Genomic DNA, 72,089 nt, shown 5'->3' on the forward strand with positions numbered 1-72,089 from the left:
GAATATACTGATTTGGTAATCGTTTTGTCAGCGGCTAAGCAACGAAAACTAATGCTGTGGTCAAGCCAGAAAATATTATTTTCTCAAGATTTGGCACGTGCGACCGCTGCCCGACATAAAGAATTTCTTTCTCTTCGTCCTGCTTTACGATCTATGAACGCCAGATACGGACTTGTGCACCCTTGTTTTTTCAAGGTCACATATAAAGAAAGTACTTTTTCCTTCAATTACCTGGATGATTTAAGGCAAGTTATTGCCTGTCAAAAGGGAGAGCAGATAGACTTTGGGAAAACCTGAACTTTAAAATTTTCTCCCTCTATTTACACTTGTTACTATTTTTGTTCTCATAACCATGCTTTTAACTTTTTAGGTAATGCCGTTATAGTTGTTAATCTCATGTTTAACCTAATATTTATGACATATTTGTCTTTTTCAGGTTAATTTGTCATTATAGTTAGACAGATTTTCCTCCCTGATGTATCCACTCCCTTGCGCCTTCTTCCTAAACCTAGTGTGTATAATTCTTCCCTTTCTGTTGGCAAGTGTTACTTCAGTTATTGGTTTTTGCTTGATGCTCTTCCTCTTCTCTTCTCTTACCCGGTCTGCCTCCGGTGGTTCTTGTCCTCACTTTTATTATCTTTTGTCTCATTCAACTGCTGTGTCTCACCTTATTTCTAGCTTCGCTCTACTTTCGGTCTCTGTCGCAATTTCTGACTTTGTCAATTTGCTGGACTTTTTCTTGTTTGCACTTCCGCGCCTCTACACACTATTTTTCTTACACCTGTTGTGTACGGTCTTACTTTTGACTGAAGCATCCATGCTTTCTGTCAACTTCTCTTCCTACGTCAAATCCCTTTTTTTTCTATTGGGTAGTATTTTTACTCATTTATCCCGTTTACAGTGTAAGATTGCAATGTTACAGGAAACAGGAAACCCATTTTACGGAAAATGACATTAACTCTCTCAAAAGGCACTGAGTGGGTCATGTTTTTTGTTCGCCCGCTAAGTAGAGGAAGAATGGAGTGGTGACTATATTTCATAAATTGCTGTCTGTAATGATTGAAAAGGAGGAGAGAGATGAGGACGGTAGATGGCTTCTCTTTCACCTGGTTATTAATGGATCCCCCTTTTCTCTCCTTAATATTTATGGTCCTACGGGATTGGATGCTCAGTTTTGGTAATCCATGTCACATGTCCTACACTCTTGCTCTGATTTGAATTTTCTAGTAAGGAAACCTCTTCTCTATTGTCCTCTATTAAATATCTTGAACATGCTTACTACACGTCCAATACTAATGATACGCTCAAACAACTTATTAACGCTTAACTGGATATTAATAGGAAATTGACTGAGGAGGCTTCCGGGACTTTATTAAAGATTAATTACAAATTCTAGGGGGGTCGTAACAGAGCAGGTATATTGTTAGCGAAGTATTTAAAAGTTAAGTCCCAAAAATCCAGGGCAAATAATATTGATAACAAAGGAAATAATCATCTTAAAGATGAAGAAATTATACAATAATCTTTTTGAGATTAAGACTGCCCTAGCTCTATTACCCAACGACAAAGCTGCGGGTCCTGACGGCTTCACTGCCGAATTCTACTCTTGCTTTTCACAAATCCTTTTTCCTCATCACCTCTCCCTTTTCCAACACTTTATTTCTCTTAAGGAAGCCCATGGCATCTTTTTTGGAGACAATGATTTGTCTGATCCCTAAGAAGGATAAAGACCCCTCATCTTGTGCCAACTATTGACCTATTTCTTTAATAAATTTAGATTGCAAGATTGTTGCTAAAGTGTTGGCTCTCTGAATAAACCAAGCAATTCCTGATCTGATTGGTATCGAGCAGTCTGGGTTTGTAAAGGGCAGGAATTTAGCTGACAATTCTAGAGCGTTTTTAAACATAATACATCTTGCATCTAAGGGCTCAACTCCTTTAGCGGCTATTACCTTAGACACTGAGAAAGCCTTTGATCGTCTTCACTGTCTTTTTATGATGCACACTCTTAAGTGGCATGCGTTTGGCCTTGCTATTTTGTCTTTCATTAGTTTGCTTTATTTCTCCCCAACTACCACAATTTTTGTCAACGGTTTGTAGTCATCTTACTTCACTCTTCAAAGGGTCACTTATCATGGCTGCCCTCTTTCTCCTTTATTGTTTGTACTATCCCTTGAACCATTTCTTCATTCTTTACAACATTCCTCTCTATTCTGAGGTTTTCGGCACAAAACCTCCGAAATTAAGTTCCCCGCATATGCAGATGACATTCTGTTATACGTTTCAGATCCCCAGGTTTCCTTACCTAATTTTAATGATCTTTTGTCTTCCTACGCCTCATAAGGGGTGATAAGTTAAACTTCACCAAATCTGAAGTTCTTCCCTTAAACAAATTCTGCTTAAAGGAGTAATTACGGATAAGGGTTTTAAATAGAGCCCCAATCATATCACCTGCCTGGGAATTGAATATTCTTCCTCAATTGCCAAATCGGTCCAACTTAATTTAGATGATGTCCTACTTAAAGTGCAACACATGTCAGAGAAATGGTCATCTTTATATTTGTCATGGTGGGACAGGTTGGACTCAAGATGATGATGTCACCCATCATTCATTTTTATCTATCCATGCTTCCAGTTAAGATTCCATTGAAATTCTTCAAATCACTTAATAGTTCTTCAAGTAAGTTTTTATGGAACAAACGTAAGGCCCACATTTCTCTGTCTTTGTTATCTGCACCCAAAGATAAGGGTGGTGTCAATTTCCCCAACTTCAGACAATACCACTCTTCTTTTTTGATACAACAACTTTTACCTTATGTCTCCTCCATTGAGGACACTCTCTTAATGGTCTGGTGTAATTTGGAAGACTCATTAATTCAACCTTTTCCCTTCTTATGATTAGTCACTTTTTCGCACCCTCCTTGTTCCTTTAGATCGCCCATCATTTCACAGCCTATATCAGTTATTTACCCGGTCTGAACAAAAACTCTCTCTCTCCTTTGCAGAGGTTTCTTGATGCTTCTCTGGGGTACAACAGATCTATTAAACTTGCTAATTGTCTTGTTTTTTAGAAAGACTGGGCCAACAAGGGGATATTCAAGTCAAACAATTATTCCGCGAAGCACATCTTTTCTCTTTCAGGGAGCTTCAATCTAAATATGGACTACCTGCCTACTCCTTACAGAAATATGACTCGTTGAAAAGGATCCTGACTCCGCAGTACTCCCTTCTCTCCCTACCCACTTCCCCTTCACCGAATTCATCATTAGAGCCTCTACCCACTTCCTCTTCCCTTCGGGCATCTCATATCTACAAATATCTGCATTATTCTCTCCCCAATCGATCGAAGTGTAAGGTTGAACAGTTATGGGAGTCTGATTTACAACAAACAATCTCTATACACACTTGGAACTCCATCTGGGCACGTTTACATCACACGTCCTGTAATACTAGCACTGCTCAGATGCTTTATTACTTTTATAACAGGCTATATCTAACCCCAGTATCTATCTCTAAATACACCTAGGGTACCTCACCTGCTTGTTGGACCTGCTCAACTACTCCTGGCACACAATTACATTCCTTTTTTTATGTCCACACGTTGCCTCTTTTTGGTTAAAAAATTGCAAAACTATTTCCTCCATATGCTCTATTAATTTTCCGTTTAAAATTAATTCTATATCTTTAGGAAGTACATCTCCAGTTTAGTTTGGTGTCCTTAAACTTGGACAATTCGTGGCTCAGTTATTGGCTATTGCCTTTCAGGTTATTACTTCCAATTGGAAAGATGCCTCCAAGGTAACCTTTTCTGCCTGGTGGAACCTTCTTTGTCAGCCACACCGATTGGACAGTGTTTTTGTTACCTTCTCTCACCAACTTCTCCAAAAAGAGACCTTTTGGTCACCAATCAAAGATTCAGTTCCAGGATAGTACTTCTGTTTTTCAAACACCATGAGCCTTACAGTTTCTAGTTTCTGATACTGTACATATCAGGATTTTATTGTCACCATTTGCATTATTTGAACATTCACTGCTAGGTTAATATGGTACATTCTTTGATATTGACTCTTTTACTTTGTTGTTAATTATTTTCATTGTCTCATAACTTATTCTCATTCTGATGTTCATATATTTGCACTATGTTTCTTTGGTTACTTTATAGTCATGTTGTAAGCTGTTCCCCTGCTTTTCATATATTTTAATGACGCTACATTAAACTTTAAAAAAAGACTACTAGAAAAAGTACAACGGTGGGTCTATAGGCTACAGACGCACATCAAGGGACTTAATGGCGCGAATACTTGGACTCAGTTGAACCAACACCGTTAGATAGATAGTGAAAGCGCCCCGGGTCCATCAGGAGGTATAAACAATAGGAGAATTCCATTTGAAAACTCTAATAGAGGTAGTCGTTTTTTGGGGAATCGCAGAGGGACACCAAAATCAAGATACAGAGGCCAAGGAAGGGGCCAATATCAATATCCAGAACATCACTACCAATACTCGGAGAATCAACCGCAATATCTCCAAACGAGAATGAACCAATATTGGAGACAATAGCTAACTCCAATAATATGGAAACCATACCCATCTTCAATCTATCAAAGTCCATACTTGACAATCATGCCCTCAATTTGTTAACCCGTGGTCTATCTTTTGTCCCGACCACTACTCTCAATAAATTTGAACTTAACCAAGATCTACAGGCCTTTTTCAGAAAAATTTGGCTTAAAAAATTCTTTTCTCAAATAACTCCCACTCAGAACAACAACAGAACGGGATTACGACCGGATTCCTTTTTTACTCCATCCTTAGACCAAGTTGGCCCAGAAGTCAGCATCTTTGAAAAGAGTGTCTATACGAAAATACAAAATGCCATCAAGTTTGTACCTAAACCTACATACAATTTGAACTATAAGGAATATAGGACTCTGAAAGATTTATCATCTAATCAACAAGTCACAATTAAACCTTGTGATAAGGGTGGTGGGATTGTGCTAATTGATAGTACAGACTATAGAACACAAATACTTAAAATGCTACAAGTTCCCGAACACTATCAAATGGTAAACTCATACCCGAGCAAGAGAATAAAGGAGGAAATACTGGTAATCACTCAGAGAGCTCTGGATAGAAGCTCTATTTGTCAACAAGAATTTGATTACCTCAATAAACAATATTTTAACATTCCAGTTCTATATGGAGTACCAAAGATGCATAAAAACACAGCTAATCCCCCGTATAGAACTATTGTATCCACTATCGGATCCATCACAGAGCCATTATCCAAATACGTAGACAAATTTTTAAATCCTCTAGTCAGCGTGCTACCTGCATATATCAAGGATACGGGGCACCTAATTGGTAAAATTGAGGGTCTTTTGTTCAATCCTAATACAGATTTTTTGGTTTCTATGGATATAGAAGCCCTATATACGAATATCCCTCAGAAAGGAGCCTTAGAGGCAGTCAAAAGCTTACTGGAAAAGAATAGCGGCGCTGAAGACATACTTTCCATTCTGGAATGTCTAGCTATCGTACTTAATGAAAACTACTTTGAATTTGATAAAAACTATCTATAAACAGATCCAAGGTGTAAGCATGGGAGCAGCCAGTGCACCCAATGTGGCTAATACCTATATGGGGTCGTTTGAAGAGCGTTATATCTTCAATGAAATTGCACCTTTTTTTTAAAACATTCAACACTGGAGCAGATTCATTGACAATATTTTTTTTATCTGGAATGGCCCAGAAGAACAACTTCATGAATGTATTCTTTGGCTAAACCTCTGTGACAGTGATCTCAAATTCTGTGCTAACATCAGTAGGGAACGGATTGAATTTCTAGATATATGGATTCAAAACATAGAAGGCAAAATTGAGGTGTCACTGAATACCAAACCTACGGCTAGAAACACCATCCTTCAGTACCAAAGTTATCACCCACGTAACCAGAAAGACAACATACCATTTAGTCAATTTCTCAGATTACGTAGGAATTGTACGACTATGGCCAACTTTGAAATTCATGATAATGACCTTAGAGACAAATTACTCAAACGAGGATATCCACATAGAGTAATAAGAGACACGTATAAAAGAGCCAAATATTATAACAGGGAGGCTCTCTTACAACAAAGAACCCACACGGAAGAACAAAAACTGGTATGTGTTACTCGTCACTCCAACTTTGACAACAAATTGCGTCAAATCATTGGCTCTCAATGGCATATCCTTAACACAGGTGACCCCAACAACAATATGCCCAGACCTATTTTTGCGTTTCGCCGCAATAAGAACCTACGCAACTCTTTAGTGAAATCCCACTTCAATAACACCAATAAGTGGTTGCAAAAATCTATCAGTGGCAGCAATCCGGTGTTAGGTAACCATAGGTGTGGTAATTGCCACGCATGTGAGTCTGCCATCACTTCTAGTGTTCTCGAATAGGGAAAGCCTAAATTCAACCTCACAGAAATGACTAATTGCAGATCATCTAACGTCATTTACCTTATCCTCTGCCCCTGCCAAAAAGGATATGTAGGAGAGACAGGCAGGGAATTCAGAACGAGACTGAGCGAACATAAATCTTCAATCAGGAATAGACGTAGAGGGGCCCCTCTAGTTGAACACTGGCTTGCCAAAAATCACAAGATTGAGGATATAAAATGGATTATTGTAGAAAAAGTACTGACTCCCAGAGATAACAACACTGAGGCATTAAGGAAAAAAAGAGAAGTATTCTGGATGTTTACTCTCAAGACAGCCGACTGTGGCCTCAATGAACACATCCCTTGGGAAAATACGCTTCTGTAAATCTGCCTTTTGTCAATCCCCTTTGTGCCCTAATCTGGCCGTCTTCCCATGACTCCCAGCCTCCATCTCCTTCTGTGTATGGATCCTTGTTACGTTGCTTTGCTTTTTTTTGCTACCTTTTTTGCATTGTTTTTCCTGATACCCTTGAGCTTTATGCTTCTCATTTTTGTTTCAGTACCTTTATTCTCGGTAAGTGTTTTCCACTCGTTATCAGTATTTTTGTATGCTAGTTTCTTTAATTTTTCATTCTTCTTTTCTACCTCCAACATGGCGGCCATTATTTTAAGGTTAGGTTTATCTTTTATCCCTACGCTTCTATGCGATTTTTGTTATATTGTTTTTCTCATGTACCGTCTAGCTGCACGCTAGTTATTCTATTTAGAACATTATATCCATGTGTGTGTGTTTTCATACTGCCACGGGCATTTCTGTACATCTGTTTTATTTCTCTGTGCCCATTCCAACATGGCGGCTTTTATTTGACGCCTGTATCCTCATCTTTACATCGCGTTTCCGTGTGTCATTCATCTGTACGATATTTACGCCCCTCAGTCTTAGAGAAATTTTTCCCGGGCCTTTTTCACCTTATATACCCGCAGTGCCTGCCATTCATGTCGGAGAGTCTTTGGATACGGACACCGCCCCGTTTGGATCTCGATACCGGTTTCTTCTTATCCCCTGTAGGTAAGCAGTATTCTAGTGATGTTCACACGGCCTTACTTAGTATATTTTATTTGGTTTTCAGCTAATTAGAACTTTGCCTCTATTTCAGGGTACTTCTATTTATCACGCTGTTTCCACTTCCTTGGCCTGGATTTGACCGCATTAGATCTCTCCTTGCCGGTCCTGTATTCTCAATACCCAGTGTTATTAAGTAAGTGGAGCCCTCCCACTTAGAGCTCACGTATTAGTCTTTATGGTTTCCCACTTTTTTAATTAGCCCCGTTCGTTCTTTCTTTTTTAGCTCATACAGGCTCCCAGCCACATTGTTTCATTCTCCGCCAGGATCCTTAAGCCGCCTGTAGCTTTATCGCCTAGCTTATAGGTTGGTTTTTCTCAGTGCTTACTTATCACTTTTGTTTCCACTCCTCTATTATCCTTTCATTAGCCTTCTACCTACTTGGGAGTTGTGCCCATTGAGTCTGTTTATCAGATGTCTTATTTTTGCTTTCCCTTTTTTCTACCCGCAGCCCTTTTGGAACATTCCTATAGTATATGATTGTCCGTCATTCTTCAATTAGCGCTGTCTTCATCATTCTTGTTGCTAAGTAGGTGCAGTTTGTTGATTTATTCTTTTCTTTTTCCTATTCTTCATCTTTTTCACTAGATCCTTTCTTCCTTGGTGGTAGCTTTTGCTTCATCGGCACAAGACTGATACACTACTTTCCATGTGCACTTGGTGTTTTTTATTCTTCCCTATTTTGGGATTTTTTGGCTTTTCACTTGTGATGCTGGCTGCCTTATAGATTGTATCTAGTTTGTTTGAATTATTAGGGTATTTTACATATTTTGTCTTCCTTGTCTCCACAGAATGTTTAAACAAGTACAATTCCAAATTCTCTAAGCCTTTGTTAATTATTTCTCTCGTGAGAAGAGACTATGGAACCAGTTGGTAATTACATTTAATCCCATACCAACTGCTAAAGGATTGTTGCGCCCTGACGAAGGAACTTGGGGTCTGTTGATCCTACTCCGAAACGCGCATCGGCGCTTTTGTCTTCTATTTGTTGTTTTCTTGGCTACATTTCTATTTTATTGTACATATCTATGAAATGTATCACTGTTTTTATATGTATATCTCTGTTATATAGGTTGATTGCATTGTTTGTCTTTTTTGATATAAGACATGAATTATGTTTTTTGTTGCTATAATATATGTCCTGTTTCTGTCTCACGTTCAATTTCGATGCTGATGTGACCATATTAACACATGATTATTTGTATATATGTCTTCAAAGATAAAATGGTAAATACAAAAACAATATATATATTTTTTGATCAATAAAATTGTGAATTATAAATTCAATTCTGTGGTACATGGTTGTTGTTGTGCACTGATTGTGGAGATATTCCCCACTGTATAATTAGCTGTTGAGAAGAGGTCCTTGTTTATCTCGTCCAACCCCGTTAGAGGGACATGGGCAAATTAGGCTACATATAATCCGAAAAAAATGTGCAGCCAGAATGTGAGGCATGACACCTTAGTTTAGAGTACACTCCCAGCTACCTATGATTAAATCTTATCTTATCTTAAATGCAACTTGTAAAGCGCGCTGACACCAAAGGCTTCCTGGCGCTGTTAAGACAGAAAGAGCGAGGGGCGAGTAAGGCGAGAGTCACTTAGGTTAGACTCAAAGAGTGAAGAGGTGAGTTTTTAGTAACTTCCTAAAGTTCAAGAGGGAGGGAGTGGATTTGATGAAGAGAGGAAGAGGGTTCCAGAGACTGGGAGCCAAGTAAGAAAAGCGGCGGCCACCGAATTTCTTTGTTTTAATTTTAGGGGTGACAAGTAGGTGGCGATAAGCAGATCGAAGGTTGCGTATTGGGTGATGAGGGATGATTAAGGATTTGAGGAACGCGGGGCCGGGACAATGGAGAGCTTTGAATGTGAGGCAGGCCACCTTAAAGGCTACTCTCTGGCCTATTGGTAGCCAGTGTAATTTATGGAGTAAAGGTTTGGCCGATTGCCATCTGGGGGTTTTGTAAATGAGACGGGCCGCTTGATTCTGAACTACCTGAAGCCGATGTAACAGAGATTGAGGGAGGCCATAATAGAGGGAATTCGAGAAGTCCAGCCGGGAAAGCACAAGTGAAATGACGACTTGGGTGAGTGCGGCAGGTGGAAGTAGATGACGTACTTTACGAATCTTCCGGAGCTGATACATACATGATGAAATGACCGCACCCACTTGATTTTTGAGGGATAATTCAGAGTCAATAATCACTCCCAGGCTCTTCACTGATTTGACCGGGGCTGGAGGGAGACCAAGCTCCGAGGGCCAAAACTGTGGGCCCCAGTGGATGTGACTGAGTCCAGGGAGGAGAAGCTCAGTTTTTCCGGGATTTAGCTTCAATTGATTCTGGTTCATCCAGGATTGAATATGAATCATCACGGACTGAAATGTTTTGATGTCGTGGGGGGAATTAAGGGAAAAGATAATCTGAAGATCATCGGCATAGTTGTAGACAACTGCGTCCCATTTCTGAAGGGATTGAATCAGGGGCCTGAGGTATAAATTAAACAAGAGCGGTGAGAGGGAGGAGCCCTGAGGGACTCCGCAAACCACGGGCGTTTTGGTTGCAGTGTAAGGGCCTAAGCGGACGGCCTGAGTTCTGCCAGTCAGAAAGGACTCAACCCACTTAAGGGCGGAGCCCTGAATGCCCGCTTGCCTGACACGGTGGAGAAGGATGTCATGGTCCACCGTGTCAAATGCGGCGGACAAATCCAGAAGTACAAGGGCCTGAGAGACTCCTGCATCTGCGTTCCTCCTAAGAGTCTCCAAGACTGCCAAAATGACAGCCTCAGTAGAGTGGGCAGGCCTGAAGCCGGCCTGGTTAGGCGCAAGATAACCAGAAAATTCAATAAAATTGGAGAGGCAGCAAGTGACATGAGCCTCCAGAAGTTTTGAGAAATAAGGGAGAAGGGAAATGGGACGATAGTTCGACGGTTGTGCAGAATCAGCACCGGGTTTCTTAAGGAGGGGCAAGAGGGTAGCCTCCTTAAAAGGACTGGGGACAATGCCTCTGTTGAGCGAGCCATTTAGCAGGGGTAAAACACAGTCAGGTAAGCTGAGACAGATACTCCGCAATACGGAAGGTGGACATCTGTCGTTAGGAGAGCCTGATTTCACACGGATGGCGAGTTCCGCCAGTGAGGGTGCGTCCAAGGTAGGGAAAGTAGAGAACGTGAGGGAATTGTCCGAGGGAAAGTTCAATGTGAGTGACTTGGGTGGAGAAGGTATAGAGTTTTTAATTTTTTCAATCTTTTCCCAAAAATAGAGATTGAGGGTGTCACAGGCTTCTTGTGTGGGGGTTTGGGCTGGGAGAGTTCTGTCGTCGGTAGTGAGTTCGTTCATTACCTTGAACACCTCTTTTGATGTATTTGCTGCGGACGAAATCCTGATAGAGAAGTGTTCTGTTTTTGCTGCAATGATGGCCGATTTATATTCCCTACGTGCAGTCATATAGGACTGCCTGGCTACGTTGGAATAATCACGTCTCCAGATACGTTCCAGCTGACGGGTTTTTGTTTTCTGTTGCTTAAGGTCAACAGAAAACCACCTGTGGGAATTGTGATGTCTAGTGGGGGGGAATTTGGTTAGGGGGGCATAAAGGTCACTGGCTGACTTCAGCCAGGAACCGATGTCTTGTTCTATTCCTTCGATGTTATCAGGGGAGTTGAAAGCTGGCCGAGTGTCGGCCAGGGTTGTGAGAAAGCCCTGAGAGTCGAAGGTACTCCATTTGCGTGAGGAGCCGCCGGCCATCAGGGGAGCAAGAGTCCGGCCAGCAATAGTAATGATGGTATTTACTAAGTGGTGATCTGACCAAACACAAGAAGAGATAACTGGCTGGGACAGGGCCAGATTACAAGTCCAGATCTGATCCAAAATATGGCCCTTAATATGGGTGGATTGGGTGACCTGTTGGGTGAGGTTTAGGCTAGTAAGAGTCTCGAAAAGCTCTAAAGCATGAGGTCCGGCACTGATGTCATTGAACCAGTAATTTAGGTCACCTAGAAGGGCAAAACTGGAATGCTCCGTTAAGAGGTTGGAGAGGTGTTCACTCAGAATAGTGGAGAAAAATGGCATAGGGTGTGGAGGCCGGTATAACAGGAGGAAAGTGAAGGCACCGGTACCGGTTTCCACACTAATAAGTAGATTGTCTACCTCTGGGAGTGGGAGGGAAAGGGATGAGATGGTGTCCAAACGCTTAGATATAATGGCTGCCACCCCGCCGCCGGGCCGGCCATCGGGGCGGTCGGCATGATGGATATAATAATCAGGGGGGAGGGCGGCCAAAATATCAGGGAGAGACTCAGACGTGAGCCACGTTTCTGTAAGCAGAAGTATATCGGGTCTATTATCCGTCAACAAGATAAAAATATCTTCAGCATGTTTCACTAAGGAACGAGTGTTCAAATAGGACATACTGATAGATGTAACATTTTTAGCCGGATTTGCTGTGTTTGTGTCTCGACCTGGAGAAAGTAGACCAGGGCGCATGAGGCCGGCAGTATGTGCACGACGGCTAGTGGTAGGGGACAGTGGGGGAGCAAAAGGCTGTAATTTTTTAAGCTCGTCGAGCGAGTACGTGATAAGGTGACTAGCGAGGTGTGCCCTAGGGCCCGGCCTGGCACGGACGGGCGCAGACGGGCTTACCCTAGGCGCACCTTCGGCGCGCAGACGGCGCGCCCGCTGCGCTCGTCCGCTGCGCGTCCGGGGAATGCACATTATATAGGGGCGTGAAAGGGCGGCGTCAGGGGCGTCGCCTCAGAAAGGGGCGTGGCCTCCGTCCTCGCCGGGATGGCGGTATGAGCGAGTTGCAGGTTCTCGGTCAGCGGCAGCGCTGTGGCAACAGCGTGAAAGCAGGTAGGCACCAAGAGTGCGAGTACAACAAGATTAATAAAATCACAATACAAGTGTTTTTTAAAAAGTCGAACACAAGACGCTCTCGGCTTCCGCCTCAAGAGCTCAGGTCTGTCTAACGCGCGGCGCTAGTTGGCAATATTATTTATAGGGGCGGCGTCAGGGGCGTCGCCTCAGAAAGGGGCGTGGCCTCCGTCTTCGCCGGGATGGCGGTATGAGCGAGTTGCAGGTTCTCGGTCAGCGGCAGCGCTGTGGCAACAGCGTGAAAGCAGGTAGGCACCAAGAGTGCGAGTACAACAAGATTAATAAAATCACAATACAAGTGTTTTTTAAAAAGTCGAACACAAGACGCTCTCGGCTTCCGCCTCAAGAGCTCAGGTCTGTCTAACGCGCGGCGCTAGTTGGCAATATTATTTATAGGGGCGGCGTCAGGGGCGTCGCCTCAGAAAGGGGCGTGGCCTCCGTCTTCGCCGGGATGGCGGTATGAGCGAGTTGCAGGTTCTCGGTCAGCAGCAGCGCTGTGGCAACAGCGTGAAAGCAGGTAGGCACCAAGAGTGCGAGTACAACAAGATTAATAAAATCACAATACAAGTGTTTTTTAAAAAGTCGAACACAAGACGCTCTCGGCTTCCGCCTCAAGAGCTCAGGTCTGTTAAAGGATTGACCATGCCCCATTCATGCTAGGGTAACATGAATGCCAAACCCCATCCGCCTTGCTAAACACTGGGATGATGTGAGAAAAAGATGAACACTCTGCCATCAGGGTACACCTATGGGTTACGTCATAATCTAAGGATAATATCAGACGCCTTTTTCAAATGAGGATTCTGCAGAGTATAATTCCAACTTGAATGGACTGGAACTACCCCGATAATGAGGTTCGGTTATTTGAAGAACACAGTAGTTTGGCAAACACCCGTGATCCACATTGACCTCGGGTGTCTCATCACTCTATATCTGACCAAGCTAGTAGTTCATCCAGCCCAAAAAGCAATCACAATCAATATAAGCAGAAAATGTAAGTAGAATATTGAAATAACTAAACGATAAAGTTTTCCCCAAAAATTGAAAGTCAGTTTCTATCGCGATAACCATGGTTACCAAGTGATAGGGACTTCAGTCTCCCTGATGCCGTCGGTCTCTGTAGTTCCATCTGGGAACACCCGGAAATGATGCAATATTGAAGCGCCTGAGGTGGAGCACCGCATCCGGACCGCACAGAGATGTGTAAATGAGACAGACTTTATAAACCGCGTCCCCGGCAAAGGGAACTGCAAATGTCGGGAGACCCTGGACCCAAGTAGGTGTAACGGAGGGGCAGGACCTTTGAAGAAGTAAGTGGGAATATGGGACTAATTTCTGAGTACGAAGGGGCCTCATGAAAACAATAGATAAAAGGCTGGGGTCACAGGATCCTAATGGTATGAGTCTTCATTGATCCCCTGCTTACTCCGAACTTGCGATTTCACAAAGTTTGCCTACAAGGCTACCCCCAATACCGCAGCCCCCTGAGATACACTAAATCCTCCTGAATAGGGTAAGATTTGGGCATGTAAGAACAATCACAATAAGAAAAGATTAGCAATATCATAACCTTTTGAAAGACTGTGAGATGGATGTGTGCTGCATGTGGTGTGAGGTAATAGTGGAAATATTACCATGGAGTTTTGTAACAGTTTTTTAACATTACAGTGTTCACAGACTTGCATGTATAGATGACATTATGTGTCGCATGCTGCTAAATGTGAATAGATGGGATACCATGATCCCAAGGGAGCTCGTTTGATCGTAGACCACAACAAGGCAATGGAGTGAGAGCAGATGACAGCACCCAGTATGCTGGAATTACATGGGTGAATTGTGTGAAAGTCAAAAAGTAAAAATATGTTTTCTTTTTTGCTTTTTTCTCTTACAGGCGGATCCGATAAATTACAGGACTGGATGGGAGATACCTTCCGCCTTGTCACGAGAGTGCAGCTTTCTGCACTCTCCTTTGAAAAAAGATAGGGAAACACCCTTTTTGAAGACCCAGGGAGAGAACCTCATTTCACCCTGAAGAAAGCCCAGGACCCATTTGGGCCACCCAATAAGGCTGAAACATGTTGACATGACATTAGGGTCATAGGACCATCACCTCCTGATGACCCCATTTTTTTTTTAATATCCTATGCGAATCCACTAATAAAGGGATACCTGGAGAAGGAGGAGGATTTTTAATCTTTATACCCCCTGGCCTATCTCTCTTAGGTGCTCCATGAAATATGGTTGAGCCCACCCTGACCTTTAAGAGTCAGTGTGAACCCGATGATGAAGCATGACTATTAGAGTGTGTGAGGGTTACTTTAACATAAAAGGAATTTGCTTACTTTCCCACGCTTGAGCGGGTCATGCCAGAAGAGTTTAGTGCAGAGCTTTTGTTATATGGGTTGGGATACCTTTGGTGATTAATTTATTAATCGGGAGGACGTATCCACATCCTGGAATCCCTCTCTAGCCTTCCGGCTTTGGTGAAGGGCTCTTCTGCCTTAGCCTAGTGAAAGATAGTTTTACTTGCGTGGACATAAAGCTGTGGCTGTGTAAATTCTGAGGTACGAACAGTCTAGATGGCTCTATCGACTTGGGGGTTTTGTAGTATAATTCCTCTTTTTGTGTGCCTTGCCGACCCCAATATTTACCAAACGAAGGTCTTGAACGCTGTGCACCACCACAGACAGATTTTCTACATCTTGTTTTGCCATGCCTGCAATCTCGTGAGCACCAGTTTGTTCTTCCCAAACACTCTATCCTCGAAGTGGACTGGTATGCTTTTCCCCTTCTACACGTGTGATTTCATCATCCTGTCGCATTTGCAGGATCATAACTCATCTTTTTTCCCTTTCATTTTTGATACAAATTACCATATAACTGCATTAAATTGTGTACAAAGTTGTTATCCTCTTTGATAAAAACATTACAAGCAACACACATTTTCTTTATTCAGCGTTGAGCACACTGTTAAAAGGTTCACTTTCACTGAATCAGTTAAAGTGCACCTTTAGGGGTGCTAACTAGCTAACCTTTGGTCCTCTAGGCATTTTTTACTGTGCATCAGTTCTAAGCTCGTTTATCACCTTTTGTGTCATTTACAATAGTTGAACACGGCACATACACGCACTCTACACATTTCTATGTTTAGTAATGTTCAATGTATTCCTTGCTTTTACAATGCTCAGATTCTTAGGAAGCACCCCATACCACACTTTCAATTTAATATGGATCGTGCACCTTTCTTTAGACTCGGGTCATCTAACGAAGGGATATGGTCGCCACTAAAGTGAAAGCACGGTATGGGGTGCATTTACAAACAATAATTTGGAATGCAATATGTCTCACATTCACGCTAGTTTAAGTTATTGGCATTGTAAATGACAATGCCTTTTATTTATCTGTTTTAAAAACCAAAACATAAATAAAAGGCATTGTCATTTACAATGCCAATAGCTTAAACTCGCGTAAATGCGAGACCTATTGGAATAGGCCACGTTACAAAGCATGCGATACATCGCATTCCATTACAACGCGGTTGTTACAACGACCGCGGTGTTACATCACATACCATTACAACGCAAGTCGTTACAACGACTGCATTGTAAGGGCATGCGACGTATTGTATGCGATGTAAATGATGTTTCCCGATCTATTGCATTGACAATGCTAGTTTTAGAAAGTCCTGCACCACCAGCTTGATGCAATGCACCAAACACAGGACCCTGAAATAGCCACCATTTGCCATGGCCTTGACTACTATTGTCTGTGGCAACAATTCCGACTCTGAGACCACTGGGTCATAGCTGTTCATACACCTTGCTGTTAACCCGTTAACCGCAGCGTAAATTCCGCCGCGGTGCGGGTGATTTATTGCGTGGGCAGGGCCACGTCAGCCAACGGACATGCACTGCACAACGAGGTACTGCTCGCGACGGCCGTTGGCCGACGCGTGCACGCAAGGGGTTAAATTCATCCAAGATGTTGGCAGCTGGATGTGATTTCTCCATGGCAAACATGTCTACTGTTGCATGCCCCTGAACGCTCCTAAAACTTTCTTCAAGGCCAAGACCTGCAGATATCTTTTGCTTTACCTCCGTGAAAGAGATCCAGTGTGCAGTGATGCAAATGTAATCAGTCGCCTGACAACTGGTCCACATGTCTGTTGTCAGGTTGATAGTGTGAACAACACTTTGCTCCAAAGCTTGTCCAACCAACTGCAGCACATCGTGATGTAGTGCTGGAACAACATCTCTGGCAAAATAGGTCTGACTTGGAACCTTCCATTTCAGGCAGATGGCTGGCACAGATTTTAAGAATCCCACTCCTTCCACAAAAGAACAAGCATTTGCAATGCAACAGGTCTCGCATTTGTGAAAGTTAGAGCTATTGACATTGTAAGTGATAATGTTTTTACTTATGTTTTTTTGTTTGCAGTGGAGTGATTTTTATGGCATGTTTCTGTTGTATAACTTTTATACTAGATAATAGGCGACAGAGTGAGTTGAGCATAATTTAATTTGTTGACTGTATTATAAGAGTGCTGGCCTAGGTGCTGTGAAAGATGCAAAAGTGTCTGTGAACGACTCAACCTCAATTTTACAAGCGATATGCATGCAAGGGAGGGTGAATAAAGTCTCAAGCAGTGTTTAGCAAAATAATGTTTTTGGGTTCTAACAAAGTAAGCAGCTAACCAGGTGGTGCTAATGGTTGCTATTCAAGCTAATTAAGGTTAAGTGTATGTGTTATGTCAGCATTTAAATGTGAAAATATAAAAATAAGTGCTGAAGAATAAAAAAAGGGCACAACTTGAAAATTGTAACTGTTTCAAATGTAAAACAGCGTATATGCCGGAATACATCTCCTAAAAAACCCGGGGGCAGATTTACAAGCTCCGTGTGCCACTTTTGCGCCGCCGTTGCGTCACTTCTGTGACGCAAGGGAGGCGTAAAGCTAAAGCCATGCTGCGGCGGATTTACAATGTGACGCATCTAGGGAGATGCGTCACGTTGTAAAGCCCTGCGCCACATGAAACCGGCGTCAGGTTTCATGTGGGTGTACCGGCGCAGCAACGCCTCGGAAAGGTGCCTGAGTGAAATCTACAAGATTTCACTCTGCCACATTTCCGACCCCGCTGCGTCAAAACCTTGCACCTGCTTGAAGCAGGCGTAAGGTGTGACACATCATGTGGAAGATAGGCCGGGTTGACACAGTGCTGGAGTTGCGTCGCGCCCGCGACACAACTCCGGCACTGCGCCAACCTTACGCCGGCAGATGCGACACACATCTGTCTACCCTTGCGCCATGGCACAAAGTATTGTAAACGCGGCGCATCCGTGGTGGCGCAACTATGGCATTGCGTGTTGCACGTTCCTTGGCGCATCCCTACTGATTTGCAGGGGTGCGCCAGGAAATGTAAATATGCCCCCCAGTGTAGTTTTATAGAGCAGCACTCTCAAGGGCTAATAGCGCACAAGCTGCCTCAAACTGATGATGAAATGCCATTGCTATTTTAACCCTCGTCGGCAGGAATATGTCTGGGGGAAGTGGGCAGTGGGAGTGTCCGGGTCCGGGCTGTGCAACTGCAAACTTTTGCCATATTTTTAGAAACGATTTGCATCGGAAATCCTTTAAAAAATATCCTCATAGTGTCAAAAGTGCCATTGGAATAGTGTAACAAGTTTATTTTTAATGCTCCAATGCTCCTAGTGCGAGAAACTGGCAAAACGATGTTCGTAATTTTTCCGGTCTTACATAAATATGCGTTTGAGTACTGCCCTACCTCTCAATTGCAACACTAAAGCAGCACATTTGCAGCGTTTTGTTACCTTCCGATAGCTTTGCAGTGCTTAGTGCAGTGTTGTAAAAATGTAGTGCAGTGTTGTAAAAACTTTAAACGTTTTTTTAGGTATTAGTGAAGAGCGGTGTGTCATGCTGCTGTAAAGACGCAATGTTGTGTGGGGTGGATATTGTAGAAGCGGACGCTATTGCTGATTTGCGGTATGTCGCGCTGATTTAATAAAACATCACTATTGAAACAAGCATTTGCAATGCAACAGGTCTCGCATTTGCGAGAGTTTGAGCTATTGGGATTGTAAATGACAATGCCTTTTATTGATGTGTTGTTTTTCAAAACAGATAAATAAAATCATTGACATTTACATACTTTTAACCGATTTACGTCAAGTGTGTACCATGCCAGTGTCTTAATTTTAATTTATCGTATGCAACTGCATTACCATATGTATACAACACAAATATTATAACCATCATGTACCACATTTCCAGCATTACGGTAGGAATACCAGTGCCACAGAATTACCGCACTGTGAGCCGCTGTGTGCCTCATCCAGAGGATTACCAACAGAATGCCACAGAAATACAACGTCTTGGAAAGTAGTGGCAACATCTGAATAATTTCCATATCACGGGCACAGTAACATCAGGCCACAGTGACACAGTTCAGATCACTACCATCGTAAATACTGTACCAGATTTGGGTCATTATGCACCAGAGCACTAGCATAGGGCGCCACAGAAATACTAGATATATGGCGCAGCATGTAAAATTAAAAGTACGACCGTAGAAATGCTTTGCCATGCTATCAAACAAAGTAAGACAGATGCAGAGCATTACCTTTAAATTCACCTCATATTAGGAGCCCGTGGACTACCGCAGACCAGAGAGGGTACATCACTTCTCCACTCCAGAATTACCGCTATCAGAGGTCCCGATAATTGCATTTATATTTCTGAATTTTCACGTTTTGGGGAAATATTGTGTGGAAATTGGACTTACTGTGTCGATTTCTGCATATTTTCCCCCAGTATTAAACCTGTATACCTTGACTAATTGCAGCAGGTGAAATCTCGGATGAAAGATCATGGAGTTGCGTTGTTTCCGCAAAATGCGCAGTCCTGATGGGCCCATTACCCCTCCCCCATTGGAATCAATGGGCCACTCATGATGGAGGCCCACGTGCTAAATGCAAGGCTAGGTCTGCGAGACCTAAAGAGGTGACAGTCGAAATGTAATACGAAGTATGTACTGATTATAACATGTTATCATAAAAGAGAGAGTTATTTAGGCTAGGCTTTCATGAGTCTAATGTAATGTACTCGGCGCTGTGCAGTCAATTTCAAGTTTCGTACAATAAAACACATTCTGGTAGGCGCGGGGGAGTAGGTGATTTGCCCAGAATCGCAGGGTGTTGAGCCGACACCAAGACTCGTACTTGGCTCCTCAGTTCCAAAGTCTGCAGTTCTGACCGTTGCGTCACGTGTCTGGTTTGAAGGGGTTGTACAAACATTTCCAACCATAAACCTCACATAAACATTGTGCTTCCTGCGTGCTCGGCGCTGTGGCACCATCTCCGAAATTGAGCACCTGTGACAACAGAGAGCCTTCCCATAGGAAACGAGACCGTTGTTTGGACATTGTACTAGTATGTGAAGTTTTACCGCAGTCCATATATGTAACAATGCAACTCTCCGGGTGCTGCACAGTTAGTGCAACGTAGCCTTTATCACGACCACAAAACCACTTTTTGAACTCGGTGCTAACTGCTTACTAATGCCACGAGTTGGCCATGAAGCGCTGGGAAACGGAGCACAAAAGAAGTGCTCAGCGCCACGCAGTGAGCACCACAGTGAATGCCGGCTAAACACAAGCATACAATTCACAAGCAGTGCTAGCTGTTGTTAAGAGGAGCATGTGTTTTTAAATACGCCGTTCATATGGAGCACTGGTTTCTAACACAATTCGTAGTATCAAAGTTCATCAAGTCATGCAGCTACTGTGTATATTTCCTGCTTTGAAGAACACATACCGCATTCCTGCGAAGCGCACCTTTAAGTCATAGTGCTGGGTGATACACTGCTCTGCGCATAGAAGACATGGCTGCTATCGAATCCTGGAAACAGCAACACATTGTTTATTATTGAAACGTTACAGAAAAATAAACATTTTCTCTAATACAAACTTTTTATACAGCACTTTAAAAGTGCGGGCACTATACCAAAAATTCCATGTAGCATATGCTTAGGGCGTAACGCAGGCCCTGGCAGCCCACGGGGGCTCAGGGGCGGGTCCTGCTCATTAGGGGGCCCCTAACCCGTCAAGGAGTCCCCATTCAGACATAGACCATTTTATTCCTCCATGACTTTTGTAATGTTCTTTTTTTAGTATCTCACTGTCAGTCTTGGTTAGTGGTTGCACATCCAATCCTGACCCATTTCCCTTTTGGGCGTATTTATATATTTTTTGTGTAGGCAGCTGGTATTTTCTTTTGATATTGTAGTTTAATCTTCCCCTGCACCTCCTGCCTACCCATCCGTTCCTCAAGGGTTCCCCCTTTATGAAAAGAGACACAGCGATACACACACCCGTTCACTGGAGGTGCGCACAAACACATTCTCACAAAATACATACACACTGGTCCTCCCAAAGGCACACAGACACCACAGACCAAAGCAGACAGCACCGCTTCCTATCTGAGCAAAAAATCTGTGGCAAACATCTCGTGCACACAGCAGGCGCACTGCTGTATGCGGTAGAGGGAGGGAGTGGTGCTGAACGGAGAGGGCGCATTTTACCATTGCCTGTACTGCATATTGCCAGACAACGCCACAGAAAAAAAAGAACAGTGTCTTCCTTCTTCAGCGGACTTAAATAACATAAACAGAAAACCTCCAGCTTCCAGCAGGATAGTTATATACAGTGCAGACGTGCACACAGGGGGTGCCACCCCGCACCCACTGTATGTGGAAACAGGTTCTTCTGTGAATGAGAGCAGTGGTGAATCAAAGCACGAGGTTAATAGAATAATTAACCGATATTGCACTGTTATATCTTGGACCTTAAACATTGAATTTACAGTCTTATTGTTACGCACAAACACATATTTGCGCAGCTATATAGCCATTTATTTGTGCAAAGCAAGCATGCCCTGGGTATTGATACACGTGTGAACCCTCCCCATCCCTGGGGGAACGCGCGCGGACGCCCTCCCCGCTGAAGCCATCTGGGTGGGGTCGCTGCACTGTGCTGCCTTCAGTGCGCACAGGCCTGCAGGTGCCTGACAGATATGGCACTGCAACAGTCCGTGGACCGAAGGATTCTCACACGAAACAGCAGAAAGAACACTATCACCCCTCGAACTGACTGAAGCGCATAAGATGGCAAAAGACCAATCACGGTTACTTATCCAAGAGAGATAAATTAGTGTACCCCAAAGTGGGAGCCCGGGCATGTTCAACTTCTGATACGGTAGAACCAGGGCACATTTTACTGCAGTGTCTCAACCCAGGTACCTTCACGAGGGAAGCAGACTGAGGAGGGAGTCAGGCGTGATCAATCTAAAGCAGACGGTGGTGGAAAAGCCGAACGGCTGCACACTGTTATATGTGTGCACCACGGAGCTATATAGCGCCAGCGTAGCAGAAGCCGCCGTCTGGAGCTCCATTAGGGGCCATGGCTGCGGCTCCGCGGATGTTAATGTTGAGCCTGCACTGGGCCCCCGATGCCCTGGGTTGTGGAGTGTCATCCATAATAAATAGTCAACCTTGTCATCTGCAGGATGACACAGCGGCAGGAAGGTGGCTCTGTTGTGACTGGCTCATGGAATCAGACGCCATTCATTCTAATGAAGAGGTGACAGTGGCTCTATGAGCAGAGCGTGAGACAGCGCGGGATTAGGTACATTCATCGGACTTTCGTATTAACATTACATAGATGGCTACAATGCCTTTATTCGGGAAATGTGTTTGCAGCTATTTGAGATGGGGCAGTCTACTGCATCTCTGTGACAGCTAAGGACAACAAGAAAGTGAACGAGTGGTGTGCTCCCTGGGGAAAACAAGGCAGCAGCGAAGCCGTGAAAGTGAAAGCATTTGTAAACTGACCCAAAACAGATGTCAGGCTGCGGGCGCTGCTGAAGCTGCTAACTTTGGAGCTGGAGAGCAGGGTTCGAGCCTAGGCGTGGGCTGCATTCTTTCATTATTAAAAAATAAATAGCGATCTCAGAGTGCAGTTGGGGACAGACAAATTAAAAAAATAATACACATGGAGGGGGAGACAGATATAATTAAAAAAAAAAACACAGTTGAGAGTTGAGACTGACAAATGTAGCATCTGAAACCAAGCAAAACAAATAGTGCGAGGACGTGGCTCAACAAATAACGCTGCTGACTTTGGAGCAGGAAAACAGGGTTCGAGCCTGGGCTGGGCTGCCTCATTTAAGGATGATTTCATTATGAATAAATAAACGTAAATAAATAAACAGGGTCGGGTAAGTGCAGGAAGCTGCCAGATGTGGAAATGCCAGCAGCAAAGAAAAAAAGTAGTCCCTAAATAAAAAGAAAACAGCCAGCAGCGTAAGTTAACTGTAGTTGGTCCATGCTGCTTCCTCCAAAAATGGAAGAAAAAGGAAGTGATGTATCAGACCACAAGCCAACAAAGAGCAAGATAAGAACAGCAATCCCAGATTCCACCAATGACAAGTGACAAAACAAAGGCAGATGCAATGGGTGGAGTTTCAGTTGTAATACTCATTACTTGATGCCTCGTAGAGGCAGCGCATGCGCTGCTCTATGCGAGACCTAAAAAGAGAGTTCGGCGACTCGCGCAGAAGTAAAAAAGGCGCGTGACTGCCATTATTAAGGAAAATCCACTTAAAACACACAAATACTGCTGGACATGGGGAGGTGAGGTGAACTACTGTAACACTTACTACAAGGCAGTACTTGATTAAAACCATGTTTCAGCTTTCTCCTCACCTCGTTATCCTATTATTCTTTTGCCCACCGTCCCAGCTCAGTTTTGGCCCAGCCATATGCAAAGCAAACCAGTCCTGGTTGATTTTTATGGGAATTCTTCTGGGACTTGAATCCTTCGTATAATAATTAAGAGAAGGATTATAAAAGGGAAGAGAGAGGGAGAATAAATGAAGACACTGCAGGTGTTGGAGAATGTGCTGCCACAAGCCCCAGCAGGTTGCTCCCCCATGGGGGACAGGCAGAGCCTAATTTGATATGCTGTTTTTTGGTGCTGGGCACTGGCACTTTATTGTCAACACCGGCACTGATGACACTTTGCTATATGGTGGCGGTGTATGTCTAATTTAAAGATCAGCAGAACAGCAGCTGTTTTATCAGCAGCTGTTTATCAATTCAATATACTTCAAAATTACTAATACCTGCCACTCAAGCTTATAGCTTTAGGGGCCTGGATTAGTCTGAATTGTCACTGTCAATTCTGATTGGCACCACTTGCAGGGACAAATGGGTGGTGCAAGCTGCCAGGTTGTATGGGCCTACTGAAGTGGGCCCAGGAATGTATGGGGCAGATTTATGTTAGACTTGCGCCACTTTTACGCTGCCGTTGCGTCACTTTTGTGATGCAGCAGCGGCGTAAACCCTGCGCCACGTTGTGCACTATTTACATCGTGACGCATCTATGGAGATGCGTCACGGTGTAAAGCCCTGCGCCACATTAAACCTGCGTCAGGTTTAATGTATGCAGGGTGGGCGTTCCATCGGAAAAAGCATCGGAAAAGTGACACAGTGAAATCTATAAGATTTCACTCAGTCCCTTTTCCAACGCTGCTGCGTCAAAACCTTGCGCCTGCTTGAAGCAGGCGTAAGGCATGACGCAGCATGTTAGGTATGGGCAGCCCCTAAACATTTCTGGAGTTGCGTCGTGCCTTGCGACACGACTCCAGCAATGCGCCACCCTTACGCCATCAGACGCGTCACGCATCTGTTTATCCTTGCGCCACGATGCGCTGCATTGTAAATGCGGCGCATCTGTGGTGGCGCAAGGGTAAACTTGCGTAACGCATCTTTCCTGGCGCATCCCTGCTGATTTGCAGGGATGCGACAGGAAACATAAATCTGCCCCTATGTTTTTACAAATAAAGCACTGGGGACAGGTTTGGTTTGTTCTGTATTTGCTTCTATGTTCCCGGAGTAGTGGTAAGAAAACCCAGATGTTGTGCCCTGCTCAGGGGGATGTACTGATTTAGACTGAGAGGTGAAGGTAAAAGGTGGGGAAATGTAAGAAGGATCAAAAGGGAAAGGGGAAGCGGCTGAAGGGGAACAGGTCACAATACAGGATGATAGGTTCAGAGGGAAGAAGGAAGGCTTCCTAAAGTAAAGGGGGAGCTGGGGAGAGGTTGTTTACGCATAAAGATGTTAGGGAAGTGAAGGGAAAAGGAGCACTGGGGGTGATGGATGAGTCTGCGTTTCATCTCAGGTGGTGTCCAGCAGGGAATATGGCAGCCATTTCTTCAGTGCGGGTGCAGCAACGGAAGGGTGCAGCCTGGTTACACCAAGAGAAGAGGTTTTCAACTTGGGGATTCTGAGGTCAGACTAGTTCAGTGGGTTTGTTAGGATCTAGGGGAAGAGTGGAACTGATTGTGTAACTGCTGTGTTTGTTTATACCCGATGGTGAGGGGGACTTTGAGAAATAGAGATGTGCCACTCTGGTAATCCTATTGTATATTGGCAAAAGGCACATGCAGGATAGAACTGCGGTGGGAAGGACATGGAAGTTTACAGGTCAGGCAAAGGGGCAGGTAATGGTGCCATCTCATTATTCCGAGTAGGAGACCAGTGCCAGGCCTCACCCTATTACATTTTATAGGTTTAGAGCCTCTTAGGCATAATGGTCTGGTTGACGGGCACGGCAGTGGTTTAGACAACAGTCACCACGCTTGGAATGGAGGTCTGTAAGGGCTGAGCAACCACAGTCCACTCTGGACCACTACACTGCCATAACAGAACTTGGAAATGGCACATTACACACTGCAGGCTACTTCGAACTCACTATATAGCATGGCTCAGGGCACACTGGAGAGCATGCAAACACACTCTGGAGCACAGCTGCCACTGGAAGACACTGCACTGCGTGCATCAGAAAACACTATACACACCGAAGTGCACTGCAAACACTGCACTATACACATCTGGGAGATCTGCACGCACAGGAGTGCATTACAAACACTGCACACACTGGACAGCACTGTAATTGCAGGAAGACACAAAACTGTGCACATTGGAGAACACTGCACACAAAGGAGTTCACTACTCTTTGCACATCATACAGCTCTTCCCACACAGGTAGGCAGGGACATGTAGTACGGGGCAAGAGGTAGGCAATGAAATGTTGTAATTGTCCATAACTGTGTTGGCTAAGACTATTGTCACCTTCTACTGCCCTCCACGACAACATCCAAATGCCTACTCGCATAGAGCTGCATTCACAGTCCCTCGGCTTCTTGTCCCTGGTCCGAACATTTATTCTACTCCGAAATGGTCACTGTGCAACCACACAGTTGTTACCACTCCTGTTAATATAGCTGGGCATCTAGCCGTGAGTTTGTTGCATTCCTGACTTTGAGAATATTAGCACTTTAATATTTTTGTAATAATTAAGGAAACCCTTAGAAATCTCGTCATTCACACATTTTGCACGTAATATAAACCAGCATCAGCAAAGCCAGTTGATTTGCTTACACGTGCAAAGAGAGGTCCATTTGTATATGCCTCTGCACGAGTTGGCATATGTAAGTCAGAGCTGTTGGCTTTATCAATGCTTTGCAAATATTTCTGCACTAGGCCAGGCCTTTCGGGAGATGCAGATATCCTGATTAGCACATAATGAATGCCAGTCGATATCTTGAACAAATGCGGACAAACCAGAAGGTTATTTTTAATGTGAACAACCAGGTTCAGCCGCCATTCTGTTAAATGACTCTAACCTGCCATTCAGGGGAGGAGTTCAAGGTTGTGTTGTTTTGAGAACACATCTGTTTAATTTGCTGCACAGCTTCACGAGAGGGCTTCGACTCATAAGACATTTTACAGAGAGAAACTGGCAAGGTGAACATTTAATTTGCTGCACAGGGTAAAGCAGCAAGGGACAGTAATCCATCTCTAGATGATTAGTTTTTTTACCCTTAGCATGAGTCAATGCAAGAGCTGAATCTTAAAAAGGTCAATTATATGTAATTGAACTGCTGTATGTAAGAAAATATAAACATTGTTTTTTCAGCGCCTCCTTGTTCTCAAATTGAGCTTTTATTTTAACGGAGGGAAACCCACCAGAAAAAGAAAGGCACTGGACTAACTTCCGAGCACAGTTTGTCATTTTTTTGAGGTGTGAGAACAATTAGCATGCCTGTGGAGAAAATATGACAGGCACGATGAACATGACCAACATAAGCCAAACTCTAAAGTAAGAGATTTAGGTAAGTTTGTCCATGTAAAAGCAGAGTTACAAGTTGACTTGTATTTTAGAGACTCAACCAAGGGGCATATTCTCAAGGACGTATCGTCGAGTTATCGGCACTTTATTGCACCCAAATTGACGATAAATGTATCCCCCTATTCACAAGCCGGTGCTAACAGCCCATATCACAAGATTACCTGCTATAGCAGCAGCAAAAAACATCGCCACAGATGACCCCGGCAACTAACGCTAATTAGATGCAGAGTGGGCGTTCCTATGCAAAAAGCAGCGAACACACCACTTTGCAACATTCTCAACAACCAGCCAGATCGGTGATAAGATCACAAAACAGGTGATAAGGCACGTTAGCAGCAGGAATTTAACAGCTGCTCTGACCTGGTGTAAAGTCGGACGACAACCTGCACCAGAAAAGGGAGCCCAGCACAGAGCCACACCAGAAGAACAACAAATGCCATGGAGCCAACGATCATGCACCTCGGACCCCCAAGATGGCCACAACACCCACCCCCACCATCCCCAGGCCGCAACCCCCTGAATCCCTCCGACAAAGATATGTGACATCAACTTTACGAAATATGAACAAAACAAGTCGCCTGATGTCGCACAAGTTCAACACTCAACATGCATGTGAGGTCAGAAAAAGGGGAATCACTCAGTCAACTTTGACTTACCAAACATAACATTTTATTGAAACGAAACTCAAAACAACTATTTCGAAGAGCCATGGCGGGTCATCTCTGGACAATCTGTAAGTCACAGCCTGCAAGACAAAATTCAAGATAAGAAGGTGCGACATACGCTCATCCAAAGGACAGAGAGAGAGAGAGAAAGAGAGGGAGAGAGAGTGAGAGAGAAAGAGAGGAAGAGAGAGTGAGAGAGAAAGAGAGAGAGCAAGAGATAAAGAGAGAGAGTGAGAGAGAGTGCCGACACTGCGGACCCAGGCCTCACTGCTCACCTGCTGCCACCTGTGTGTCTCCAACCACGTGCCGGTACACACTGCAGTCCACCAGGTCCCTTATCTGAAACAGAGTCCAGATTTAGGAATGGCAGCGCACAGGCAATTGCACACGCCAACATCGCATGTCCGTCCCTGCACACACAGACTGCTGCACCCCAGCCCCTCCTGACACCCAGCGTTGACTGCCCGCCCCTGCGCACCCAGGCCTCACTGCTCACCTTCTGCCACCGGGGTGTCTCCAAGAGGGCCCACCACGTGCCGGTACAAGCTCCAAGCCCGGGGCCCGCTACCTTGGCAGCCCCCACATCATGCAGCCCCGCACTGCGGGCTACCAGGTCACACACTTGATCTGGGTCTTGATATTGCAATGGTCGAGGACATATCAGTGCACAGGGCATCATCGCAGGCAGCACACCCCCTCAGCCCTTTAAGGTGCCACTAACTCTGTGATCCTCAAGGCGACACCAGGTGGCAATAGGCCCGCGCTGCCTGCTGGTTAAGGCCCACTCTGCGGTCCAGTAGGGCACACAAATCCTAGTAGCCCGGACTGCCAGGACGGGGCATCATCCCAGGCTGCACACCCGCTCAGCACTTAAGGTGCCTCTACCTCAGTACCCTGAAAGTCACCGTCCTGTGGCGGTGTGCCTGTGCTGGCCGCAGTGTGTCCGGTGCCACCAAGTCTGTGACCCGCAAGTTATGGACCCTCTATGATTGGGTATCGTGGTGCGGACACCATCATGTAACCTCCGGCCCTGGGGAATGTGCTGTGGAAGGGCCCTAGGCCCTCATGTATAAATGATAAGTACACGGACACACCCAGATAGGGAGTGGAAATGGCATCCAGCATGTGCGCCCGGGCATTTTTTATTGGCAGGGTCACATGTCCTGTATGTGCTGGATGAGTGTGGCGTGGGTGTAAACCAGCCGTGAGGGAGTGGCTGTGGCATGCTGACAACTAGACCTGTGATCAGCAGATCACTACAAGGAAGACCTGGGACATGTAGCGTTGTTGTCCCCCCCTGTCAGCGTAAGCATAGTGGTCTGGCCTGGTGGATGCCAGTCCAGCGTAAGGGTGTGAACAATGACCCCAGGGCTCTGGGAGTGGTTCCGTCCTGGGCTGGACAAGGAAGTAACTGATGCATGTGTCCCTGTTGTGGTGCCAGCACCACCCGGACCACAATCAGCAATGTGTCACCCTGTGGCTCAAGTCCCACAACATGAACAACATGGACGTAAGGGGGAGTCACTGACCTTACATTCATCCATACTTCCACACATAAAAGATCATAGACATGACACATCTGTGTGACTATGAATGTTTAATGCACATTCAGTGGAGTGTTGTAGCTGGAGCAGTACAGGGCCATGCAAACCCCACTTTATATTGTTGGCCGTGGAGGGCCAGCAAGAGTCCTTCAGGGAATGACAAGTTCAATGGAAGGGCAGGAGCTCAGTCCGCAGCCTGAATGCTGTGTCATTGGTGACCAACCAGAATATGGCAGTCCATATTCAGGTCCAAGGTGAGTGTCGCTGAGTGTCTCGGGGGACAGTGGAAGGTAATGATGCAGAGGGCAGAACCAAGCAGAAACCGGCCATATGGTGGAGATGAATGCTACAGTTTTCTTTTTACCAGGAAGTCAGATACATCCGCATCTTCGTCCTCTGCTGTTTCATGTGCCTCATGTGTGGTTGGTGGAGGCCTTTCTCCAGCACTGTGTGGCAGTGACACCTCAGGGGCCAGAGGTGGAATGTCTGCCGCACTGTGTGGCACTGACACTTCAGGGGGCAGAGATATGGGTAGAGTGGTAGCAGCAGCATGCATCAGTGCCAGTCCTTGTGGCAGCAATGCCATGAGGATGGTCTTGAGGTCATTGAGGAACCCAGCTACCCCTCGCTGGTGTGCAGCCGTGGCAGCTGCTCTTTCTGCCTGCGTCCGCTCCATGGTCTCCATTAACCTCCGCATGTGTCCCAACTCCCGGGTGAGATCACGGGAGCCACTCTGACTAGACAGTCATTCTTGTCTCAGAGTCAGGACTGCAGCGATGTCAGCCATAGTTCAGTGGAGAGCTTGGAGCAGACTGAGTGTCAGTTAGAAACTGTGAGTGGTCCCTGATGGGACTTAGACACCAATGTATGGCATCTGGTTTGGCTGCCATGAGGTTGAACCGCACCTGCACCTGTTCAGCCAGCTTCTCCGTGGGGGTCCTGGGAGGCAGCCGTGGTCGTGGGTGTTGCCGGCTGTGTGGTCTGTGCAGGTGGTGGGGTTTCATCGATGCAGCTGAGCTGCCATGCCCCTGGAGGTGAGGTGTGGAGGCTGTCAATGAACTCTTGGAGGGCGTCGTTGTCGTAGGTGTGGCGGTGCTCTTCATCATCGGAGAAGAGAGAATTGGGCTGCTCTGCAGGAGGTGTTGGTTGTCCCTCTGCAATGTGAAGGGGAGATGCAGTTTAACATCGTGTTGACATGTATGTTGTCGCATTGCACATGTTTATATACAGACTCCATGACGGTGTACATTGTGGCTGTTTGTGAGGAGCTGCCTATTTGATGCAGGACAGTGGACATTTGGCCAACATCATGGATGTGTGTTTGTACTTGTACATTATCAACTCACATTTCCCTGCAATCCCACATGTGATTGGCCAGTTTCTACACACATGCAGCACCAGTTGCATCCTCTGTTCGGTTGTGGACGTATTGCGGTTCGTACCACATCGTTGTCAATGTTGATGTGCTCTGAATGTTATGTGTGTGTGCTGCATTTTGGGTGATTCGCCCCTGTAGCTCTGATTTTGCTGCCCTTTCTCCCTTCCATGCAGTGTGCCTTTGACTTCTGTGCTTATACAGTGCTGATATGTTGCATACTTGGGCACATTGGTTTCTTGGTGGGAGTTGGGGGTCTGGGGCATGGTTTGTCTGCAGATATTCTCTACTTAATTGTGCATGTGTGCCATTGTGCCCATCTCCCCCGTCCCCCCAGTCACTGGTCGTTGCTCACCCTGGTACTGTTGTGTCCAGTCATGTTGAGCAATGTCCGGTTCCCCCAACTCCTGCCACCGTCTCCCCACTGATGACTGTGGACAAGTCAAGTCAAGTCAAGTCAAGTCAAGTCATAAAATTTGTATAGCGCACTACATACCCAGAGGGTTTCAAGGCGCTTAGGAAGGGGAGGAGGATTATTTGTCAAATATCCACGTTTTAAGCTGCTTTCTGAACGCTAGGTGGTTCTGGGTGAGGCGAAGGTAAGCGGGGAGTGAGTTCCATGTTTTAGCAGCCAGGTATGAGAAGGATCTGCCTCCCATGGTGGTCCTGTTGATGCGGGGTACAGTGGCGAGGGCTTGGCTGGAAGAACGAAGTTGGCGGGAGGGGGTGTAGAAGGACATTCGAGAGTTGAGGCAATCTGGTCCGATGTCGTAGAGTGCTTTGTGTGCGTGGGTAAGCAGTCGGAAAGTGATTCTCTTATTGACGGGTAGCCAGTGGAGGTCTTTAAGGTGATCAGAGATGTGTTCGTTGCGTGGGATGTCTAATATGAGCCTGGCTGAGGCGTTTTGGATTCGTTGGAGTTTCTTCTGGAGTTTAGCGGTGGTACCTGCGTAGAGGGTGTTTCCGTAGTCCAGTCGGCTCGTGACCAGAGCGTGGGTGACTGTTTTCCTTGTTTCGGAGGGGATCCAGCGAAATGTTTTTCTGAGCATGCGAAGAATGTTGAAGCAGGAAGAGGATACGGCGCTGACTTGTCTGTTCATTGAGAGTGAAGAATCCAGGATGACTCCAAGGTTCCGTGCGTGGTCTGTCGGGATGGGTGCTTTTCCGAGGGCTTCCGGCCACCAGGAGTCGTCCCAAGCGGAGGGGGATGTGCCTAAGATGAGGACTTCTGTTTTGTCTGAGTTCAGTTTCAGACGGCTTTGTTTCATCCATTCGGCAACTTCTTTCATTCCTTCGTGTAGGTTTGTTTTGGCGGTGCTGGGATCATTGGTGAGGGAAAGGATCAGTTGAGTGTCATCCGCGTAAGAGATGATGTTGAGGTTGTGTTGGCGTGCGATGGCCGCGAGGGGGCTCATGTATGCGTTGAAGAGGGTGGGACTGAGTGAGGATCCTTGAGGTACGCCGCAGATGACTTCAGAGGCCTCGGACTTGAATGGAGGAAGGCGGACTCTCTGGGTTCTTCCGGTGAGGAACGAGGTGATCCATTCAAGTGCTTTTCCTTGAATTCCGATGTTATTGAGGCGTTGTAGAAGGGTGCTGTGGCAGACTGTGTCGAATGCTGCAGAGAGGTCGAGGAGGATGAGGGCGACTGTGTCTCCATTGTCCAGTAGAGTTCGAATGTCGTCTGTTGCTGCGATGAGGGCGGTCTCAGTGCTGTGTTTTGCTCGGAAGCCAGATTGTGAGGGGTCGAGGGATTTGTTGGCTTCGAGGAAGGCGGCGAGCTGGTTGTTGACGGCTTTCTCGATGACTTTGGCTGGGAATGGAAGAAGTGAGATGGGGCGGTAATTTTTGAGTTCGGTGGGGTCCGCTGTTGGTTTTTTCAGAAGGGCGGTGAGTTCAGCGTGTTTCCAGTCTTCTGGGAAGGTAGCGGAGTTGAAGGAGAAGTTGATGACGTCTCGGAGGTGCGGTGCTATGACGGAGTCTGCTTTGTTGAAGATGTGGTGAGGGCATGGGTCTGTGGGGGATCCTGAGTGGATGGAATTCATCAGGCGGGTGGTGTCCTCAGTGGAGATTGGGTTCCAGGCGTTAAGGGTGTTCACGGGGGGAAGATGTTCAGCAGATGGTAGGGTGGGTTGGTTTCCGGGATGGTTGTCAAAGCTGTTGTGGATGTCTGCAATCTTGTTGTGGAAAAAAGAGGCTAGGGAGTCGCAGAGGGTTTGAGAGGGGGTGATGTCGTTGGCGTTGGCCGAGGGATTGGAAAATTCCTTGACGATGTTGAAAAGTTCCTTGCTGTTGTGGGCGTTGTTGTCAAGTCGATCCTTGAATGCTGTTTTCTTGGCTTTTTGGATCAGTTGGTGGTGAGTGCGGGTGGCGCTTTTGAAGGCGTCCTTGGTGCTGGTGGTTGGGTCTTTTTTCCAGGCCTTTTCAAGGGAGCGGCAGAGTTTCTTGGATTTCTTGAGATCATCGTTGAACCATGAGGTTTTCTTGCTGCCAGGTTTGCTTTGACGTTTTTTCAGTGGAGCTAAGGTGTCGGCGGTGTTGGATAACCATAGGGTGAGGTTGGCGGCGGCTTCGTTGGCGTTAGATGAGAGGGCTGGGGAGTTACTAAGAAGCGATGCGGAGATTTGGTCTGTGGTGATTTTGTTCCAGTTTCTTTGCAGGGTAGGTTGGGAGTGGTTGATGGGTTTCGGCTTGTTGTAGGAGAAGTGAACGCAGCTGTGGTCGGTCCATAGGAGCTCCGTAGTGTGGCTGAAGGAGACATGATTGCTGGAGGTGAAGATGGGGTCGAGTGTGTGACCTGCGATGTGGGTGGGGGAAGTGACTAGTTGTTTAAGTCCGAGGTTGGCGAGGTTGTCCACGAGGGTGGCGGTGTTGTGGTTGTTTATCTTTTCAAGGTGAAAGTTGAGGTCTCCCAGAAGGATGTAGTCTTTGGAGGGGAGCGCGTGAGGGGTGATGAAGTCCGTGATGTCTTCACTGAATTTTGCGCGGGGTCCTGGTGGTCTGTAGAGGAGAGTGCCTCTGAGTGTTGTTTTGGGGTCGATGTGGATCTGGAAGTGAAGGTGTTCTGAGTTGGCGAGGTTGGCATCAGAGCTGGTTGAGATGCGGATTGTTTTCTTATGGACGATAGCGATTCCTCCTCCTGTGTGGCTGGTACGGTCTTTGCGAGTGATCTTATAATTTTCAGGGATGGCAATGGTGATGTCTGGTGCGGAGGAAGCGTTCATCCATGTTTCCGTTAGGAAGGCGATGTCTGGAGAAATGGTGTCTAGTAGATTCCATAGGTCAATGGCGTGTCTGTGGACCGAGCGGGTGTTGAGAAGGATGCATTGTAGGTGGTTGGGGTCGGGAGTCTGTGGTGTGGTCGTAGCGGAGATGTTGTCGGTGCTGCTGAATTTGCAGGAGTAGCAGGAGAAAGGTCCATGGGTGTGTCCGGGAGCGGCTTGGACGCAGTTGGGGATGCGACCGGGGTTAAGGGCTAGGAGGGTGGCGGCATCGTAGGTAATGCGGGAGGGCTGGGCAGCGCGAGGGACAGGGGGTATGGCGCTGGGCGCGGTCCAGGCGCGGACGGGCGTAGACGGGCTTACCTTTGGCGCACCTTCGGCGCGGGTTGGGCGCGGTCGCTGCGCGTGAACGCTGCGCGCAAGTGCGACTGTCATATATGGATACTGGGAAGGGGAGGGGCGAGGGGGTAGTCAGCTGGGAGGCGGGAGTGGGGAGGGGCTGAGGTCAGGGAGGTTAAACAACAACAACACCAGTGCGATTAAAATGGCCGCAATCGGAATAGCTTCGAGTGCAAGCGCACCTTGGCAGCTAAGCGCTATGGAGAGTTACTTGGCACTAGAAAGCTACAGTGTAGCAATGCGACGCCGTCGAGCGCGAGCAGATAGAAATAAAAGCAAATCCAAATTAGGTAGGGCAGTCTAGCGCTACGATCTGTGGGCAGGTTAAGTGGCAAAGCAGTCAAGCGCTACAATCAGGTTTAAATGCAATTAATCTGCGCAGGTAAAATGCAATAAGTTGTGCAAGCAAGGCAGGAAGCACTTATCGGTCTGGCGGTAAGGGCAGCAGGGAGCAGCGTTGGGAGCGACCTCTTCTGCGAGGAGCCATCTCGTCCAGCTCCTCCTGTGGCACTGGGCTCCCACCTCCAGTCTGCATTGCTGCCTTCCGGTTGTTTGCGAGTTTCTGCTTGGTTTTGCGCTTTACATCATTCCAGCGCCTCTTGACCTCTTCCATTGTCCTTTTCAGCACTCCGACTGCATTCACCTTGTACACGATGGTCTGCCGTATTCTATTTTTAGTTGCCAGTGACACAGTAGAGGTGACAAACAGTAGTTGATGGTGTTCTATCACCTCCGTTATCAGTATCCTGTTTTCCTGCGGACAGAACCACTTCTTCCTACTCTTCTTGTCCTTGCCCTTCCCTGACCCCAGGGTCCCAAGCTGGTCTTCCAGGGGGCTTGTGGGGTTCTGGTTGTCCTCTGTACTCACTCCGGCTACCTCTACTGTACTTCACTGTGGTGTGGCTTTCGTTTGTATTTATTTTTCTATTTTTATAGTGCATTTTCCCGCTTGACACGTGGGAATTTTAGACCTGTGGATTGTTTTCACTGATTCTTTTAACCCGATTGGCATTATCGCAACTTTTTTCGCATTTGTGTTCCTTATTTTTGCGGCGTCGCTTTGATTTTAACGCGGTCATTTGACGCGTTATCGAGGGACTATCGCATGGTGCCGCCGGCTTGAGAATACTACATTACCACAGCATTGTTTTCCCGCAGTAGACTGTGATATGCAGAGTTGCGTTAAGCTTTTTTGCAATATTTATCACCCGTTCTTGAGAATATCCCCCCAAGTTTTTTTGTTTTGTTAACATGATGGCCCATAATACCTAAAATAAAAAAACGGCAAAACGGAAAAAACAGTAATGAGATTAGGCGAAAGCTCCTCAGGTTTTATGAACCCAAAGTAGGAAATGCAACCAAATAGTTAAAGGCTCACAGAGCTAAGAACCATCTTGTGATTTTAATCTGTTTATATCTTATCTTATCTTAAGTGCAATTTGTAAAGCGCACTGACGCCGAAGCTTCCTGGCGCTAGTAGACAGAATGGGTAGGGAGGGAGCATAGAAGGCGGAGTTTTTAGCTAATGGGGAGGAATAGGTGAGTTTTTAACAATTTTCTGAAGTTCAGAAGGGAAGAGGAGGATTTTATTGGAAGAGGAAGGAGATTCCAAAGCACAGGAGCTAGATAGGAGAAGCGGCGACCGCCGAATTTCTTGGTTTTGCTTTTAGGAGTGATTAACAAACCACGGTGGGCTGATCGGAGGTTACGTGTTGGGCAATGAGGATGGATGAGAGATTTGAGGAACACAGGGCCAGAGCAGTGAAGGGCTTTGAAAGTGAGGCATGCCACCTTGAAGGCAGCCCTATGGGCTATCGGAAGCCAATGGAGGCTGTGGAGCAGAGGCTTGGCTGATTGCCATCTGGGGGTTCCATGAATCAAGCGGGCTGCTTGATTCTGGACGACTTGAAGGCGATGTAACAGGAATTGTGGAAGACCGTGATAGATGGAGTTAGAAAAGTCCAAACGGGAGAGCACAAGTGAGATGACAGTTTGGGTGAGTGCTGCAGGGGGAAGAAGGTGACGAACTTTGCGGATCCTCCGGAGTTGGTACATACAAGATGAGACTACCGCTCCAACTTGGGCTTTGAGGGAGAGTTCGGCGTCAATGATTACACCCAAGCTCTTTACTGTTTTTGCTGGGATAGGGGGGGAGCCAAGCTCCGGAGGCCAGAACTGTGGGCCCCAGTGGGCATGACTGAATCCAGGGAGGAGGAGCTCAGTTTTTGTGGGGTTCAGCTTCAATTGGTTCAGATTCATCCAGAGTTGGATATGAATCATGACTGCGTGGAACGTTTTGATGGCATGTGGTGAATTGAGTGAGAGGATGATTTGTAAGTCGTCGGCGTAATTATAGACAATGATGTCCCATTTCCGCAGAGATTGAATCAGGGGCCGGAGGTAAAGATTGAATAGAAGTGGAGAAAGAGAGGAGCCCTGGGGGACTCCGCAAAACGAGGGTTTTTTTTTGGCAGTGTAGGGACCCAGGCGGACCGCCTGTGTTCTTCCAGTGAGGAAGGACCTGACCCACTCGAGAGCAGTGCCCTGGATGCCTGCCTGATCGACACGGTGGAGAAGGATGTTATGATCCACCGTGTCGAACGCGGCTGATAAGTCCAGGAGGACGAGGGCTTGGGGGAGCCCCGCGTCCGCATTGCTCCTGAGTGTGTCAAGGACTGCCAAGATGACTGTCTCTTTTGAATGGGCGGGTCTGAAGCCGGCTTGGTTAGGCTCGAGATGACAGGAAGATTCGATAAAGTTTGACAGGCACCGGGTGACATGGGACTCCATTAGTTTTGAGAAGTATGGAAGGAGGGAGATGGGGCGATAATTCGACGGCTCCGCGGGGTCGGCGCCGGGTTTTTTGAGGAGGGGCACTAGGATGGCCTCCTTGAAAGAGGTAGGAAAGGTGCCACTGCTAAAGGATCTGTTAAGTAAGTGTAGAATACGATCTGGCAGGTTGAGGCATATACTCCGCAGGACCGACGGTGGACAGCAGTCGTTCGGGGAGCCAGATTTCACGCGGTTGGCAAGTTCCGCTAGAGAGGTAGGATCTAGAGCAGGGAAGGTGGTAAAAGTCAAGGAGTTATTAGAGGAGATAACCGGTGAAGGTGACTGGGGAAGGGGGGGAATAGACTTTTTGATTTTTGTGATCTTTTCCAAGAAAAAAGAGTTCAGGGTGTCGCAGGCCTCCTGAGTGGGGGTCTGGGCTGGGAGGGTTCTATCATCTGTGGTTAGCTCGTTCAGGACTCTGAACACCTCTTTAGATTTGTTGACTGCCGAGGAGATCCTATTGGAGAAGTGTTCCATTTTAGCTGAGCTGATGGCTGTTTTATAATCTTTACGTGCGGCCAGATAGGACTGTCTAGCAGAGTCAGAATAGTCACGTCTCCAAATACGTTCTAGCTGGCGAGTTTTTAATTTCTGAGCCTTAAGGTCGTCAGAAAACCACCTATGGGAGTGCCGATGCCTGGTGCTGGGGAATTTGACTAAGGGAGCAAACAGGTCGCTGGCCGATTCTAACCAGGAACCGATGTCTTGTTCTAGTCCGTCAATGTCATTGGGGGGGGTGAGAGACTGGGCAGGAGTCGGCCAGGGCAGTGAGGAAGCCCTGAGAGTCGTATGTGCTCCATTTCCGTGAAAGGCCACTGGCCATCAGGGGGGCAGGAATCTGAGCGGCGACTGTGATGGTGGTGTCCACCAGGTAATGGTCGGACCAGACACAGGGGAGTATGTCTGGTGAAGATATGGCCAGATTGCAGGTCCAGATCTGGTCGAGGATATGTCCCTTGATGTGGGTGGGTAGGGAGACGTGTTGAGTAAGATTCTGATTTTTTAGAGTCTCGAAGAGCTCCGTGGCATGGGGGCCGGCATTGGTGTCGTTAAACCAGTAGTTTAGATCGCCGAAGATAGCGAAGCAGGAGTGCAGCGTTAGCAGAGAGGACAGTTGTTCACTCAAGATGGAGGAGAAGGATGGCATAGAATGGGGGGGTCGGTATAGGAGGAGCAAGGTAAGGGGGCCGGTATCAGTTTGTACGCTGATGAGTAAGTTCTCCACCTCGGGGAGGGGAAGAGAGTAAGAGGAAATTGAATTCAAGCATTTAGATATAATGGCTGCCACCCCACCACCGGGTCGGTCACCAGGGCGATCGGCATGGAGAATATAATAATCAGGGGGAAGGGCAGCCAGGATGTCTGAGAGGGACTCTGATGTTAGCCACGTTTCCGTGAGCAGGAGCATATCAGGATTAGAGTTGGATAGCAAAATGAAGATGTCTTCGGAGTGTTTCACCAACGAGCGGGTGTTCATATATGATACCCTGATGGACGTGGTGTTCCTGATCGGCATAGCTGAAGGTGAGCGTCAGTGTAAATGGAGTTGGTCAGGGCGCATAAGGCCAGCAGAGAGTATGCGGCGAATAGCCGTTGGAGATGGCGTGATGGCAGTGTATTGTAGATCTCTGAGTGATTGAGGTGAGTAGCTGATAGGATGATCAGCGTGGCGTGCCCTAGGGCCCGTCCTGGCGCGGACGGGTGCAGACGGGCTTGCCTTTGGCGCGCCTTTGGCACGCAAACGGCGCTCCCGCTGCGCTCGTCCGCTGCGCTTCCGGTAGATGCACATGATTTATGTTGGGAGGAGGGGGTTGGATGGGCGTGGCTTAAAAAGGGGCTTGGCCTCTCTCGTGGCCGGTAATGGCGTCAGGGGGAGTGTTGTAGGAGGCTACGTGGCAGCGCTAGAATCCGCTGTGCGTGCCTGACCAATTCGAGCGAGTGCTCTGAAGATGATCTCGCTAGCTGGTGAGTTTTAAAAGTACAAGTTTATTCATGACAATCAATTTTAAAAAGCGTGAGTGCGCGAGTAAATGCTCCCGGCTTCCGCCTCAGGAGAAAGGTCTGTCTGAAGGGACGCTTGTGTTCAGCGTCTTATACTCGGCGACGAAGGGCGTGGCTTAAAAAGGGGCGTAGCCTCTCTCGTGGCCGGTAATGGCGTCAGGGGGAGTGTTGTAGGAGGCTACGTGGCAGCACTAGAATCCGCTGTGCGTGCCTGTCCAATTCGAGCGAGTGCTCTGAAGGTGATCCCGCTAGCTGGTGAGTTTTAAAAGTACAAGTTTATTCGTGACAATCAGTTTTAAAAAGTGTGAGTGCGCGAGTAAATGCTCCCGGCTTCCGCCTCAGGAGAAAGGTCTGTCTGAAGGGACGCTTGTGTTCAGCGTCTTATACTCGGCGACGAAGGGCGTGGCTTAAAAAGGGGCGTGGCCTCTCTCATGGCCGGTAATGGCGTCAGGGGGAGTGTTGTAGGAGGCTACGTGGCAGCGCTAGAATCCGCTGTGCGTGCCTGTCCAATTCGAGCGAGTGCTCTGAAGGTGATCTCGCTAGCTGGTGAGTTTTAAAAGTACAAGTTTATTCGTGACAATCAATTTTAAAAAGCGTGAGTGCGCGAGTAAATGCTCCCGGCTTCCGCCTCAGGAGAAAGGTCTGTCTGAAGGGACGCTTGTGTTCAGCGTCTTATACTCGGCGACGAAGGGCGTGGCTTAAAAAGGGGCGTGGCCTCTCTCGTGGCCGGTAATGGCGTCAGGGGGAGTGTTGTAGGAGGCTACGTGGCAGCGCTAGAATCCGCTGTGCGTGCCTGTCCAATTCGAGCGAGTGCTCTGAAGGTGATCTCGCTAGCTGGTGAGTTTTAAAAGTACAAGTTTATTCGTGACAATCAATTTTAAAAAGCGTGAGTGCGCGAGTAAATGCTCCCGGCTTCCGTCCCAGAACGCAGTGTATTGTTTTTATAAAGTCAGACAGAGGCTTAGGAGTTGCACGAAGCTGGAGGGAACCACTTGGGTGGAATATGTGTCTTTCTGTTGCAGAGCTATGGATGGTTGGGTGAAGGGTAGCAAAGTGGATACTTTTGAAGAGCTCTATGATTTGTTTGCATGGGAGCACTTGTCTCTAAAACTGTTTTCCAGAGCTACGCCAGCACCTTATTGATAGCAAGTTAACTAACCCTAGGAAGCTTACTGAGGAGGCGGACCGCTGGGTCAGTACCAGGGTCCACAAGGGTCATGTGGGAAATTCCGCCAAAGGTGGACAGGGTCCCCAGCAGAAGAGTGGGGGGGACAAGGGTAAACAGAGGGAGTTCCAGAAACACCCCCAAAGTAATTTCCAAGGGAACCAAGGGAAGGGTTCCCAGCCTCCCCCTGAGAAGGAGCAAGAGGCCCGACAGGTAAACCTGAACAGAGGGGCCCCTACAACTGCTTTACGTGTGGTCAAGTGGGCCACCGTTGGTTTGATGCACAGTGTCCCATGAAGGATTCCAGAGTGCCACCACATGCACCACCCCGTCAGATAGCAAGTGTAGCCCTGGGAGGGGAGGAGAAGGGTACCCACGGTGGGTGGGGTCCCGCAGAAATGTCCCTTGTCTCATTAGGAGACTTTGAGATGGTCCCTCAAACTCAGCTGCCTGATAACACTAAGAAATACAGGCAGTGGGTGACCATCAATGGCCATAGAGTGGAGGCTCTTAGAGACACAGGAGCCAGTGTGACAGCTGTCAAGTGTCATCTGGTGTCTCAAGAGGAGGTTGTCCCCAATGCCTTTTACCCAGTTGTTGCTGCTGATAACACAGAGAGCCACTGCAAGGTGGCTCAGGTTCCCTTTGAGTGAGGAGGGAGTCTCTGGTACTCTTCAGGTAGCTTTGAGGCCAGCCATGCCTGTGGAGTGTCTGTTGGTCAATGATTTGGAAAGCTCCCCTTGGGCTAAGGTGGAGAAGAATTCTCATTTGGAGATGTTGGGTCTGCTTAAGTGGGCGTGCGTGACCACTCGGTCTATGGCAGCCAGTAAGGGTGTTGAAGAAGTCCTGGAGCCTGAAAGTATGGCCCAGGAACCTGCCTTAAAGAGAAGAGGTAGGGGGCGCGGGAAACCACCCCCCAGTGTTCTCACGGTCCAGGAGGAGGCAGACCTTGAGGGGTGTACCCTGGAACCTACAGGGGAGCAAGTTGCTGAACTGGGGGACCTGCCTGAGCTGACCCATTGGCAGCAAGAAGAAGGGCCCTCCAGGGCGAAATTTTGTGCAGAACAGAAGAAGTGCCCTTCTCTTGTGGGTTTGCGGCAACAGGCCACAAACCAGGCAGCAGGTGATCAGTCTGGATCACATTGGATCTACTGGGAGAACAACCTCCTATATACAGAGCCTAAAGTTGCTGAGCCTGGGTCAGCCCGTGTGCTGGTGGTACCCCAGCGCTTCAGAGCCTTCCTACTGGGGTTGGCTCATGATGTACCTTTAGCTGGACATCTGGGGTAGGACAAGACCTTTGAGAGGCTTGTCACCCACTTTTATTGGCCCCAGATGCAGAAGAGTTCAGACACTCTTTGCAGGACCTGTCAAACGTGCCAGGCAAGTGGGAAAAGTGGATGGAAGCAAAAGGCTCCTCTCCAACCTTTCCCTGTAGTCGTTACCCCCTTTGAACGGGTGGGCATTGACATTGTGTGGCCACTGGACCCCAAGACAGCCATGGGCAACAGGTTTATCCTGGTCTTGGTGGACCATGCCACCCGGTACCCAGAAGCCATCCCGCTCAGGACAGTGACGGCAACCGTGGTGGTACGTGCACTGATGGGAATTTTCTCCCGTGTGGGATTCCCCAGAGAGGTGGTGTCAGACCGTGATACCAACTTCATAACCAGTTATATAAAGTCCCTGTGGAAGGAGTGTGGTGTTACCTACAAGTTCACCACTCCTTACCACCCCCAAGGTAATGGGCTGGTTGAGAGATTCAACCGGACCCTTAAAGGCATGATCATGGGTCTTGAGGAACCAATGAGGTGTAAGTGGGACGTCCTCTTGCCATGCCTTCTGTTTGCTTACCGTGAGGTGCCACAAAAGTCCCTGGGGTTCAGTCCCTTTGAACTGTTGTATGGACACCCGGTAAGAGGACCTTTGAGTCTGGTCAAGGAAGGCTGGGAGCAATCTCCCAGGAAACCTCCCCAGGATGTATACAGTTACATGCTGGCCTTCAGGAACCAGACCCGGCGATTCAGAGAGCTCGCTCAGGTGAATCTGGAAGCCAGCCAGGAAGAGATGAAGTGGTGGTATGATCAGAATGGCACTCTGATTGAGCTTCAACCTGGACAGAAGGTTTGGGTCATGGCCCCTGTAGAGTCATGTGCGCTCCAGGACAGGTGGACCTGTCCATTTGAGGTGGTGGAGCGCAAGAGTGATGTCACCTACTGGTGAAATTACGGTCTCCAAAGAACCCTTTGCGGGTCCTACATGTTAACCGCCTGAAGCCCCACTTAGAAGGGTCCGAAGTGGGCATGCTCCTAGCAACGGATGATGGAATGGAGGAGGAGACCTCTTCCTGACCTCCTGTCTGCAACAGAGCAAGATCGGTCAGTGGATGGTGTGTCAGCCTCTCAGCCACTCTGACCCCTGATCAGCAGCAAGATTGTCGCCAACTCTTGGGACAATTCTCTGATTTGTTTTCCTTGGTTCCTGGTGTCACTGAGTGGTGCGTCCATGATGTGGACACTGGGGACAGTCCTCCTGTGAAGCACAAGGCTTACAGAGTGACTGACAAGGTCAGGACTTACATCAAGGAGGAAGTCTCCAAGATGTTTGCCTTAGGGGTGATGTAGTCCTCCAACAGTCCTTGGGCTAGCCCAGTGGTATTGGTACTAAAGGCTGCCTTGCCTGGTGCCACACCTGAACTCAGGTTCTGTGTGAACTACAGAGGACTCAATTCAGTCACCAGGACTGACGCGCACCCCATCCCCAGAGCTGATGAGCTCATTGATCGGGTAGGGGCTGCACGGTACCTCAGCATGTTTGATTTAACATCTGGGTACTGGCAGATCGCCTTAACTGATGGGGCCAAAGAGAGGTCAGCATTCTCCACACCAGATGAGCACTACCAATTCCGAGTAATGCCCTTTGGGATGAAGAATGCCCCTGTCACCTTTTAGAGGTTGGTCAACCAGGTGTCGGCTGGACTGGAAGATTTCAGTCCCGCCTACCTGGATGACATTGCAGTGTTCAGCATCAGTTGGGAAGAACATCTGCACCACCTCTGGGAAGTGTTGATGGCACTGCGCAAGGCAGGCCTCACGATCAAGGCGAGTAAGTGCCAGATCGGGCAGGGTTCTGTGGTGCACTTGGGGCATCACGTAGGAAGCGGCCAGATGGCGCCCCTACAACCCAAGATTGATACCATCCTGGCATGGGAACCCCCTAAGACTCAGACACAGGTGAGAGCCTTTTTAGGACGCACGGGATACTACAGGAGGTTTGTCAAGGGGTATGGCAACATGGTTGCACCCTTGACTGAGCTGGCTTCCAGGAAGCAGCCCAAGAAAGTGAACTGGACTGACACCTGTCAGAAGGCTTTTGACACCCTGCAGACTGCCATGTGCACAGCACCCGTGCTTCAGACACCCAACTTCTCAAAAGAATTCATTGTTCAAACAGACGCTTCAATGCATTGTATGGGGGCTATTCTATCACAGATTGATGAGGAGGGCCTAGACCAACCTGTAGCGTTTATCGGTAGGAGGTTACTTCCACGGGAACAGAGGTGGAGTGCAATTGAGCATGAGGCATTGAGCGTGAGGCATTTGCTGTGGTCTGGGCACTGAAGAAGTTGAGACCATACCTGTTTGGGACTCACTTCCGGGTTCAGACAGACCACAGGTGGTTGATGCAGATGAGGGGTGAGAACCTAAAGTTGATCAGGTGGTCTATTTCCCTACAGGGGATGAACTTTACAGTGGAACACCGCCCTGGTACAGAACACACCAATGCTGATGGTCTGTCCAGATTTTTTTGCCTTAGTGATGAGAACTCCCCAGGGGAAGGGTAGTTCTCCCCACATTTCAGCTGGAGGGGACACGTGTTAGACCTGGTACCATTGGCGTGAGTCTCCCTTCCATTTTTTACTGATTGCCTCCTCTGTTTTTGATATGTTTTGCTGATTAGATGCTTTGGGCACTGTGCCACTGCTATTCAGTGCCAGAGCGCAAGTGCTCCCTATGTTAAACTGATGTATTGATTAGTGACTCCATGATTGGGTTATTTGATTTACTTGTCAGACCCTAGTACAGTGCACCATGTATGCCCAGGGCTTGTAGATCAAATGCTGCTGGTGGGCTTGCAGCACTGGTTGTGCCACCCACAGAAGCAGCTTGTAAAGTGTGTCTCAGGCCTGCCATTGCAGAGCCTATGTGCAGTCTGGTACGGCCATGCTGACTGGTCAAGTGCACCCACTTGCCAGTCCCTAAACCTTCCCTTATCTTCATATCAGACACCCCTATGGTAAGCCCAAGGGCAGGGTGCATTGTAAGTGTAAGGTAGGACATGCTCTGGTGTGTGTGGCATGTCCTAATAGTGAATTACAGCCATTTTTGTTTTTCACTATTGCAAGACTCTCTGTTCCCCATAGGCCAGAATGGGCAGTTTGATAATTACACCTTATAATCCTAACAGACCCAGGGAACATGGTGGAAATTCGAGTTTAGTATGCCTGAACTCAGAATGATAAATGAAATCTTTTAGTATAGTTGGTTTTAACATTCTGTGTTTGAAAATACCACTTTTAGAAAATAGGTATTTTTTTGCTTAAGTGTTCAAGCCTGCCTCTGCTAGGTTGTGTATTGTGTTTCTGGTTCTGTGAGTGACAGAGTCAGCACAGGGCTGAATAGAAAGATCTGCATGTAGCTGGGTGGGAGGAGTTGCTCCTGGGACCTGAATAGGGCTGTGCCTTCCCTTCACAATGCTGGCTCCACCTCCTGTGGTGCGCCTGATGTCTCTGCCCTGCACTGTGAAAGGAAAGAAGGAGTCTTGTCAACAAAGGGCTCCAGAACAGACCAGAACTGGTTTGGACTAGGCAAAGGCCTCTCTGCCTTCAGAGAACAAAGAGAAAAGTAGTATAAGTATTGGGACCCAGACCCCAAGACTTTAGATCACTTCTGGAACAACAAGACAAACCTCTGCCATGGAAAAGAACCAAAGGAAGCTGTAGGAGTTGTACTTCCCCCCTGTCAATGTGCTGTGTTGCTGGGTTGGCCTACAGTGGTGTCTTCAGTGCCAAGGAGAGGAGAAGGAACGTTGTGTGTACTTCATCGTCTTGCAGAATATTTCTCCAAGGGCTTGAACTTTTGCTTGCCTCCTGCTGAAGTCTCAGGGACAAAAGACTTCGCCACCAGCTCCCCTCTGAATTTCCTTGCTGTGAATTCTATCTGCAGAAGACAGCGTGTTGTTGGGAGCTGGAATCGTGACGCAACAGGAAGAAGCATGTCACCGCCGCAGCTGTAGTCGTTGCATCGCCGGAGAAGCGTGCCGCCGCCGCATCTCCCAGAAGCGTGTCTTTGTCGCAGCTGTCTGCTGTCACATCACCGGAGAAGCGTGTCGCACCGTGAGGGTCGCCGTCGCATCACCGGAGAAGCGTGTCGCAGGGCCTGTCGCAGCTCCAAAGTACAGAGTTGCCGCAAGGCTGCCAGGGCATGCATGCATCGTCTTGACACCGTCGCATGAAGGGCGCCATCTTATCGCATCAAACCGGGCTGCAGCACGAGAATCTACGCATCACCTCCTCTCCGGTAAGGATCAAGACTCATCCTCTACCCTGCGCAATCATTGAGGTGTGAAGCAAGGAACCGACACATCTCCAACGCTGCGTTACGCATCCAGGTAATTTTCTGAGAACTTTGTCGCATTTACCATCAACTTGAACTAAGTTCATTCTATCATCTTTAAGTCAATTTTGAGTACAGTATTGTGGATTTTTGTCATTTGTGTTAGTCTATATAAAGAATACTTATTTTTATAAAACCTGTGTGGTGTCCATCTATAGTGTTTTCACTGTATTACTGTATGTGTTCACAAATGCTTAACACACTGCCTCTGAGATAAGCCTGTCTACTTGTGCCAAGCTACAAAGGGGGTGAGCAGGTGTTCTCCAGTAGTGTAATACCCTTTCCCTGACTTAGAAACAAGGGTCCCTATTTGGTCACAGGTACCTACCTCTGCCAACAAGAGACCCCCAGTTCTAACAGGTAATTAAAACAAAAATAAAACAAAAAAAACAATCAAGAGGAGGAGGCCACTGAGGGAGGCGTGGCCAGAACGATGCTAGTACCATGCTACAAGCTTGACTGTCACAGTAGTGCTTATACAATGCACTGTGATAAACGCTCACCCGGATGGGAACTCACCCCTACGTACATGCACATATTCGATCTACACTTTTTTTAAACTTACGAAAAGGCCTAAATGTAGGTGAGCTATGTGTGAATATTATCATTGCATATAGTGATATGGGGAAAACAACAAGGGACTGGCAGCATTATGCATGGGCGAAAAAACTTCCCCCGGCAGCTGTGTTTGTGTTTGCAGCCAGAATAGGCATTGAAATAGAAAGAGGACTTTGGGACAATTACGATCCGTAATGCGGGCTGCGGACCGCAGCTCTGGTAGGCCACTGAGGGAGGCGTGGCCAGAACGATGCCAGTACCATGCTACAAGCTTGACAGTAGTACTTATAAAATGCACTGTAATAAACGTTCAGCCGGACAGGAACTCACCCCTACATACATGCACCTTAATTACATATTCGATCTACACTTTTTTGAAAAGTGTCGAAAAGGTTTAAACGTAAGTGAGCTATGTGTGAATATTATCACTGCAGATAGTAATATGGGAAAACAGCAAGGGAAGGTCGGCATTATCCACAGGATAACAAACGTCCCCCCGGCAGCCGTGTTTGCAGCCAGCATAGGCATGGAAATAGAAAGAGGACTACGGGACAACGGGACAATTACGGTCTGTAATGCGGGCTGCGGCTCCGGTACCAGGCTGATCTTTAGAGATGGTACAGACACAGGTGTTTGTTTAAGGTTCATATCAGCTCCTAAACACACTAAGTAGTTGTGGGATACTGAGGGGGTGGGTGGGGCAGCATTGGGAAAGTAATTGAATGATGGGAAACACAGCAAGCAAAGAAAAAAGAAAGTAGTCCCCAGAGCAACAGATAAAGAACCATAGAGGAATGAGACAGTACTAAGTCCCTGCTTTGTGAGAGGTACAGAAGAGAGAAAGGAGGGACAAAAAGGTAGGACTGACCACTAGCGAGCAAGGATTTTTAAAAGACACTGAGAGAGACAAATGAAAAGCAATTGTATGAAAGGGGATGAACTTCAAGCACACAGACTGATTACAGCAGGTCTCAGAGAGACAGCTGTGCTGCCTAGCTCGACCTGATAAGGGAGGAGGTCCAGCGCTAACATTTTTGCCAGCTTCCCATTGTACAAATGTGCCATTGGGTGGCTGGGGTCATAGGGCCCCTCCTGCCTAAACATCCCCATATTAGTAGCCTGCATTAGTTTCTTCTTATCTGGAGCCACTGACACAGGCGTCTTTTGGGAAGTAGGTGGTGGTAGACTCTGTGCGTATCGTGTTGGGGCAGTCACTGTATGCTGTGTTGTGTCCATCTGGCTCTTCTTGTGCCATTGTGAAGTCACTGAGATCTGTGATTCTGCTAGTGCACTGCTGGGGACAGGGCTGCTTTGCATGAGGATGTCACACTCTTCTTCCTCATCATCACCTCCCACCATTTATTTATTTTGAAAGTTTTATGAAGAGCGAACCAGACCCACAGGGGTATCAGGGCACTGTACACAGTTGGCGAAGCAAGGGTATAAACATGATGATGGTAAGTAAAGTTACCACCTGAGGGAAAACATTCAATTTAAAGAGTAGTGGGGTATCAACAGTGCCTTAGAACACGCAGAGTAAAACATCATACAGGAACATGAAGGAAGTGGCCCTTAAGGGCCACCGGGTTACTTACAACCACCTGCTATGCCTTCCAGGAATGAAGAGTTGGTCAGACAGTAGAGAATACAAACATGTTTTATTAGCAATACTCTGCAGAGGAGTCCAATCTGACCTGCACCCCAAGATGTCTGCTGGGGGACTGACCCCCCCAACCATCTGCTATATGTAATGATTCCCCCAAGAGCCTCCAACCACACCCACAGGGGAAAGTTACCGGCCTGGGCTGAACATGAGGCACAGAAGGATGAGCTACCACCTGCCAGATGGGAACATGCTATCTGCAATGCAAGGTTACAGCGCTGAGTCTCCGCATATCTTAACGTGGGAGCAGAATTACAGACTCGGATAGGAATGCGAGGGCACAATGACCTATTCATTAGTAAGTCGGGAAGCATTCTTGAACATAACAGAAAATAATAACGAAGTACAGTGTTCTGCTGAGAGAAGCAATACTGAATAATGAGGCCTAGTTCGGGCACAGCCTAATAGCGATTACGAAATACAAAATGAAGTCGCACTGGCTAACTGAAGCCTGCACATTACGGGGATAACTCAGTGGGTTGCATAACGTGAATATAAATGGCGTCTATTTAGCCACACACTGCTAACCTAATAGAGCATGAAACGAATGCATTGCAGGAATGGGATTTTCAAACCTAACAGACCCTCCTTTTAGCATGGGTGGCTAAAAGCTTTATTGAGGCTATCGGGTATGGTCTTTACAAATCTAAGTGGGGAGAATGAAAATGCATAGTCACTCAAGTTACAAGGGAGAATAAGGCAGCACATGAGTATCAAAATCCACTTAGTATTAAAAAATGCCCTCATCAATGAGCATCATGTCCTGGATATCCTGCCTCATTATAGTAGAGACCTTGTTATCTCATCTTGACAATTTAGGGGTAGGGGTGAGCTTACTCACACAATAGGTGCAACAGGCTGGAAGGCAATTAATACATAAGCAACATGTAAAGATGACACCTGCGATAGCTATTAGGACAAGTAGTATCTTCCAACCCCATGATGTCAGCAGACCCCAAAGCCACCCAGTGAGGGACAATTAACCATTATCCTGATGGATATCTGAAGCAAGTCTGTGTAATTTCTGTATTGTGGAGTACACATTAGGGGCGTTATCAGGAAGGTACACACAGCACCTGCTGCAAATGACATGGCAGGCTCCACCCCTATCAGCAATAATGACGTCTAAAACCATCTGGTTTTGAAGAGCAATGAGCCTTGTCGCCTGAAGCTTGACTGTAAGATTAGTTAGTATACCTGCAGTAGTATTAATAACTTTGGTCAACTACTCTGGCAAGGCGACGAATATTATGACTATTGAACATGGGACCCCAGAATGGCATAATGCCCTTCTTTATGTCAGTAAATTGCTGTAGAGAGGTATCTGTCTGATCAATATCGTCTGGATTGACAATTCTCCTAACTCAATGCATATGGAGATCCCTATGCTTTAGCCTATGATCCTTGAGATAATTAGACTGTGCAATGTAAATGAGAGGTAAGAGGAAAGAGACATAACACTGGACAGACCATCCCCTGGGAAGCCATGGATAAACCTGTTCCCCACAGATTAAGTATACATTCGGAGGTGTGAGCAAAGGTGAGCTACTAGTAGTGTTCAATCGGTATGTGTAGTTACAACTGTACTGTCCTACTGGAACGATCCCTGAGCCTTCAACACAGAAACTAGCTGTTGCATTGATCACAGGGACGGGCATGGCTTTGTCTTCAGTGATATTTCGTTCCCGGAAACATTTAAAGTATTCAGTAACATTAAATCCTTGGAAATCCAGCATTTCATTCTGCAACCAAGTGACATTCTCATTAGCTTCGAAAAGGTTCATACAAGCTTCTGGATGTAGGGTACCCTCCTTGCCAACTGCCCCAGGTGTGTATCCTTGATGTACAACTATATACTCCAACACTGCTTCGCAATCAAACTGCACCATGTGCATAGCATCGGTGTGATAGTGCATGTACACCATAGAAAGCAACTGAAACCATGACTCACAACAACCAAAGTATGACAGGGGCAATGACACCAGCAAATCATTCTTGTGCATAACGGAGGGGAGTAACCCACATACCCAACAATTCGTGGCATTAGTGGTACTGTGTACCTGATGAAGCATCTGCAGGAAAGTATTCTCTGTCTAAGTCTCTCTTTATGCGGGACCAGTGTAACAAATAGGCGCTTAGGTGGAGCCGGCGTAGTCCCTATCAAGGTGTGCACAGGATGCTGTTCTTCTAAATACCAGACCACTCCAAATAGTGTTAGCATTACTACTACAACTACTACCCTACTCCCAGTAGACCAAGTAGACCACACAGGACCATTCTGCTGTAGTGGAGGGGCCACCAGGGGCTGTTCCTCCTTCATGACTGCACGGCCATATGGATACATAGAAAGAAACCTTAGGAATTGAAGCAACAAAAATACAACCGACCAGAAGGGCACAAGTCACCCAGTGTCCGTCTAGAGCCTCGCTGGTAGGCTCCTATTGTTCATCAACGATGGTGCTATGAAGCACTCCCACGGAGAAGCTGAGCGATCGCAGCCCTTGCTGGAAAGCAAATACTCTACTTTCAGGATAGGGCACCCTTCCTACTTGGCAAGTACCCTCTACGATCCTGTCCGGTGTACAGGGGAGTGCACCGGTGTAGCTTACTCTAATCTAATACAGAAACCTTAGGCACAGCACCTACACCCTAAGCTCAAGTCCTTCCCTAACTCCTGGACTGTTCTGCTGGTGTACCGTCCTTCTTTCAGGGCTGCAAGTTATACCTGGTGACTCCAGGCTAACCCTGGGCGTAGTTCGCGTAGTAGCGCTACACGTAGCTACGCGAAGTGCACTTCGCACTATGCGAGCTACGCGTAGCACTAAGCGAACTGCGTAGTGCGGTAGGAAATGCTGTTTGCGATGATTGCACAGTGCCGGATGCTTGTCCGCACTGTGCAATCATTGCAAACGGCATCTTGCACAGTGCAAGCGGTCGTTTTCTGCCGCTCGAGTAGATTTGTACTTGAGCGGCAGCATTCTCAACACGGACTGGTAGTTTCTCATCGCGAGTGGATGCGAGCATATGCGACCACTAGCAATGAGAAACCTGACCTCCCCAGGTTGAGAATCTCGCCAGGAGGTTTATTTTTTACGTTTGCGATCGGCAACTTGATGTTGCTGATCGCGAACGAGGATAAAGTCTCACCGGGATGTCATTTTGCTTGCTCGCGGTTGCCAACTTGATGTTGAGGACCACGAACAAGCAAAAAATGACTGTTACGCTACGTGTGTTTGCACTGTGCTACGTGCAATTCGCGTAGTGTGAAGTAGTGCAAACTTTTCAAACTACGCGAGCGTAGCGTAGTTCTTTGCCTATGGTTACTCCAGGCGCTGTCTCATCAACAAAAAGGGGGTGAAACTCAGGGTCAGGTGGGCATTGAGACTCAGACTCTTGTGCACCAGATGCAGGAGTATCCGGGGCAGCCCTTATTTCTGGGGGGACCGCCTCCAGCAAGGTCACTTTCTTCATCTGTCTGCGCCCACCTCAGTCGAGCATCAGAGAAGGGAGAGAAACTGGACACTCGCTACCCTTCCTGGTCAGCAATGCCGTCGAGAACCCACCGATCATACGGGAGCGGGAGAGCAATCCGGTTGACGTGCGATCCATGCACCCAGTGCCTTCGGCCTTCAAGCTTCACTGCGGTGCAGGTGACGAGCAGGACAAGCAGAGGCCCCTTCTACCTCGGCTCCAGGCAGTTCTTCAGTTGAACATTCTTCACCAAAACAAAGCTTTAGCTGATGCCCGGGCCCCTCTGATACTGGTTGCAGCGTGGCGTGAATCTGTTGGTGAATAGAACGAAGATCTTTAGACAATTCATACCGATAATCTATCAGCAGGGGGTACTCTATATCGGAAAAGTGCTTGGTTCTTGGGACGCCCCAGATATTGGCAGGGCGCCCAAAGACCACCACATACGGGGACAACCCTGTTCTAGAAGGCGCTGTCGCCCTGGTAGATAACAAAGCCAAAGGTAACGCATTGGGCCATAGCAATCCTATGCTTTCTTGAATCTTTTCTAACTTTAGTTTGAGTGCACCATTGTACTTCCCAACCAGGCCTGCTGACTGTGGGTGGTCCGCTGCATGAAACTTCTGCTTAATATGCAAGCCTTTGCACACCAATTCAATGACCTTTGAATTGATGTGACTTCCGTTGTCACTTCAGATCACACGTGGCAATCCATAGCGCGGGAAGAACTCCTTCGCGGTCGCCATGGCTGTATTCTCTTTAGTGGGGTAAGCCTCAATCATTTACTGAATGTGCAAATCACTACTAGCACATACTTCAAACTTGTTACATTTTGATGAAATCCATCTGGAGAACCTCGAAAGGAAAGGTAGGCGGTGCAAAGTTACCTGCGGGTGTAGGAGTGCCTTTCCCAGGATTATGTCTCAGACAAACAATGCAGTGCTTCACTAGGTGTGTGGCTACCTTAGATATAGTATTGTTCTGCCATACTGGGTCCAGTAATCAGGAGTATTAAGCACAGGAGCAGAGCAAAGTGCAACCTTTAATTGCTCAAAAGCTTGCTGGAATGCAGATGTCCAAGGCAAGGGTTCATGCACATCTTTGGTGGTGAGGTAAAGAAGGGGTTTCATTAGTAAGGAATAGTTAGGGATCCAATGACATCAGTACGAAGTTATGTCAATGAAGGTACGCACCTCGTGTTAGGTCTTAGGAACAGGCATATTAGTAATAGCAGCTATCTGTTCAGGTGTTGGCCTGCTTCCCTCCTTCGACATTAGGTAACCTAAATAGGTGAGCTCCTGTCGACAATATTGAAATTTTTAAAATGACACCTTGTGTCCATGGTGTGCCAAATGTAACAGTAATTTAACTGTGGCCTTTTTACAACCATCTTCAGTGTCCAAAGTCAAAAGGGGTTCGTCAACAAATTGCAACAGCACATTACCAGGGGGAACTTCCAAAGAATCCAATTGAGCTTTCAAAGCTTGGCTATAGATACTACGACTTTTTGTGTAGCTTTGTGGAGCACGGCAGAATCTAAAGCTCCTGCCTACTATTGCAAATCCAAACAAATTTCTACTATCTGTATGGATTTGAATGCTGAAGAAAGCATTCTTTAAATCGATGACGGGAAAGAATTTTGCTGACGGGGGAAAGATTGTCAAGCTAGTGTTAATGTCTGGAACCACAGGGTACTGGGGAACCACTATCTTGTTCACCTCTCTAAGGTCTATTACAAAGCAGTAAACATCGGGGTGAGCATCAGAAGAATCCAAGGGTGTCTTTTTAAATATAGGAAGAATAGGGTTATTCCACACATTCGCCACCATCTCTTCAACCACACAAGACGTAATCAAATCCTGTATTATTTGCAATAAAGCCTTTTCTCCTGCCTTGGATATCTTGTACAGGGGAATACGTGGCAATAAAGCATTGTCCTTAATCTGTTTGGACACCGGTGGGATCTGGAGTAACCTGACATCCATGTCTCCTATAGCCCACAGTATGCGTGGCACATCTTTAAACTCAGCAGGAAAGAGGGCATCCTTTGCGAGGCCACTTACGGTCCAATGGTCATGTAAACACCATCTGGAGAACAAGAAATTGTCACATGTAACCTTTTTAACAAATCCAATCCCAAAGAATTCTCCCCACAATTTGACTTCAATAAAAATGGTGAATCAACCGTAAAGGGGCCAATAGTCAAAGCAAGTGGTTTGGAGATGGGGCTAACAACTTGCACGCCTGAGAAACCCATCGAAACATTGTTTTGGCCAGACAGAGCTGCCCCCAGGACCAGTTAACAGGAAACAGAGCTATTCATAGCCCCTTTATCAACAATTTTTTTTTCGGTTGTACCCTGTAAATCCGCAGTGACATAGGGACAGCGCTGATCTACAGGCACTGGAACTGGTCCCTTGCCCTGTCCCTGGCTATCCTAGCTGTGAGACATCCACGTCACTTCATCCATGCCATAGTCACCATGATAGTACTGACTCCCTTGGGGGTTGTCAAAATAGTTCCCGCTCTGTCTATTAGATGATGTATTCTCTGATCACATCTACCCGCGGCCTCCTCCTCCTCTTCCACGTTCTGTAAACCCCGACTTCTCGGGCCTCACCTTTCTACAACAACTCCGGGCACTCATTCCGCCAATACCCCTCCAGCTTGCAATATGCACATTGGTTGAGCTCAATGGGTGCACTGGAAGTACCCCCCCTGTTAGACCAGGGCAGTCACTGGGCCGGAACCGAACCTCTTCCTCTTCGACTTTCCCTTGCAACTTGCTGCATCAACACTAGAGGTGGGCGTAATTTGCGTAGTTGCACTATGCAAAGCGCTGCGAAACGGTAAAAGATATTTGAGAGCACGCAGAGAGTTCCGCGAACACGCAGAATTGCTTGTTCCACCTGTTCGTGATGTTTTTTTCCTGTGCGCGAACACTGTTTGCGTGCTCGGGGAGAAATATCTCGCAAACACTCATTTTGAAACCGCAAACAAGCAAAAAATCCGCGAAGTCGCGGATCGCGGAATTTCTGGCAATTCCACGTTCTCCGCGGAACACGAAATTACCCAAATTCCGTGAGCGGAACGGAATTTACCACCCAGGCCTAATCAACACCCTCGTCTTCAAATCTTTTGACTTTTTCTCCACCTTTTCTTTGTCCTCATTTTCTCTATGCACGTAGTACTGTGCCATATTCAAAATTACAGATGGTGATGAGGTCGTCCAAGTACTTTCCACAGCCTGCACCTAGTTGAAATCTCGGAAAGCAAGTTAGTGACAAATCTATTAACAAACAAACGAACACCACCCTCCTGTGACAGGTCCTGATCACTAAAGCCTAAAAACACGCCTTCAAATCTGATAAAGAAATCACACACACTTTCGTCCTTCTTCTGAAGACACGCAGTCAACTTATCCCAATCCACTCGTCGTGGCGGGATAAGGGAGTGCATGTAAGTGATAATACGTCCCGGCAAAGCTAGGAGCTCTGCTTTCGGCTTCTCGTCGGGCTTACGCTCCTTATCACAAGCCTTGATCTCATTCCATGTGCCACACAACTTCAGTGCATGATCCTGCACATGAACCTGCCTCCATATATCTACCGGTGCCAGCAGACCAAAAAATAAATCTATATCAGCTAATGTCATCACTGTGGAGGACGCCGCCTCCGTCAATTCTTTATCATATGCAGTCGGGTTTTTCTGAGGGTCCTGCAGCTGGCTCTTTAGGGATAGAACCTCACTCCTCTTCCAAGGAGTATAGATCCACTGTTCCTGAAACCGAGTGTCGACTCGTGGTCTGATTACAGTGTCAGTGGAGTCACGTAGTTCTGGTATTTAAGGATGGTAAATGGGATGGACCTCTCTCATGGGATGCTGTGTCCCTATCATCGGAACCTTTTGGGGCAATCTACCCCGGTAACCTACCAATGTTGTTATATTACTAAAAACCTAATTGGGAGCCATACCTGTAGCATATACCCTGTCCCGTATGTCATAGATAATCTGCGGTGCAACACCCTGAAAACACTGCTCCCACAGTCCTATCAATGTAGCCGACATATGCTTAAGAGCATGCTGCTGTATGAAAGGCTCATAATCTTTCATCAAACTCCACACATATTTAACACTATAAATCGGGTTCCGAGCCCACTGAGCCACCTGATTTGCCACCATTTGCTTTTCCTCAACACCCACAGCAGAATGCACCAAGACTTTCTCCATACGGTATCGTGCTGCTGCCCAATTCCCTTCATGTATCCCACGTACAGGGGTCTCGTCATTCCGCAATGCTTGGGGTGTCATGCTTGAGGGAGAAAGAGCAGACCAGAAGACAGGTATCATCATGAAAGGGGATAGTGTTGTCGGAGTGAAAGGAGGTGTAGTGGTAGATGCGGAGTCAGTAGACAGAACAGGAGAGTTAATGGCCCCGCACCCGTAACCGTTGTGGGCAGTGAGGAAACAGGCGGGGCTGGGGCCAAAGCAGTTTGGCTGGAAGCAGAGAAACTAGAGAGAGCGGCCCCTAGAGCCACGGTCTGAGTTGTTGGAACCTGTGGGTATATTTGCTCAGGAGCATAAGGTGGAGGAGGGCGAGAATCCAATAGCTCTTCAACAAAAACATCACCTTTCTCTCTAGTAACATAACATTTATTAGTCTGCAATCGAAACTTCCTATCTGCACATTCTATGCCTTTCTCTATCTTTTCCCTTTCATAGGCCACTGCTTTCTGCGTTTTCGTTTGCATCTGCCTCTTTCGTGCCTCTTTCTCTGCTCTCATACGCCGTTGCTTTGCTTCCTTCTGCCATACTCTTGGAGAATCAAACATCAACTGCCTGCTCTTTTTAGCGAACAATTTGTCCTGCAAGAAATTACATTTTTGTTCCTCAAACGAGCCAGTGAGTGGCCATTGTAACTCAGCATTGTCCCTCGTATATTTATTCCACAATGTGCTTAACATATTGGGCCAATACCATGCTTGACGTATACGTCAACATTTGGGGAACCCTCCGGAGGCGCAGGCTGGCTCTCTTCCAGTCGAGCATCAGTGGAACAACATCGACATCCAAAACATCCTAACTTACTTAAACAAGGCATCTTAATATAAGACACATACGCTGTCCCCAGCGGACAAGTTTAACACCAGCAAAAAATAACAAAATAAAAGATAAATAATAAGAAATTGTTCAAGAATCAAACCACAACGGTCCAGGGACCGCTTCCTGCAGTCCGGAGACTGTACCACGTTCAAGAAGACAGGCTCTAGCCCCAGACCTTTTCAAGAGTAGACCAAATTGCCAATTGGCCTGGCTGATTGTTCTCAAACAGTCCCAGACCTTTTCAAGGGTAGGCCAAATTACCAGTTGACCTGGTAGACTGTTCACAAACACTCTGTGTCTTTTAAAAGGGTCCGCAAACCCACCAAGTTCAAACCAAGACGGCCACAAACCGTACCAAGGCACAGCCCATCGGCTCATGCCATTCTAGCAAGACAGTCCGGAACCTGCACCAAGGCAGTCCGGAGACTGTACCAAGACACAGCCCGTAGGCCCAAGTAGTTCAAGAATGGTGCCATTTTTCCAAGACTCACATCACTCACCTGGTGCACACACATCAAGTCAAATTATTCTCAACTGCTGATTCTTCGGACCAAACGGTCAACTACAAGGTTTCGCCTTCTCAGGACCCCAGCTGGTGACCACTAGATGAGGAGTCGCCTGATCAGACGGGCAGGGCAGCTGCGAGAACCAAGCTTGATTGTGTGGGGTACCTCGATCCGCCCTACTGACCGGACGCAACCCCGACCCTGCAACCCGTTTACTGGTGAGTCGGGTCACCTTGCGGGGTCCCTGTTCAGGCAACAACTAAAGTAAGTGGCCCTTAGGGGCCACCTGGGTAACTTACAACCACCTAGGAATGAAGAGTCGGTCAGACAGTAGAGAATACAAACATGTTTTATTAGCAATACTCTGCAGAGGAGTCCAATCTGACCTGCACCCTAAGATGTCTGCCGAGGGACTGACCCCCTAACTGTCTGCAACACATAATGATTTTTCCCAAGAGCCTCCAACCACGCCCACAGTGAAAAGTTACCGGCCTGGGCCGAACATGAACAAAGGAGACACAGAAGGAGGTGCTACCACCTGCCAGATAGGTACATACTATCTGAAATTCGAGGTTACAGCACTGAGTCTCAGTGTATCCTAATGTGGGAGCAGAACTACACACTCGGATAGGTATGCGAGGGCACAATGACCTATTCATTAGTAAGTCGGGAAGCATCCTTGAACCAAAGAGAAAATAATAACGAAGTACAGTGTTCTGCTGAGGCAAGCAATACTGAATAATGAGGCCTAGTTCGGGCACAGCCTAACCAGCTTAATAGGGATTACGAAATACAAAATGGAGTCGCACTTGCTAACTGAAGCCTGCACATTACGGGGATAACTCAGTGGGTTGCATAACATGAATACAAGTGGCGTCTATATAGCCACATACTGCTAACCTAATGTAGCATGAAACGAGTGCATTGCAGGAATGGGATGTCCAAACCTAACAAGAAAAAAGCAAGAAGTGTAATATGACTCAGGCAATTTTGACAGAAAAACAAGAGCAAGATCATCAGATAATGTAGTTAAGGAGCCATCGAGGAGTAGATCAAAGAAAAGTAAAAATATACAATAAGGAATCAGTGTAATACTACATTATTGGGTTATTAACAAACACAAGAGCATGATCACAGGAGTAGGGCGTTAACGTTCGTTCATTAGTAGTTGACAGAGATAGGGTGGCAGGTAATAGCTGCCAAAGAGGGAAAATGGCTGAGATTAAATCTTTATAGAGCTTGGCGGGTAAAGGATCACCAAAATGGTTGGAGGGTTTGATGGGTGCCATGTTGTGAAGTAGCTCAGTGCGGTCTGGCAGGAGGAAACAGCTCCAAGAGGCGTTGTTTGTGAGAAAGCCTCCCAAAGGTGAGTAAATGGTCATGGATTCTGACGACTCCCCTGATCCTGCAGGAGGTTTCTAAGATGACAGAGCTAGGGTGGCAGGTAATAGCTCCAGCTCAATTTTCCTTGGTTTTTCAGAGAAGTGAGCTGTAAAATCATCACCACTAGGGAGCAGGGATACAGGAGTAGAGTTCTGGTTAGAAGATTGGATGGTTTGTTCCTTTATGATCTCAAAGAGTTTTTTAGGTCTATTTTTGGCTCTATCCAGTTGAATTCTGAAGTGGTCAGTTTTTGCCAAGCGGATGTGTTTGTTCATTCTGGAATCATTTTGAGCTGCTTCGGAGCAATAGAGTCAAGAATGTTAGACAAAGTGTTAATGTAATGCTCAGAAAGATCATCAAGGTTGGTCAAATTAGGGGGGGCTGAAGTATATTTCTGGTGAATGAAGTTATCATGTTGATGTCGAGGTCATATTGCGAGTCGGTTGTTTCACTTTAAGGGGTTGACCCTGTCTACCCGACCCTTGTTCAAGATGATGAAGGGAATTTGAAAATGATCAGACCAGTCACAGGGTAGGATGTCACCTATCCGTATGATGTTGTCTTTGACAAGGAGGATGTCAAGAGTGGTGCCTTTATGTGAGTAGGACCATTACAGAGCTGTGAGAGAGTTGATCAGAGCTAGTGCTAATAACCTCCATGATTTGCTCTATGAAGACCAGATTGTCACTGGGAGGTTGATAGATCGATTGCAACACACACATCTTCTTGCGTTTGTTCCAGATTTCAGTGACTAGCTGTTCACAGGAGGATAAAATAGCACATGAGGATTGTTTCACTGTGAGGTTGGAGCGATGAATGCAGGCAATGCACCCTCCCGTTTTACCAAGTCGATCACTTCTGAGAATGGAGTAGTCAGGGGGGATTAAGATGTCAAGAATTGGGGAGGAAGTCTCATTGAGCGAGATTTCAGTGATGATCAGAAGGTCCGTGTTAGGCGCAATGATGAGATCTGAAATATCAGCTGCATGTTTCATAACTGATCTACAGTTGAGTAGCATCGAATTGATGTGCAGGTTGGAAGTGACCAATTCTTGAGGAGAGGTGGTTATGTGAAGTAGGTTCTCTTTGTTCACCTTTCTAAGTTTAAGGCTCGATTCCTTGTCAGGGTCCGCAATGATTGAGGGAATGCTGAGAGTAGAGTTGGGGTGGGTGACCGTCCTTGAGTCAGTGTGGGACACAAGAAGGGCAAGAATGTCTTCTTCGGATAGCTGAGGTAGGGGTCTGTGGGGCCTAGAGCGGTGTTGAACTTGGCCCTTTTTGCAGGGTCATCCCTGAAATTTTTGCCTTCCTGTAATTTGTCTGACCTATGTTTGTTGGTTTTATGACTCTGGGCACTTTACCACTGCTGATCAGTGCTAATGTGCATATGCTCTCCTTATTGTAAATTGGTGTATGGATTGGTGACTCCATGACTGGCTGATTTGGTTTACTTGTCGGACCCTAGTACAGTGCACTGTGTGTGTACAGGGCTTGTAAATCAAATGCTGCTGGTGGGCTTGCAGCACTGGTTATGCCACCCACAGAAGCAGCCTGTAAAGTGTGTCTCAGGTCTGCCATTGCAGAGCTTGTGTGCAGTCTGGTACTGCCATGCTCTCTGGGCAACTTGCCAGTCCCTAAACCTTCCCTTTCCTTCATAGCAGACACCCCTATGGTAGGCCCAAGGGCAGGGTGCAATGTAAGTATAAGGTAGGACATGCCCTGGTGTGTGTGGCATGTCCTAATAGTGAATTATAGCCATTTTCGTTTTTCACTATTGCAAGGCCACCTGTTCCCCATAGGCCAGAATGGGCAGTTTTATTATTACATCTTATAACCCTAATTGACTCAGGAAATCAGGGAGAAATTCGAGTTTAGTATGCCTGAACTCAGAATGATAAAACACATCTTTTAGTGAAGTTGGTTTTAGCATTCTGTGTTTGAAAATACCACTTTTAGAAAGTAGGTATTTTCTTGCCTAACCATCCAAGCCTGCCTCTGCTGTATTCCTTGTCTTGATTTTGAGTGACAGGGACTGGGCAAATTCCAGGAGACAGGGTGAGTCAGCACAGGGCTGAATAGAGCTATCTGCATGTAGATGGGTGGGAGGAGTTGCACCTGGGTCTGAATAGGGCTGTGCCTGCCTTCCACAATGCTGGCTCCACCTCCTGTGGTGCGTCTGATGGCCCTGGCCTACACCGTCAAAGGAAAGAAGGAGTCCTGTAAACAAAGTGCTCCAAGACTAACCAGAACTGGTTTGGACTAGGCAAAGGCCTCTCTGACTTCAGAGAACAAAGAGAATATGTGTATATAAGGGGGGACTCAGACCCCAGAACTTTAGAACACTTTGGGAAACAAGAAGAAACCTTTGCTGAGGAGAGGAACCAGAGAGACTGAGGAGAGACTATCCCTAAGCTTGAGGGATTGGCCTGCAGGGGGTGCCTGACTTCCAAAGAGAGGAGAAAAGGAACTTTGTGTACTTTATTCAACTTGTGAAGGATCTCCAAGGGCTTGAGAAAAGAGCTTGCCTCCTGCTGAAGTCTCAGGGACAACAGACTTCACCCACCAGCTCCCCAAGAGTTCTTTGGAAGTGCCTGCTGTTTTGCGAGGCTTTCTGAGGGACTGCATGTCATAAGGAGCTGGAAGCGCGACTCACGAGCGAGAAGCGTGTTGCCGCACTGCCGCTGTTGCTTCACAACGAGAAAGCGCCTCACATCGTCAGAGAAGAGGATTGGCGTCGCATCAGATGCCGCCGCATCACTGGAAAGCGTGTCGCAGGGCCTGTCATGGCTCGCATCATTGCCGGAGCGTCCCGCACCATCGGAGAAGAGGATCGACATCACAGCAGACACCGCCGCATCACCGAGAAGCGTGTTGCAGGGCCTGTCATGGTCCGCATCGTGTCGCAACAAGAGAAGACGCCATCTTTGTTTCTTTGCACCGGATCTGTAACGCATCACGGCATTGCGTGCCACATTGCCACAGAAGCACAGTAAGAAACTGACGCATCAGCCCCCTCGCAGAGAAGAACCGACGCATCCTCTACGCAGCAGTAGGGACCCAACGCATCACCGTTCTTGCATGTAAGGAACCGACGCATCACGTTCCCTGCAACACTTTCGTTGTATTGCGTTACGCATCTTAAGGTACATTGAACTCAAAGTGTTGCAATTTAACATCTAAAGAGAACTAAGCTAATTCTACCATTTTAAGTACAGTTTTGTGGATTTTTGTCATTTGTGGTCTTGTGATAAGTTTATATAAAGAATATTTATTTTTGATATAAAACTTGTGTGGTGTCCATCTGTAGTGTTGTCACTTGGTTACTGTATGCGTTCACAAATGCTTTACACACTGCCTCTGAGATAAGCCTGTCTGCTCGTGCCAAGCTACCAAGGGGGTGAGCAGGGGTTATTTTAGGAGTGTACCCCCTTACCCTGACTAGATGCAAGGGCCCCTACTTGGACAAAGGTACCTACCTCTTCCAACTAGAGACCCCCCAATCTAACAAGCGGTGATTAGGTAAAGGCCTCGTGCTCCAGCTGGAACTAAGATAGGAGCAGGATGGTCGTTAGTTAGGGAGGACAGATTCTGTGAGTTTTAGATATCCTTCCTATGAGTAGGTGAGACCCAACGTTTCTACATCTTCAAGGAGAACTGAAGAATGCTTTGCACCATCTCTTTGATTACCGAGATCTCACGCTTAAGGTCAGCAATCTTCTCCTCAAGGCCGGGATTGTTCATGCACTTATTCGCAGGAATATCCCGCAAAGGTGAGACTAGTTCAGCCGTGAGAGGGGTAATAGAGGGTTGCGTGGGACCATAGGCAAAGTTGCAGAGGAAGATTGAATCATGCTTAAGACAGGTCTCAGAGCCTGCAGTGGTTATAGGGAGAGGCAGTGTAGAATTAGGAGGGGTAGAGGGAATAAGAAGAGGCTGAGTAAGACAGGAATCAGAGCTTGGAGTGTGGATGGGGAGATGCAGAGTAGAATTAGGAGGGGTAGAGGGTGGTGAAGCACGTAGTGAGCGTGTGGGTGCGTGTCTGTTATTGGTCAGCAGATGGGAGATAGCAATTAGGTTCCGGGCCCTGCTATTGGAAGATCCAGGGCCTAAGGGAAGAGTATCCGATTCTACCCGACTGTTAGAGTTGGTAGGGTGACCATTACTCCCAATATTGGAGCAAGGAGTGTGTGACACCGGGGACTGAGTATAGGAGGGAAGGCAAGATAACGGAGGAACAGTGGTGCAGCAGCACCAAGGTGGGTGGTCCTCAGGTCAGTTAAACCCTCACCTGCATGAGGCAGAAGTGGGTTGTTTGGGATCGTGATGTGGGGAGTAGAAATAATATCTGTTAAGTTGGGTAGCGCTGTGTGGTGCATGTTAACAGAAGGAAGCGCAGGAAATGGGGAGGAGGGGCTATCAATCACCTCAGGATCAGAGCAAGTGAGTGGCATATTCTGACCGTGAGTGGAAGTGTTGGAGTTAGTTAGAGTGTTCTTTATTCTCAGGAAGGCATTATTAAATCGCTTGAGGTTCAGGTCCAAAGCTTGAATAAGGACATTGCCATTATTGAAGGGGGAGATAGTCAACTCATGGAAGAGTGGTTAAACGAAAGCCATGGAGAGTTTTGGTCTGTTTGGAACGTAGCATAGAGGTGAGGGCCTTTTTCCACTGTGCTCTTCTGTTGGTGTAGAAGATGAGATCAGTTACTATATTGCCCTTCCTGGAGATAAATGTGTCAGTTATAAGTGTTTTGGGTCATCTTTTGAGGAATTTGTGTTTAAAGGTCTTCTTAGCCTTTATCAATAGGTTGGGGGTAGATAATCTTAAAAGAGTTCACACCAGATTGGGCAAAGGGGTTAGCGGCATGATAAGTATTTTGTGCCATGCTGACTGTGGTGCGTAGTAGGAAGAAGGAGAATAGGAGGAGGAGAGGGCAACCCAATTAGGAGGGGGTCTTGGTAAAAGGAAGGGGAGCGATCTTCCTCTCGCCTATGCATATTGAGAACGCCACTGCAGGGGTGAGACATTAAGCTGGGGAACGTTAGACTGGGAATGCAGATCACATTAAGCAAAATGGGAGTAAAACTGAGGAAGTAAATACCCCAAAGGGAGTGGGGCATGGGGGTAGTGAAGGAAGAGTAGTCATGTACCTAGTTTTCAGTGAGGCATCCTAAATGAACTGAAAGGACTTCCAAGTGTTTAATAATATTGTCCCATAAGGTGTGTGTATTGTCCTGATTGGGGACACCCAAGTGATTAATGCATTTTGGCCAACAATAGGTGAATATGTTAGTCTTGGTGCTGCCGGATCGGTGAGAGGAGACAAAACCGGCATAAATCAAGAGCAAGGCGGGTGAGTCCTAGCTTGCTGGTTCAAAAGGGGACACGACAAAACAAGTAATTATTTCAGCAATTTCGTTTAAATCCTACTCAAGTGAGCATCAATGCCATTTGAGAGGATCCAGAGCGTACCTAGCTCAGATGTTAAAAAGTCAAGGATCAGGCCATCTTCGAGGCCATTTGTGAAGTGGTCATTTTGAGTAGTGGCTTAAGAATAGCCATGAGAATCCCCAGTTAAGGATAAGGGAGGTTGTTACCTCATAACTCCCAGAAGATTGGACTCGTAGCTGATGTTCCTCACTGTCACCACCATGACCACATTCACATCAATTTTTTTGTCAAACATATTTTTATTGAAAATATTTTCCAGTACAGCTCAAAAGAATACCCATCACCTCACTCAACACAGTGAGCTTCTGCTTTAGTAATCGAAATAGGGGGTGCAGCCATAACATGTTGCCCAGCCAGTATCCCGACCCTTAATGTGTAGGAAATGCAAATATAAGGGGTACAGTTTTCTAACAACATAAGGGAGCAACCAGGATCTAGCTTCCATAATAGACAGGTAGGGCACATAGTTCTCTAATCCACCCACCTTTCTTTTGTGATGGGTTTCAAATAGACCCTTCCAGTGGGAAGAAGCATTATGCAGCGAGGAAGAACCCTTAAAAAAATATAAATCAAATAAAAACCCGATTCCAAAAAGAACAAACCCCCCCCTCCCCACCCATGATGGCGGCGGCTCAGTCACACGGTGTATTCAAGTGGAAATAGGCTTAGGCAGGTCACAATTGAAAGAGATGCAATGCTCTAATAGAAGAAGGACAAACAGCCATGGGCAAGCCACGTGAAAGAAAAGCAACGAGCGGGCCCCATTTATAGTCAAAGTTCTTATAATCATCCCGGAAGATATCGGCCATTCTCTCGAGGCTGAGTACCCTCCACAGACGAGAGTGCCGCTCCTATACAGAGCCACATGATTGCCTTGTCTGCTCGGGTCTGGTGTTCGAGTGTCGGGTCACGAAGCCCCAGTAGGGTTTCAGCCATGGAGGTCGGGATAGGGTAGCCTAACATTTATTTAATGTGCGCTAATATTTCTGCCCAGAAGGGGCGTAGAACAGGGCAGTCTCACCATATGTGTTGGAAGTCGCCGAGGAACCCGCACCCCCTCCAGCACCTATCCGAAGTGTTGGGAAAAATCTGTTTAAGTTTGGAAGGATGGAGATACCAGTCCATCATGGTTTTGAGATGAGCTTCTCGGAGTTCTGTGGAGTGGTTGAATCTCGAAATGTCGGTCCATAAACGCGACCATTCCCCCTCCGAGATGTCATGCTGCAGCAGGCCCTCCCACATGCCCATGTACCTTGGACGAGGAGAAAGCGCAGTGGATAGTAGATGAGAATATATAAACGTGATTGCCCCTTTCATAGTGGTAGCTTTTGCAAGGAAGGATTCAAAACTCGTGGGGGGGCGAGTGGCTGCCTCTCGCACCCGCGGAGTGAGAGCCCAGTGTAGCAGCTGCATGTAGTGGTATCGTTCTGTGTTCTCCAGACCATAGTCACGTTTACAATTCTCAAATGTCAGGGGGTCTGCATTGTGAAAAAGATGAGTCAAGGCCAAGCAGCCACCCTCCCTCCAAGCATCGAAGGGCCCCGCGTGCATGGCTGCGGGAAAGGCCGGGTTAAAATGAAGAGGCGTGAATGGGGAAGGAAACGAAGCCCACCTCTCATCGGCCGCTAACGAATCCCATACCCTCAGGGTGGTGCGTGTAGGGGTGCTAAGGTATACATTCAGGGGTCTATCTTTCTTGGGCCGCCATACCAAATCCCAGATGGTCCTACCCGCCACACATCGGTCCATATGCAAACAGTGTTTTTCAGAGTCCGGCTTGGACCACTCCACCAACACTCTAAGCTGGGCAGCCTTATAGTACAATGCCAAATCGGGCAGGCCCACCCCACCCGCCGCTCGCGGTTGGCGTAAAATGGTGAAAGAGAAATGGGCTCGCCCTCCCTGCCAGATAAAATGGAGGATCGTGGATTTAATTTGGGAAGAAAATCCCGTTCTAATTCTATGGGTAGGGCCTGAAAGAGGTACAGGAGCTTGGGGAGGAGGGTCATTTTAATAGCGTGTACACGACCCAGCCAGGAAAGGAAAAGAGGTTTCCATCTGGCCAGATCAGCCTGAATGCGGGCGAGAGCGGGAGGAAAGTTAACCCTAAAGAGATCCTCTACTCTGGCCGTCAACTGGACCCCTAGGTAATGTATAGAAGAGGTGGCCCACTGAAAAGGGGTATGAGCTTGTAGGTCACGCACCTCGGTCTGTGGCAAAGTGAGATTAAGTATGGAGGACTTACCAAGATTGATCTTAAAGCCCGCCACGGCCTTGAATCTCTCCAGCTCCATTTGTAAAGGTGGAAAAGACCGAGCCGGCTCGGAGAGGGACAAAAGGACATCATCCGCAAAAAGCGTGATCTTGTGCGTGTCACCACTAAAGGGGATTCCCCGAATCTCTGGGTTAGCCCTGATAGCCAGCGCCAGGGGTTCAATGCTAAGGGCGAATAACAGGGGCGAGAGGGGGCACCCCTGACGGGTCCCCCTAGTGTGAGGAAAAGGGGCTGATTGTGTCCCGTTGACTTGCACTCGAGAGCATGGTTGGACGTAGTTGGCCCGGAGCATAGTAAGAAATTCATCCGCAAAACCGAAGCCTTTAAGGGTGTTAAAAAGAAACATCCAGTCCACCCTGTCGAATGCCTTTTCAGCGTCTAGGCCCACCAGGACAGCAGGAATTTGTCGTTTGTTAGCCTTCTCTATTAAATGGATTATGTGACGGGTGTTGTCATGAGCCTGCCGATTCCTGATAAAGCCCGACTGGTCGGGATGGATAAGGTTGGGCATAAGGTCGTTGAGCCGTCTTGCAAGGATGGCAGAGTAGAGCTTCGCATCGAGATTTAGCAGGGCGATGGGGCGATAGGAAGCGCATAATTGAGGGTCCTTCCCTGGCTTGGGTATGATCGAGATCACCGCTTCGGCCATTGGGCCAGTGGACTCGCCCTCCTCCGCCATTTTGTTAAACAGCCTCGTGAGATGCGGAAGGAGATCTGGGGCGAAGGTTTTATAGAAGTGGGCGGTATATCCATCGGGCCCTGGGGCCTTGTGTGGTTTAAGCGCTTTTATGGCGCTCCGTACCTCATCAGAAGTTATGGGAGCAGTTAGTGCATTATTCCACTCCGCCGAGACTTGCGGAAGGTGCAGCGACTGGAGATAGTCACATTGCCTGCTCATATCCCGCTGATCAGCAGTGTACAGGGCCTTGTAATAGGCGCTAAAGATATCGGCCGTGAGCTCGTCCCTATGCACGAGCTCCCCACTCGGCCCGTGTATACCTCCTATGTACTCCCGTTCTCGCTTCTCCTTCAGCTGCCTGGCCAAGTGTTCCCCAATCTTATTACCCTGGGAGTAAGAGAAATGACGGAGCTTAAGGAGGGTGAGTTCCGCTCTATTAGTATAGATAGCTCTAAGCTTGCCCCGCAGTGCCGTGAGGTTGCGAAGAGTCTCCCTGGTAGGGTTCGACTTATGGGCTTGTTCAATGGTGGCTACTTCGTGCTCCAAATCCTCCCTCTCCTTGGTCCGCCGTTTGTTTAAAGCAGAGTTCAGGGCAATACATTTCCCTCTGAAGACGGCGTTAAATGCATCCCACGTGTTATACTCTGATGTGTCTACGGGGTTGTTACTATTAAAAAAGTCCGCTATCGCTTCCCTCAGCTCTGTGCAGAGCACCTTGTCTCGCGTGAGAGACACCGGGAAGTACCACCTGGGGGTAGCTAAGGCATTACAGCTCCAGGCCAGGCATATCGATATTAGGCCATGGTCCGACACCGACATAGGAACGATCTTGGCGTCCTGCAGCACTCCTAAAAGGGTTTGGCTGATAAAAATGTAGTCAAGTCGGGAATAGGTACGGTGTACGTGTGAGTAGAAGGTGTAGTCTCGGGATTGAGGGTATAAAGTGCGCCAGGTATCCAGAAATCCCAGGTCTTGCAGGTTTTGCTTGGCGTCTGTGGGAAATGTGCTCGCGTCAGAACGATGTGAATGGGTGCTGTCTAAGTCTTTTTGCCAGGCCAAGTTAAAATCCCCCATGAGAATTGTAGGTCCCTCTGCAAAATCATGAATTTTCCCCATTAGTGTGTTTAAAAAGGCTGTTTGACCTGTGTTAGGCGCATATACTGCCACAAATGTACAACCCCTGCCCATCAGGAGGCCTTTAACCATAACGAAGCGACCGTCTTTGTCGGCCCGAACATCCTGTGGCTGAAATTTCATGGAGGAGTGAAAAAGGAGAGCCACCCCCCTATGTTTCGTGAGAGCAGAGGACCGATATATCAGAGGATATTGCTTATGGCGGAAACGAGTGTCCTCAGATCGAACAAGATGGGTCTCTTGCAAGGCCACTATATCAAGGTGATGGTCGGTAAGATATTTCCAGACTTTCTGGCATTTTTGGGGTGAGTTGAGGCCCTTGACGTTCCACGAGCCAATGGTGATAGTCATCTCTCTAGTAATGGAAACTGTGCATCTCTGGGTAGTTCAGACCGACCCGTCCCGCCATAATATCTGGTGAAGCTCCTATGAGTACCGCCCTTACGGACAGTAGGCCACCCGAAACCGCAAGCTGTAACATTGAAGAGCCGTCGCCATCTCCCTCTCTAATCCTCCATCCTTCCCCAAACAGTTTAAAAACAAACATTATCAAAACTTGCAAGCAAAGTAACAATAAGATGGTCCCAGTAAGGGAAAGACACTCCCCACGGGGAGTTTGGGGGAGCAGGAGAACCGAGGTCCCCGCCCACGCCCATCCCGGTCAAAGCTTAGGAATAACTTTATGAACGGCCAACTTGAGGAGACGGTACCATCAGAGTCCCCATCTACGCCCGCCCCTAACAAACCATCAAATGATCCCCCTGGACAGCTGCGAAGGTCCCAGCAAGCCTGTGCAGCTACTTACACAAGTGCGAACCCTGCCCCCACCAGTAAGAACGATCTCTAAACCACAGCACCAGTCCACCTGTGGCAGTTGCCAGCTGGTACCTCGAGGACAAGACCAAAGAGTCCGCCCGGAGAACAAGCATCGTCAAGGTCCAGGCGACCCAGGGGAGCGTCCGCCATCACAGCTCCACGGTGGAACACCTCGAAGTGACAGCCACAGCGTCCCTGCAGCGGAAAGCTTGAGAAGATGAAGAGTTCATGATTCATCTGCGGTTCCGACGCGGGTCCGTGGACCAGGGGGAGACTGGCAGGCCACCCTGCATAGCTCCTCGCTCTGTAGTGCGGGCTGGGCCCGATTCCTCGGGGGTAAGGCCCAGGACCTCCAAGCCATCTTTCAAGTCTGTGATATGGCGCTGTTTGTTATTGAACTCGAAGCTCAGGCCAAAAGGATAAGTCCATCTGTATCTTATCTTGTCGTCACGCAGCTTTGAGGTGATAGGCCGAAACAATTGCCTCCGAGCCAAAGTGGTTGGTGCCAAATCCTGATAAACAGCACATGAGTGATTCTGAAAGGTGACATTCCCTTTCTTACGCGCGGTGAGAAGAACTGCCTCTTTAACTTTATAGGAATTGAACTTGGCCAACACATCTCGGGGATGCCTCTTCTCGCCAGTGGACAGACCACCCACACGATGGGCATGCTCCAGCTTGATGTTAAGAGTTTGAGGGCTCAGGATTTCCGCAAAGAGCCCCTCCAGGAAGGCTTCCAAGTCAGGACCCTCCGCTCCCTCCTCCAGGTCCCTTATGCGAAGGTTGTCTCTCCGGGCCCTATTCTCAAGATCCTCCGCTTTAAGTTGTGTCTGATGCAGTTGATCCTGGAGGATCCGAACGTCTTCCTTCAATTCGGTGGAACTCGCCTCCTGGCCCTGAGTGCGTGTCTCTAGGTCGAGCACCCTCGTGCCCACTGAATCCACATCTTGCTGCAGGGACGACAACCTGTCCGTGAGATCAGCACGCAATTGTTCCATCGATGCCTTTATGTCTTGGCTGAGATCTTTCCTGAGGTCGGCTTTAAAGTCTTTAAACATGCCAAGGAGATCTTCTTTTGTGAGGGCCATGCTGTCCGCACCACCGGAATGCTGCGACGGGTGCCTGTCAGCTGGAGCGAAAAAATGCGAAACCTTGTTGGGTGCCTTGCCTGGCGTCTTCTTTGGCGGCATATGGGCAGGCCCAGGCGGACCCCCGAGGCGGCGGCAGGAAAGGCGCAGGTAACGCAGGCCGCAATGCGATGAATGAAGACTGGCGCACCCCTCGGTATCACGGGAGTGCTCCGGGCCGCTGCCCCAGAGGGCCGACAGGCCGCGCGCCCACGAGCACCGCCATTTCAAGATCTTGCGGGTCCCATGGGGTGTGCCAACAGCGGTGTGCCCACGAGTAGAGGGCCTGCCGAGCCACGCGCGGGCCAAGTAGCAGGCACTAGAGGGAGCGGACTGGCCGCCGAAGAGGCGGTCAACCCAAGAGAGAGCTATCACCACAGGGCTCCACCAGCACACCGTTACTGGGCATCTGGGCTGCTGGGCTGTCTCCTTGCAGTTGGAGAGGAGGCCGAGTCGCAGACAGCGCTAACTATGCTCCTGGGAAAGCGTCGTCCGACCCCTGGGCCCATGCTCCAGCCCCACGACAGTCAGGGATCGGAGCACCGCCGTCACATCGGAGCCGCCATTTTAAAGTCAGGCGCAGCCGGTGAAATCCTTGTCGGACGAAATCCGTGGCCTGGGCTGCGGAGCTCCCGCCGCCCCCGATGGGCCCCCCGAATCCGATGCGACCAGGTGCAGGGCAGCCGCCCCCTGGTCTCTCCTCCTGCGCACCAGCCCCAAGCCGCGACGCCACACCTCACCTCGAGACCCAGCCGGCCATCGATCCAGGCTCACTCCGCTGCTTCAGGTAAGTGGCGGCGCCCGCAGCTGTAGTGGACTCTGCCTCCGGGCTCGGCAAATGCTGTAGTGGGGCTCTCAGGTCCGCGCCCTGTGCACCGCGGTGCCCCGAGTCAAGGTCGCCATTTTGACGGGCTCCGATGGTCCGGCACTAGCCCTCCACTCCGCTCATGGAGGCGGGCATGGAGCACAGCAAGGCGTTCAAAGCGTGCCCCCATCATCCGCTCTCTGGTGTGATGGTGTCCCAGCGGCGGGGCCGCAGTTAGCCGAGAAGAATAGGTCGGGAACAACGCGTGGGCCGGGAGCCGAAACGATCTACGTCTGTTCGGCCATCTTGCCCGGCCACGCCCCCCACATCAATTTTTTAAGGTGCTCCTCCCACCAGATTGTGTGATGTTTTTTCATATTGACCATTTGGAATCCAATACTATAATGCGTACCAGGCTTACCTCGATGAACATTTGTGTGGCAAATCTTGCATACTGCAATGTGTTCCTCCTCTTTTCTAAATGTAAAATGTTCCAAACTGGGGAGAAGTACTTTTTTACTGTGCCACTGCCAATGCCTGAAGAAGAACTGGAGGTAGGTGGGCATGTCGTCGATTGCCTCTCTGCAGTGCATATTTCTACTGAGGTAGGGGTTGGTGCAGGTCTCAGCTGGGGTATTGCACATATGGGAGCTGGTGGTGCTACCTGTGCTCCATCCCTCAGAGAAGGTTGAATACCAATGTCAGACTCCTATGTGTCACCTTCCACAATGACAAGCTTGTTTTCGTCATCCTCCTCATCATCCCCTTCCATAGTTCTAAGGCTTCCAAGAACTTTTTCTTCTTGCCTCTCCTGGCGTCTCCTGTAGTTTGGCGTGTTCCACTCCATGTCACTATCATCATCATCTGAAGTGGTGCTAGGAGAGGGTGGTGGAGTAGCACCCTTAATTTTCCTTGCTGGAGATCGGGGAGCCAGAGAGTCTAAAAGAGGAGGTTATTGCTCAGCAGGAAGCTCAACCTCTTGTTCTGCTCCAACATCTGGAAGATGTACTATTGCTGTCTGTGACTACTGTTCACTTTGCTCTGTTTCTTGATACGATTGGGTACTACTTTGCAAAAGGGTTAAATCGAATGCAACGTTACTGCTCATCAGCGTTGAAATGATTGCAGTTGCTGCCTCACTGACAGACATGGTCTTGGGCTTAGGTTGGGGTGGTGCAGTTGATGTGGGAGTGCTGCTCCCAGCCTGGTCCACGGAGGCCGGTGAAGAAAGGCACACAACATTGTCTGAAAAAGATTTTGGCCAGTACGCCACTGGTGGAAAGCTGCTTCACCTCACTTACCACTTTCATTTGAGCAAATCTCTTTGGGGGCATCTTAAAGCTCTCAGTTGGCAGTGCCACTAAGCTGCACCAGCTGAAGAGATTGGAGGAGAGACATCAATGTACAGGCCTTCTGTTTGGCCATCCTGCAGATGATGTCTCTTCTTCTCTTTTGTTCACCTAAAAGAAAACAACCAAGAAAAACATTTAGTGAAATGTGGAATTGTTGCAGTTTGAATTAGTATATACAAAGGCAATATTAGTGTGGTTGGT

Source organism: Triturus cristatus, chromosome 2_2 (assembly GCF_964204655.1).
Source record: "Triturus cristatus chromosome 2_2, aTriCri1.1, whole genome shotgun sequence".
NCBI lineage: Eukaryota > Metazoa > Chordata > Amphibia > Caudata > Salamandridae > Triturus > Triturus cristatus.